Source organism: Pelecanus crispus, chromosome 8 (assembly GCF_030463565.1).
Source record: "Pelecanus crispus isolate bPelCri1 chromosome 8, bPelCri1.pri, whole genome shotgun sequence".
NCBI lineage: Eukaryota > Metazoa > Chordata > Aves > Pelecaniformes > Pelecanidae > Pelecanus > Pelecanus crispus.
The window spans coordinates 4,452,727-4,523,250 of NC_134650.1; the positions used below are offsets into that span (position 1 = coordinate 4,452,727).

The 70,524-nt window shown below is 43.3% G+C and overlaps 3 protein-coding genes across 4 annotated transcripts; 1 reads left to right on the forward strand and 2 right to left on the reverse strand.

Annotated features, from left to right (window-relative positions):
* The first annotated feature begins 24,457 nt into the window (after positions 1–24,457).
* Positions 24,458–28,854, forward strand: LOC104029105 (F-box/LRR-repeat protein 21). The gene is made up of 4 exons (XM_009480318.2): positions 24,458–24,829; positions 25,793–25,915; positions 26,606–26,777; positions 28,175–28,854. The coding sequence occupies exons 1-4, from the start codon at positions 24,458–24,460 to the stop codon at positions 28,816–28,818; spliced, it is 1,311 nt and encodes a 436-aa protein (XP_009478593.2). The 3' UTR covers positions 28,819–28,854.
* Positions 28,855–32,680: 3,826 nt separating this feature from the next.
* Positions 32,681–37,371, reverse strand: LOC104029106 (myeloid protein 1-like). Its single transcript, XM_009480321.1, has 7 exons — positions 37,326–37,371; positions 36,693–36,825; positions 35,642–35,793; positions 34,934–35,104; positions 34,030–34,144; positions 33,303–33,466; positions 32,681–32,871 (listed from the first exon to the last, which is right to left on the reverse strand). The coding sequence occupies exons 1-7, from the start codon at positions 37,369–37,371 to the stop codon at positions 32,681–32,683; spliced, it is 972 nt and encodes a 323-aa protein (XP_009478596.1).
* A 6,512-nt stretch (positions 37,372–43,883) lies between these two features.
* On the reverse strand, positions 43,884–46,550 carry LOC104029107 (leukocyte cell-derived chemotaxin-2-like). Of its 2 annotated transcripts, none has more exons than XM_075715574.1 (4): positions 46,457–46,550; positions 44,954–45,050; positions 44,667–44,812; positions 43,884–44,154 (listed from the first exon to the last, which is right to left on the reverse strand). In XM_075715574.1, the coding sequence occupies exons 1-4, from the start codon at positions 46,503–46,505 to the stop codon at positions 43,988–43,990; spliced, it is 459 nt and encodes a 152-aa protein (XP_075571689.1). In that variant the 5' UTR covers positions 46,506–46,550; the 3' UTR covers positions 43,884–43,987. The 2 variants fall into 2 exon arrangements, with proteins under 2 accessions (XP_075571689.1, XP_075571688.1); XM_075715573.1 differs by having other exon boundaries at positions 46,454–46,550.
* Positions 46,551–70,524: the final 23,974 nt, after the last annotated feature.

A 70,524-nucleotide genomic window follows, 5' to 3' on the forward strand; every position in this document is an offset into this window, starting at 1 on the left:
GCCTCAGAGAGGAACAAAAAGATGAGGCATTGTAACAGGGCTGGCCTTTGAGATGGAGAATCTTAAAAGACCTCCAACGACGTCATTTCTTCACCACCTCCACTGGAGTACGGTGGATTTTTCAGACTTCAAGGAACAGACAGAGGCATGTAATTCCCTTTCATTTTTCAGCATTAAGTATGATACTGATGGGATGAACACTTTTCTAGGATCAAAAGCATGATGGAAATGCTCATCAACTACATTATTACTCTTAAGGTTTCCAATAATATGGGTTTGGGGGAAAAGAGAGAACTAGATTATAGAAAATGCATCTGATACAACTATACAAAAGGAGTTAAACTTACATAATATATATCAGATCAAAAGCATTTCTTGATGTGTTTCTGCCACCTGGTTCAAATATGATGAGAAGATAATACAGATAAAAAATACAAAAGACTATTTCTGTGGTAACGCCTATGCAGATGAAACCAAGAAATAAACCAATTATTTCATCTTTCTCACATTTTCGTATCTTCCTATGTTTTCTACTCCAAATTCAGCTCAGACAGCTTTCTCCTAAATAGCCTTTTTTTTGGATTCTAGTGCAAAGAAAATTCATCCACATTTCTGACAAATCAGCAGAATGCTTACACATGCTCCTGGCCTTGACCAGAAGAAAAAGGACATTAACATCATAGATCTTAGTGCATCTAGTGCTTCGTATGATGTCAGATCTCAAATTTCCAAATATTGCCTCAGCAAATATTGATATTCAGTCTCGTTAATATTTTCCAAGTGCAAGTCGAAGTTACTTCAGTGTTTCCATGATGCTTTGATTTTCATATCTTTGTGTGTGCAGTTCACCAGCATTGTGCCTAGTCATAATCTGTAGCAAGTGTAAAAGCTGAAAAATGTTGATTCATTTTTATAGATGAGCAAAAGACTTCCCAGATCCTAGGACTGCAGACAGCTGCCCTAAACTTTGTGTTTTCAGCAACTGCAAGGAAAAAGAAAATTCTTTGTCTAATACTTTTACTCCCAAAACAACTTCATTAGATTTATGAAACAGATACAGTAATTCTGAAATCGTGGCACAAGGAAAAGACACATCATAAATCCAGTTCTACCCAACATAAGCTCAAAAGAGTCAAGCGTAGTCAGTCAGCTTCCAGTCAAATCATTTCTGCAAGACAGTAATAGGAAACTCTTGCACAGAATTTGAAAAACCAACCAAACTTACTAAACTGCAGAAGATGCATCTGCAAAATATCTACTCATCTGATGCTTTGGTTTGCAATCTGTGTGAGAGAAATGATTGTCGCGTGCTTAAAGCATTCAGCGCAGAATTGTGCAACCTGAAATAAGCGCCTCCACTGCCATCTGTCATTGTATATGTACCCCTTGCATCTATGAGCTGATGCAAAGTGTTTGCTTGCACTGGTGACCTCCCCCAAACCCCTGCGATCTAGAGTCCAGGAAACATGGTTTCCTCAAGTCCTCCATCCTCGAGTAGTTTAGCCCTCTGCCCCCCCGCAGGCTTATTCAGATCTTCTCCATGGGACTCTAATGCCCTGTAAGGTTTTTGGCAAGCCCCAGGGCAGCCTGTGGGAAGGGCTGGATGTCTCTCAGCAGGACGGCACATCCCTTTGCCCTGTAAGGCTTTGGCAAGCCCCAGGGCAGCCTGTGGGAAGGGCTGGATGTCTCTCAGCAGGACGGCACATCCCTTTGCCCTGTAAGGCTTTGGCAAGCCCCAGGGCAGCCTGTGGGAAGGGCTGGATGTCTCTCAGCAGGACGGCACATCCCTTCAGCCAGCCCTGAGCCAGCCCCTGAGTAGATGTGGGACCCTGCAGATGCTTGTGGGCCTCTTTGCTCTCTCTCAAGTTTGTTTCACAATAAAATTGTGAAACTGCCAGATGAAAACAAAAGGGAACTAATCCATTGAGTTACTTAATGACTGTAACAAATACGCTTTTCTGTTATCTCAGTTATCTTTCTTTAGCAGCTATCTAGCAGGACGTGTCATACTATGCTCTGATGGAGAGGATGTGGAATAGGGCAGGGGGGACAGAAGAGGTGAACAAGGTCAGACATTTGATATACAAAATTACTTGTCTGCACGAGTAGATTATGTTGAGGAAGAGATTTACAATGGGGAATTGATAATCAACTGTGATTTTAGGAAAAAGCCTTTCTTCCAACCATTCAAACCTGTCCAGGTGTCCACGGCAAGGTGGATGCTTGTCTTCAAGTATAAAATCATAGAATCATAGAATCGTTCAGGTTGGAAAAGACCTTTAAGATCATCCAGTCCAACCATTAAATGTACAGTTCCACATGTGCCTTGCTTCTATGACTCTCATCAGGAAAAGGAGGCTCTGAACACTGTCTGCTTTATGATTTCTGAGACAGAAACCCTCGATATCTGAGGATGCAGAGCAGGAGTGGCCGCTTTCTGCAAAGTGGAAAGAAACACCATTATCTCTGTACATAGCACCTCTTTCTTCCGGCATGTCTGTCTCATGAAGGTTAAGTGTTGGGAATGTGCAGACCAATTCCATACCAGATATCACCACAACTATATGATTTTTTTCCCCATTAGCATGAAGTAATGCTAAACTGTATGCTAGGAGTGACCCAAAGGCACTTGAGAAGCTACTTTACTCTTCAGCCAGGAAGAATTCTCCACATCCTGCTACGCCAGCCAGCACACAACCCTTTCTCTGAAAGGTGTTTGCTGACAGTAGTCAGCCAGAACCCATTCACAAGATCTGCAGTTCCACAGCAGTATTTTCTGTCTTAGTTTGGGCATCCACTTAGTAGCATGGCTATTACAAAACTTACAGTGTTGCCTTCAGAAACCTGGCTAGGACAGCTTTATATGCTTGAGTCTCTGCTATGATACTTATCAAGGCAGAAGTACAGCAGCAGAGCCAAAGCTCTTGCGCTCCAGTCTGCTATCCCTGATTTTACATAACTCCATGACCTGCTACAGGACAAGCCCAAGCCCTAAGCAGTGTCAAGCACCTAAGAAGAATCTGTCTCCAATGACAAATCACTGGTTTAGAAAATATTTTTGGAGGGACTAGAATTGACCCAGTGCATCTGGTATGTTCTTGTTTTTTTCTGAGTCTCTTGCACTCCTTTAGGAACAAGTCTGGTATATGCCATGCTATGGGAAGAAAGGCACTGGGCTACCATTCAAATGCTTCCCAGCCATAAATCACACTCGGTATTTAAAAGCAGTTTTACATATTTGTGTAAGAAAGCTGATCTTATCTGGCTAATCCTCACAACACCCTCCTGAGACACGTGGACAAGCCTCACTCTTCTAGTTTTATGGAAAAGTAAGGAAACAAGTTTGGTGAGACAGAGAACTCATTTCTCCCCAACACTCTGCATTTTACAATTGGCTGAAGACTGATTGTGTTTGCTTGCAGAGCTCAACACACACCAGGGTTAAACATTGCCAAGACACAAATGACAGCACACATAATATCAAGTGGTGCTACTGGGAAGACTAAAGCTGAAGTAACTACCATTTCCAGTCTGTTTTCCCCCCAGATAAGCCTATGCCTGCCCACAGCTGGTTATAGCTCCCTTCCCATCTTTGCTATTGGTCTCCCACTTTTGATTTAATCAACTAACAAATCTTCAAAAGTTAGAACTAAAAATTCCCAGGACTTTTATGTGCATCTCAAGCATTGGAACAGGCTGCCCAGAGAGGTGGTGTTCAAAAAACGTGCAGACGTGGCACTTTGGGAAATGGTTTAGTAGGCATGGTGGTGTTGGGTTGACGGTTGGACTGATGATCTTAGAGATCCTTTCCAACCTTAATGATTCCTAGTTTTTACTTTCATTAAAAAATAATCCAGCCACCAAGCCAGGAAACACGAAATTGCTACTCTCCCCTTAATTGGTTTAGCGGTGGACTTGGTAGTGTTAGGTTAATGGTTGGACTGGATGATCTTAAAGGTCTTTTCCAACCCAAACAATTCTATGATTCTATGATCTCTCATGGAAGCAACCATGGTGTTCTACAAATTATAGCATATTCATGGACAAGCACTCTGTAGTGCAAGTTGCACACCAACCACCAGTTCAAACAGTAATCTTTTGTCATCTTATATGACATTCTGTAAATCATGCTGGATGTTCACACTACTGTTATGAGATACAAGATAAATGTTGTCTTCTTCCTGTTGAGACACAGAATGGATTATAGCTCATCAGCAGCATGGCTCAGGCAACCACAGGAGTGAAAGGGCTGGAAAGAGAAGGCAAAATGCTTCACTAACACAACACCTAGCTTGCCAAAATGGCCTTTTATCCTGATTCACATACGAGCTTTAAAAATCAAAGATGCTTACAAATGAGCAACGTGTCTGAATTGTTTCTGCTATCATAAATCTGGTAGTGTAGTAATACCTGAAAAAATCCTAAGCTTATATCAGGTTATAATCTAGAAAAAGTGACAGTAAGAAACTACATTAAAGATCTTTTTTCCATGTAAAGTATCAGCTTTCTTTTTACTCATGTCAGAAAAAGCATCATCAAGAGGCTTCATAAGAAAACAGATGCCCTTGATTTGTTTATTGCGTTCATATTGCTATTTTTTAATTCTTTCAGACTAAATAAATATTTTCCAGGGGTAATAGGTCAACAAAAAGCCCAGGAGTGAGGGGAGTTTCCCCAGACTCCCCACAAAATTGGAATTGTAGAAGAGCAAAATAAGAGGGAAATCATGACTTAAGAGATGCAGATAATGATCAGCCTACTTCTGACTTTGCAAGCAGCCTGTGGGAGAGAAGAGAGATGTTCTGTCTGACACCGACTTCAGGCAGGATATAAATCAGCCATTGAGATATAAGATTGTTCCACAGTGGCAGAAAAAGTTTCTCACTCTCATTTTGCTGTGCTCCCATACACCTGACATCATATTATTAAGTAAAATGCAGTAGAAAGGAAAGCATGAAAACTTAAAGATCCCCGCTGACCGCAAGGTATTTTCAGCAACATAGCGCAGTAAGAAATAAAAGCTATGGTGTTTGCATAGAAGGAAAAGTGCAAGAATGCATTTAATTGCTATCACTTATTTAGAGGCAAGTACACCTAAGGACTAGTTGCTTTAGTACATCTCACAACGATTTAAGAAAACAGGCATTTGGGACCCAATGGTCCCCTTCATTGGTGGCTGACTGAAGCAGCAAAAGTTGTGGAACAGTTTTCAGGAACAGGGAAGGGAAATTTAGGTGTTTTAAAGTATGGTCTTCCTGCTTCTTGGAGACTCTGGCCACAGAGGACAAGGTGGGAAGGCAAAGGATAATTTAATGCAGCTTTCACCATGCCAATAATCCTCTTACTGATCTATGTGCAATTAAAAAAAACTATGTATATATAGCAGATATTCTGCATATTTCAATATAATGCCCCCATTTACACAGGGCATGAAGATGAGAAAAAAAAAAAAAAAAAGCAGTAAGAATCTAGCAGACTTCTTGGGTTACGTGGGACCTGCTGCTTAGTGTTGCTGTTGGAGCTGTTCTTGCCACCCTGCACCAGCTTAGCTTTGTGTCAAACCTTAGGACACACTAGAAGACCAGAAGATCCTGATGACTGCTGAAATTTTTGTTCCCTGCTAGCTGCCTCCTGGAGGGGTCCAGCAGGTAGAAAATGCTTGGGCATTGGAACAACCTGGTTATAGGCAACCAGAGTTTCCCAAGCAGTAAACTGAGAAATCCTTTTGCCTGAGGGAAAACCAGCAGGGAAGTGGAGCAGTGTGGGTGAAGCAGGGGCAAGAGATGTGTCTTGCAGAAATGCTCTGCTGCCAGCCCCAAGACTGCAGAGAGCAAGCCAATACCAATTACAGAAATGAACGGAGAAGCTTATCTTACTCTTACTTTATATTTATTTGATATAAGGAAGAGGAACTACGAAAAAATGAATGAGGAAAACCTGTCTGAATGTATACATGAGAGATGCATCAGGAAGTAGTCGGCAGAGGCATACGGAAGCCGAGTCTGATACTTGTTTGATACTAGAGATATTTTATCAAAATAACATGTCCTAGTAGAGGTCATTCCCTTGAATACAAATACCTTATGAAGACATTCTAAATGTACTGAGTCAAAATACAGACAGAATTTCTGCCATAAACAGACTAACCAAACTGGTAAGCAGACTGACTATATCAACAGAATGTCCAAAAATTCTCTGGGGAAGTGGTGGTTAGAAGACCCTGACCAGTGCTGACAGCTTCGCTGCGGGCTGTCCCCAGGAGGTGATCCAGTGCCCTGAAAATGCCTGGGGCTTTGGAACAACCTGGCCGTGTTAAACAGATTCCTGTGCCGGAATCATGGGGCTGTGTGGGATGGAAAACTGTCCAGCCTAAAAATAATCCTTAATTTTCCATCCGACTCTTCATACAGCTGGGAGAGGGCAAAGAAGAAAGGGACTATACCTGCACTGGGTGCCTTCAGTTAAGTAAGTTTAGGCATATCTTGAAAATGTCCTTGGACAAGTTGTCAGTTTTTCTGTTCAAAAAGGCCATTTCTAAGTGCATTCATTAAAGGTATCTTTTCAACCAACACCCAGGTCACTACTTGTGGCAACATGCTTCATCCTCTTCGGATTTATCAATAATGAAGGAAACCTGGCATAACTATACCTCCTTACAAGTCTCGTCTGACATGAAAAATACAATGGATGGATCTATAATGAATTCTTACAAGATTTAAGTGAATCTTTTCCATACTAAATGTATGTTCTAAATGGCTGTGTCCTCAAAATAGAAATATCTTCAAGCAGTATCTATCTATTCATATTCCCACTGGAAAAATTATGGAAGTTATTTTCATTTTCAGCAACTGAAAACTAAGGAAAACCTATTTTTGAATGAGGTGTTCTAAGAAAACCTTGGGAGAATTAATAACAAAGAGTAAATATTTTTTGTTCCTATTCAATTATTCCCCAAAGTTTCTTGGAAACAACCAAACACTTCCACTTGGTTCTACAGCTGGCACTCTTCTGGCTCCATTATGAAACGAAGTTCAGTTATCGCCGTGCTTTGGTTTTACTTCACACTTTGGTAACTATGTATTTGCAGGCACCCCTACCAAAATTCCTGATCAAGCTGGAAGACTGGTTATTGCAGATTAATCCAAAGGGATGAGAGTGGCTAAAGCCCCGACTCACAGAATAACAACAGTATCCTATCACATACTCTTTTCCAAGAAGGGCCATCCAGTCCTGTAATTTGGCTATATTTATTGCAAAAAGATGCATATACAGCAAAGGGCATCTAAAAGTATATCGAGACGCAAACCAAGTCCAGAATCAGCAACAGCACACGAAAATATTACAGCAGTTGGAAGATACAGCCTTGAGAGGGTCTTCACCTTTCTGACAGTGCATTTGTGCTTACAGCCAGGTTGCGGTACCACGTGGTAAGTCCTAACAGCATGAGACATGTTCATGACTGTACACCTGGCTTGAGGTCTAATGTTATTATTTGTAATTTTCTTGGACTAGTCCCAGACTTTTAAGATCTTAAAAATTAGATTGTGCAAACTTTCTTATCTCACCAAGTTAAACAAACAGAACAATGGTATGCAGGTGTGGTGCAATTAAATTAATAATTAGATTGTTTAATAAGTCAGATGTGCAGATTGCAATAATGATTAGGTACACGTAACCTTCTCTTAAAAGTGTCAAGACCAGCAGCCCTACCATTTGTCAAAACTCACAGATATCCACATGATTTTTGGTTCAGTAAGCAAGCTCAGGTTAGGAAAGCTGCCTTTTCCTATCTACAGTGTCTTCCATTATATGAACAAGAATCAGCTTAGAAGAATCTGTACTTCTTGAAACTTGCACATCTCTCCAAACGTCTACTCCCAGATCCCAAACAAAATACATACAACAGTTCTTGTTGTGACAGTTCCTGTTGTGACAGGACAAGGAGCAATGGTTTTAAACTAAAGAAGAATAGATCTAGACTAGACATAAGGAAGAAATGTTTTACAATGAGGGTGGTCAAGCACTGGAACAGGTTTCCCAGAGAGGTAGTGAGGCCCCATCCCTAGAAATGTTCCAGGTCAGGTTGGACGGGGCTCTGAGCACCCTGATCTGGTTAAAGATGTCCCTGCTTGCTGCAGGGGGTTGGGCTGGATGAGCTCTAAGGGTCCCTTCCAACCCAAAGCATTCTATGATTCTATGATTCTTCTAGGCATCAGCCCTATGGCGCAGGACACCTTCTCTTTTCTCAAGGGCCCCAAATTCATTGCAACACGTCACCAGTGTGTGGCCCAGCATGCACTGCATCTGTAGCAGTGTCACCAGCCATGGTGGGGATGTTCTTCATGATGTTGTATTTGAAGGGTAGCACTTGTACAGAAAGAAAACTTGAAGGGAACTAAGGAACTCACAAGGTGAGAGGACAAAATGGAAAATGTGCAAAACGGACATGATACATCTGAAAGACAAACCAACCAGGACTGCATGCTGCAACTATTACCCTATTATGTAGCTCATGCTGGTGTAGTGCAGTGGGTTTGCACTGCTTCACAGCCATGGGATAAGCTAAAAGGCCACTACAATCCGCGCTTGAGGCAGCAGTGCTTAATGAATCTGTGTGAGGGACCATACACACCCCAGGGGTGAGACAAGGTAGTTTACTTTCACACAGGAAGGTTGCTACTAATTCTGAGGACACCAACTACCCTGAGCATCTACAGCTCAAATATCAACAAATCCAGATCCAAATCCAACCACTGAACTGTCAGGGGTTATCTTGTAAGCTGTGCGCAGGCTGTCTTCTTTAGCAGTTGGACAGAAACAGCAGCAGTTTCCAAGATAAGTTCCCATACCCTGCTCAGTTTATTAGGGGCATTTATTATGTGTTTTCTTGAATGAACTTGCAACTACATTAGCAGGATTGCTGGCCAATTGCTTGACCAGTGGGAACATCAGTGTAGGAAGACGTGTGATACCAAGTTTTGAGGACAAGGTTAATTCTCAGGTTAGAAAGCTCTGGATTTACAGGTTTACTTTAGAAAAATGAGCCTTGAGCAGATTGCTCCGTGCTGCTGCCACTGGCATCTAGCAGTAATTGAAAATGAATTAGTATTTGAGTCTTCTCCTTCAATGAACACAGTTAACAATCAAACAATATGCATGTACATTGAATACTATGAATTCTGGGACAGATCCCAAGCACAGTCAAGTTTTGGCTGGCAAAGGACTCTCTGCAAAGGTGAAAGGTGCTCCTGGGCTCAACACAGAAAGTTAAAACTAAATGCTGCTCAAAACTATTGTGGAGAGTAATCCCTGCTGGTCAGGCTCTGCTGGGGGGGGGGAGCGTGTTCTGCTCCGTCTGTGTCCTGATACTGTAAGCTAGTATGAGTTTTGAGATTTACAGAACTGCAGTGTGGGAACAAGCCACAGTCCATGCTCATATCCCCATGAGTGTAAGATATATAACCATGAGTATAAGAAAGTTATTTCTGGGCCATTCTAAGGCTCTTTTCTGCTCTCATGCCTACTAGGGTTATTGTTTCTTATTTCCATGAATGGTCTCCCTTCTGTGGTAACTAAAAGGCGTGGGTATATAAATATAGAGGGATTTATATATGCACACTTACGTGTGTCACACACATGCATATCCTAACATATTCTTTTTATTAGTCTGCAGAGGTCTCAGAGTTTTAATATAAATCATAGAGACTGATATGCGAGTTCCCTCTTGTGACCAAGTGATGCTATAGCAACACCTCAGGGTAAACGTGTTTAAAAACCCCAGACCTTTAGAGAGCAAGGAAACAATTCAAATTGCAGAGAACATGCCAGTTCTGCATTTTTTGTTCACTGGCCATCAATCTAACTAATAGTTTTTAAAAATGCTGACACCATCTGTGCATAGTACAGAAAAAGAATTAACAGAAACGTGTCTCTGGAAAAGACTGTCACAAATAGGAATCAGAAAATAAGATGAGGTTGCTAAAGCTGAAAGATTATTTTATCTATGCGTGAATCCTAGGTCCCACAGCCAAAATCCAAAGAGGGTGGAAGAAACTGGTCCAAACCCCTTTTAATAACCTTTATTGTTATTATAGTTTTCCTTCCTGGCAGAGTGTCGTGGAAAATTAACTCTATCCCAGCCGAAACCAGGACACAGAGGAACTGCAACAAAACCATTTCCTCCTCCTGCCAACTGGGCGAATGGGTTTTCTCAAATCTGTGAAAAAAAAGGGCCCTTGCCAGTAGCAGAAAAAGAAGATATACACCTAAAGAGAGCATGAATGATCGAAACATAGGCTTGAAGGAGAACTTAAGTGGTCACTGAATCCCCTCCTCCGCTCCGAAGTGGAGTTTTATAAATCTAGACCATCCTCGACCAAAATTTTGCTTGCCTGCTCTGAAATATTCCACAGAGGATTCTGCAGCCTCTGTGCGTAGCCTGTCTGAGCATTTACTAGCTATAAAACTACAAACCTTTTCTTAGTATTAAAACTCAAAATGTTTGCTGCTACTTCAGCTGATAACCTATTATCAATTATTTCCATTATCAGCGTTTTTCCCGATCAAATCAAATCTTCAGCTGCCTACTTTGGACAGCCTTAGTTCTCTAAGGTTGGTGTTTTCTTCAGTCTGGAGGGCATCTATTTATTGACACGGCTAATCAGAACCGCCGTTATTACAGATGACATCTTAAAGACCATGTATTGTGTGCTCAACTCAAAGACATTTATCAGAACGCAAGAGGATACAGACATTTCTGAGGATTTCATTACTCAAGTCAGCCACGCTGTGGTATTTACCGAATAGCTAATGACATAAAAAATCTTAATCAGAGAATCTTTTTTTCTTTTCCCCAAAATGACAATCTATATGCCAACACCAGTAAACAGAAGGTGAATTAGCTGGCAACTGATTTTTGACGCTGCTCAGATAATACTCAATCAGAGGATCAAATAACCTGTGTTTTATGGATTAGTGGGCAGAGTTACCTATGGGAAGTGTCAGGGCCCTATACATGAATTATGAGCAGCCTCACCTGGCACCCACACCCGTGTCCCAGGGCCCCAGGCGCCCGTTTAAGCTCAGCCCTGGCCCTTCAGTCCCTCCACGAGCAACGCTGGAGGAGTGCTGACCTGCAGCCGCCGCTGCCCCTCTGCCACGGCCCCTCACCCGGCTCGGCCTTGGACCTGCCTCATCACCAGGGACCTGCCCGATGATGTGGACTCCTGGCTGAACCCGGCAGCCATCTCCAGCCCTGCCTCGCTGAGCCGGTCGGCGGGGCCCCTGCCGCGCTGGCTGCGGCACCCCGCTGGCTTCCAGCCAGCCCTCCTGATGCCCTGACTGAAAAATTATTCAAAAAGTTAATGCTAGAAAACCTGGTCTCTGCTAGTTAGAGATGATGCAACTTTTTTTTTTTTTAAAGTTTAGAGATTAAAATGCATTGGTCTAATGGGATTTTAATAACAAGCCTACAGTATACCAAAGGAACAGAGCATCTCTGCTCTACATAATTTGTTTTCAGACAAGTTAAAAACTATTAATGCGCCTTTGTGGTGGCTCTTTCCACAGTAAGTACAAACAGCATCTATATCAATAATTTTCTTGTTTTACAGTTTAATGGGTGCTGTTAACTGTAGCTATTACCAATTTTGTCTGAAAGACATATGTCTAGCACATATATAACAATTGTAATATACCATCTTATATATTCGCACCATCAAACAAAAGGATAGGATTGCAACATACTTGGAGTCACTCCCTTTAGTGATTCATGCTTATTTCTGGAGAGATAATATTAGACTGTTATTGTATTTTTAACAGCTCGATATCATCTCACACAGACTTGTCCATATAAACCCATGTTTTAACTCTTCTTATGAAGGCAGACATTTGTAAACAGGCCTGTAAATAAGCTATTGTTTGCACTCATTTTATTTCAGAGGCAGTGTGGATTATCGAAACTTTTACAAAAGAACTGGGGTGATTTCTATTCCTAAGGCATGTTGTTTCTTGTTGCCCGCCTGTGCAGCAGCTGGTGTCTAGCAGAGCAGCTCACCAGCCTCCAGCAAACATGACATACTAACCCACCTTCTGGGCATGACCGGCATTTGCTGCTCTAGCCTGCTCAGTTCAGTTTTAAATTGTTAGAGCAGCAATGTTTGATCACAAAGTTTAAGTATTTGGGTTTTAAATTAAGAACGACAGTATGTCATTGTGTTTTCACTACTGTTTGTGAAATACGTGGTTCTTTCTAAAGTTAAGCTTTTAAAAGCAGGAGCTACAACGTGGTACTTATTTGGCTTAGCACACTGATAAAAATGCAACTGCTTTCAGAGAAAAGCTAGACTGACTCCGAGTATCATTCAGCACGGCAGTGATGGTGCCTGTGTGAAACTCAGGTAAAGCCGTGCACCAAGTTATCTTCCAAGAGTTGAAGATAGCAAGCACACAACCATGAGTGCTTTGGTTATGTGGATTTGTCAGAATCATGGTCATGATGAAAATGAAGCAGAGTTTGCATTAAAATGTAGAAGTCATGAAAGCTATGAAATTCAGACATGCTGAAGCTAGCGTATCGAAAAAGCTGGTAGTGATTTCTTTTTGTGAGAACTCTTGTGGTACAGCACAATACACTGCATGGTTTCCTACTTGATCTGACAATAAACATCCTTGACTTTATTTTCTTAATTTTTTTCACAACACTCTCCTCTCCTGGAGTCCTTCTGTTAAAAACTAGTTAAGAAATGGCCAATAATCTCAAGAGACTTAACTTTTCACACAGTTCTTGTAAATCTTTCAAGTGCATGGCGTACTGATTCTGAATTGACACATGTTCATTCTTTGGTCTCAGGAAAGTTTTTATTTCCTGAAAGCTTTCTTATACTAATTAACTCATAGGTTTACTCAAATTGTTTTTCTTGATTAGTACTTCAAAGCCCAATGATAAAAAAACAAGTGAATATCATTGTTGACCAATGTACAGAAAGAGTATATTATGAAACATCTGTGAAATATTATGCAAAATATTCCTGTAACCATCATAAAAATGAGATGTGAGTAGAATATCTCTCTCTGTAAATCTGTCTCCAGGACAGACAACCACCAACCGCTAAGCTTGACGTAAAGTAGCTGGATGATGTGGGCAGCCCATAGTAATGGGTTAGGTAAGGTGGGCATATATCCAGCGGTGCAGTTGGCCTTCAGCTCTTTGCGTCTTGTGTATGAAATGAAGGATCTGGAGACACAAGCAGCAGCTCTGTGCCAGGCACCTATTTGATACCTGGAAGATGAGTAGAAGATAGAAATTCCTGGTGTGTGCCCAAGTTTGTGCTTATTTCCTTCCAGTACTGACAAATCCATAGCTGATTTTTTTTGTTTGTTTGTTTGTTATATACCTGCAAGCATTTTGGAGCAATAATGAGTATAGCTATAAAATGCATAGCATTCTTCTGTGCTATTCTACACTCTTCATTTTAAGTTAGGTATACAATATATCTCTGCCAGACTAGGTCAAAAGAAGAAACTCTTCTATACAGTAAGCCTCCGAGATCAGTCTATATGAATCTTTCTAAAGTACATTTGAACCGGTTCCCGTACAGCAGCCCAAAGGTTATTGGCAATGCACCAAAGAAACCCATGGCTGGTGCGTTTAGATACTAGCTGCAAATCTCCATTAATCTTTGTTTACAATCTATCCTCTTTTACTGTCTACAGACAGTAACTCCTAAGTTAAAGGTGCTTTTTGTAGCCTCATTTACTGAAAAAAACCCCCGTTTAAAAACATATACCAGGAACAACACTTGAAAAAATTACCTGGAATGTAACCTCCTACTTCCTTTAGGGTCTGAATGAAACAGTCAAGAACCATATAGGTAAGAGTGGTTTTGGCAGATTTTTCTAAACTACATTGATTTTTAAATGTGCAGTGTGTTTCATCATTCTGTGTGAAGAAATTGTGTACTTTGGAGATGTCACAGTCACTGTATGATAAATATTCCTTTCAGTTTGTTTCATTAGCCCTTCAACATGCTCATTTTCTAGTTTTTCAGATCTGCAGGAAGAAATCATATTTTGATGTCACACAAATACCCGGTTGAATTTTCCCAGTTTTGCTTTTATATAAGGCAGATATAATCTACCACTGAAATGATTTACATGTTTAGTATTATCTCTTCAAAAAAAGATGCTATAAGACTTGTTATTGGTTAATTATTGCTATATGCAAGAGCCAGGAAATCTGTGGTTGTGAGTGTTTTGTAGCAGTTGGTAACAAAAACTGAATTGTTGAGATATAACTACAACCATAAAGAAACACTGACTAGTCATGAGCTGTTAGGCAGTTATATCTGCATAGATAACATCTGCCCCCTTCTTTTCTTTTTATTATGCTTTAGGTAGTAAATTGGAGGTGTACTTTTGGCATCTCCACCTTGAACATACTATGCAGTGCTCAGCCCTCTGTCCTTGGCAGGGTTTTTTGAAGAGGCAGGTGGCGAGGATATGCACAGCAAGCAGGGAAAGCCTTGCTGATCAGAATGGGGCCCTTTGGCCAACAGGTAACTAAAAATCGGTAAAAGCTGCTTGTACACCATCTTCTTGTGATGTCTGTTGAAGATGTCCCTGCTCATTGTGGGGCAGTTGGACGAGATGACCTTTAAAGGCCCCTTCCAACCCAAGCTATTCCATGATTCTTTTGAGGTGTAAGCATTCAGCTGGGGACTGACCAGCCTAGGTTGGCTGAGGCTTCCCTTGAGGGGGGCAGAAATGCAAGGCTGCAGAGAGAGTGTTGCTCCTGCATCTGTTCTGAGCCTCCAGGCCAAAGGCGTGGAGCTCTGCCACTGCAGCGCCTCAAAGTTGCTTCCCAGAGGCTTAGCTCTCAACAAGAGGCATGGGGCAAAGCCGTGCCTGGAGGAAACAGCCTCCTGAAGAGGCTCACGGGGCAGTTTCCAAAGCCCAGGCCTGCCCCAGCTCAAGGAAGACAGGGGCTTACAGGTACTTCACGGCAGGAAACGATGCAAAATATGTGGGGTCTTATGAGGAGCGGCTGAGGGAACTGGGGTTGTTTAGGTCTGGAGAAGAGGAGGCTGAGGGGAGACCTTATCGCTCTCTACAACTACCTGAAAGGAGGTTGCAGTGAGGTGGGTCTTGGGCTCTTCTCCCAAGTAACAAGCAATAGGACGAGAGGAAATGGGCTCAAGCTGTGCCAGGGGAGGTTTAGATTAGATATTAGGAAAAATTTCTTCACGGAAAGGGTAGTCAAGCATTGGAACAGGCTGCCCAGAGAGGTGGTGGAGTCACCATCCCTGGAAGAGTTCAAAAAACGTGCAGATGTGGCACTTTGGGACATGGTTTAGTGGGCATGGGGGTGTTGGGTTGATGGTTGGACTGATGATCTCAGAGATCCTTTCCAATCTTTGTGATTCCTAGTTTTTACTTTCATTAAAAATAATCCAGCCACCAAGCCAGTAAACACAAAATTGCTCCTCTCCCCTGAATTGGTTTAGTGGTGGCCTTGGCAGTGTTAGGCTAATGGCTGGACTGGATGATCTTAAAGCTCTTTTCCAACCTAAATGATTCGATGATTGAGGAGCGGCTGAGGGAACTGGGGTTGTTTAGTCTGGAGAAGAGGAGGCTGAGGGGAGACCTTATCGCTCTCTACAACTACCTGAAAGGAGGCTGTAGTGAGGTGGGTCTTGGGCTCTTCTCCCAAGTAGATAACAATAGGACAAGAGGAAATGGGCTCAAGCTGTGCCAGGGGAGGTTTAGGTTGGATATTAGGAAAAATTTCTTTACAGAAAGGGTGGTCAAGAATTGGAACAGGCTGCCCAGAGAGGTGGTGGAGTCACCACCCCTGGAAGTGTTCAAAAAACGGGCAGACGTGGCACTTTGGGACATGGTTTAGTCTAGCCTACCCTTGATTGGCTTAGAGTACACTTGGCAGTGTAGGTTAATGGTTGGACTGGATGATCTTAAAGGTCTTTTCCAACCTAAACGATTCTATGATTCTGTGATTCCATGAGCGGGAGACAGCGCCTGCAGCAAGGGCCTCAGGAGCAGCGACCGCCCCTGCTGCTCTGGGGGAGTTAAAGGAGAGGGCAGGCGACCAGGGCCAGGATCCCTCCCTGCCTGGCCGCAGGAGCCCCCTCACCGCCCGCCCTCCCCATTTTGGCCGCGGGGCGCGGCTCGCCTGGGCGCGAAATGGCGCCCACCGTCACGTGCCGCCAGCGCCTCCCGCCGTTCCCGGCTTCGCCACGGCGCCTGCGCGCTGGGACGGCGGGGCCGGGGCTGGGGCTGGGGCCGGGGCCGGCTCCTCCCCTCGGCGGGCGGCGGCGGCGTGGCCAGGGCGCTCTGCGCGGCGCCTCCCCCCTGCTCTGCGGCTGGCCTCGGCCCTGCCACTGCGAGGGAGCCGCGCCGAGGCGGCGGTGAGCGACGGGACGGCCTCGGCGGGGGGGACCAGCGCTTGCGCGGCGGCCGGGCGGGGAGAGGCCGCGGCTTCCCCGGTGGCGGCCCGGGAGGGCGGCGCGGGATGGGCGGGCAGGCGCACAGCGCGCCTGGAGCCCTTAGTTCCCGCTGAGGCGTGTGGAGGCCTGGCCTCGGCAGGGCTGCCGCGTACGTGCGGCCTTCCTAAGCCCCCGCCCTCGGCCGGAGGGGAGGTCACCGCCCCGGGCCGCGCTCCGGGACCCGGCCGCGCTCCCTCCCCTCAAGGAGAGCCGCGGAGGACATCTCCGGGAAAGGGAGCGCCCTGCCCCGGGCTGCCTTCGCTCGGAGCCGCCTTGTGCTGAGGGTTCAGGTGACACAGAGGCTCCAAACCTCGCTTGATGTGCTCTTACCGTCGGGTTTGTGCCCTCTCGAAAGGCGCCCGGCCGCCTCCACGCAGGGAAAATAACCGGGGAGGGGCCTGGCGGGGTGGGCATCCGAGCGGGCTGGGGATGCCCGGGAGCCGCCGCTTGGAAGAGATGGGGTTTTTTTAGCTGTAAAGTGCTTAAATGGCTTGTTAAAGTCGGGTAGAAACATTTCTAGAAAACCTGTAGAAAGATGGGCTTTGTTTTCTTCCCCCCCTCCCCCCCCCCCCCCCGCCGTGTAATGTTTGGGTAAGCCCTCGAGCACTCTTAAAAGAGCTGTGGAGATGTCTCATTTAGTAAAACAAGGGAAGTCTTGGGTGTTTTCATGGTTTAAAAGCGATTCAAGGGGGGGTGGCTTTCTTCTAAAAACAGTGCATCAAGTAGAACGCGAATAGGTAGTTTTTGTCACCTACGTAACACTAAAAGTGGCAATGCGTTTGTATTTCTTCAGTTGAAACTAATGCAAGCATTAAGATGTTCAGCTGAAAGCTGTTATTTTTAGGTCCCTGAGGTTTTGTCACAAACGTATTAAAAATGTGATAAATCCCTTGAGAGAGAGGCTCAGTTTTGAGAAGAATGAGGATTGATGTAAAAAAAAAAAAAAAACAACCTGTTCAGAAGCAAAAAATGCTAACCATTAAAAGATCACCGTGCCCTAATTGAAGAAAAAGCTTCATCTTGGAGCTCATCACGCTGAATGGCTGGATCTTCTGAGGCTTAAGCTTAAAATGCATTTTTGATCTACGTTTTGAAACATACTCAGCAATTGAATTGAGGCTGCATCAGCGGTTGCAGCAGCTTTCCAACACTGCCTTTCTTGTATCTGCCGCTCTTGTTCCCCAGACAAACTCCAAATTCCTTAACCCTGTGAGTGGGTGACCTTGATACTGTCACTGAACTGTGATTTCTTAAAGACACTATGATTAATGTGACAGGTATTTCAGCTCTTAAAGGCAGATCCATAAACATTAATTTCCAAGCGTGAGAAAGTTAAAGCTTAATTATCATGATGCCTGCTTTATCCCAGTGGATTTCCAAGCTTAGTTATTTGAAAGGTTTTTTATTTCTTAAGAACTTAATTTCAGCTGGATTTGTTTTGTGTGGGGTTTTTTCCTTTTTTTTTTTTTTTTTTTTACTCTCTATTAGAAACCTGATTTTATGGTGTTTTTTTAATTCCTGCTGAGTCCTGGTGTTGAGAACTGAAAGGGCAATCTACAAATTGGAGGAAGCAGTTATTTCATTGTGTCTCGAATCTGTGATGTGTTGGGTTATAGTAATAAAACCTCCTTTTTGCAGCTGACATTGCAGCCTGAGAAGTAGCGAACAGCTGTTAGCATAACAGAGCTGCTGCTGACCACTTCTCAGAATCCCCCACCGAGACCCCAAGTCATGGGAGAGATTTTAACGTCTTAATTTTAGCAGAAGTTTATGGTTCTGTTACCAGGATAAGCTGTAGAAACAGTTATTTAACTTGAATTTTTCTGGATCCCTGTTGGGTTTTGTGGATTTGAGTTTGTTTGAGTAGGTTAACATGCAGCTGTGAGAGTTTATGGAGAGAAACCGGCTGTATAGGGTAGCACAGCAATATTTGATTTGCTTTGCACAAATAAGGATATGAATAGATTTGGTAAACCTCATCAGTTACCAAAGTGTTTCATTTCAACAACTGTGTTGCTGCTGTTTATCTTTGCTAATAATTTGGGTAACTCTACCTTAGACTAACAATTCACTGTTGTTTACATAACAAGCTTGTATTTGATTGCATCTCTGATAACTAGTTACTTTTTATTATAAACATTTCTGCTTAGACGAGCTGATGTGGTTTAAGCTGCTTTGGATGGTTCTTGTGGCCTTGGACACTTAAAGGGAGCATCATTAGACTGTACACCTCATTAATTTCTTTTTTGTTGCTGTTAAGAAGAACTTTCAGTAACTTTTTTAAAAATGTAGTGTCTAAAATTTTGCTGCTTTTATCTGCAACGTAAAAAGTATAAACTTCTTTCTGCACTGAGGGATTCTAGGACACGTCTGTGGAAGAGAAGCTCATTTTCATCAGGAGGTAGTCTGTGGTTAGGAGGAAGTATTCAGCTGTTGTAGGTAACCAGTTCCAATATTTGTGAAATTCAGAAGCCTGCTGAACATTGTAACTAGTCTTTATTGACTACATTAGTAGACACATATATGACACATTTCTTACTGTAGAAGAGTATTACTATCCTTTCCTTAATTTTCAGATGTTATTTTACTATTAACCATTACTTTGCTTGCAGCCGCACTGGGAAGGTGTTGGGAATAATACTGAGATCCTGAGTTTAGAACAGGTGGAAGCGTAGACCCCCCCTCCCCACCCCCATATAAGATATAAGTTTATTGTGAGGAAGATTTCAGTTATTTGCTGTGTTTTTATAAAACCAAACTTAGTGATATTCTTGGGGGTAAAGCTTTGAGTGATTATTTATGATGGATGACACTGAAATGCAAACTTGTCTGTAATGTAGTATTAAAAGACAGCAGCGTTGAGGCAGGTAGGGGACTTTTAATCGAAGCCCCCTTGATGTGGTAGTTTGCCATACAGCCGGCAGGCTGTACAGACTGTCACCTGCTTTCTGGAAGCTCATAAACAGGGAGGAGGCTGCGGGCTGGGCGGTTTGTTGATGGACTGCAGCTCCTGGCTTGCTCCTTGCTACGTGACTGCGTACCCAGGGCTGGACCGTACCCAGGGCTGGACCGGCTTGGTGACTGAGGGCTGCTGCGCCTTTGGTGGTAGGAGGCTGTGCCATGTGGCGTCTGTGTTTTGATCATCTGTCACATAGTTCCCTAGGCCAATAGGAAGCCTTGCCAATGAAGAGAAAAAGGCAGGAAAAAACATTCTGGGTTTTTTTTTCTATGTTTTCCATGGCTCTCAGATTACATGAGTAGTTATAGACAGTGTTGTTTACCAGACTTCACTGCTAATGGTAATGATAATGCAAATATTGAATAACTCACTGTTTACATTGTACTGCTTACCAGTACAATGTAAATGCAGTTGCAACATTTGTTTCCCCTCAGTTTTATACTTAATCTGACCTCACATTTCTGTCAATGACACAGTATTTGCAATGTGGGTTAAGCTACCTTGTGTTAAGATGATGCCCTCAAGCTCCTTCGCTAAAGCAAGAAAATGTATAAATTGGTGTCAGTGTATTTTTCTGTAATTTTTGCATGGGATGAAATACAAGTTGCTTTTTGTTGGTTTTTTTAAACTAATAAAGGTTTTTGTGGCATTTTATCTGGACAGGAGGGGAAAGCAGACAGATGCTTGTGAGTGCCTCATGGCTGCAGCTGCCTCAGTTCATTCATTTATTGCCTATTGTAACTTGGAAGCATTCTTTAGGTAAGAAAGCCACTTCAAAATATGTTGTCTGGTTTATAAACTTAATATACTTCCGTGTTGAATCTTTAAATTGTTTTGTGCTCTCAATTATAATGTTATTTATGTGTTCTGTTTACCTGTGTCATTATAAACCTATCTTTTATGTGTTAGAAACTGACAGCACTTTTGCAAATGAATTTTTTGTGCCATGCACAGTTAGCAAAGGGACAGCCTGCTCATGTGACAGAAGAACATGTAATACTTGTTGACTGTGCAATACAAGGCCACCATAAATTACAAACTTCTTCAGGTGCCATCTACAAACGGAGTTACTAACTTTCTAATTACAGGCAAGCAGACCTATGCAGCTTGTAAATTTTCTGATGTGTGAGCTGAGCAGCTACATTACTTGCACAGATTTCAGTGCTTGAGTTTGGTTTGGCTCAGGACGTAGGGGCAGCTTCTCTTCTGTTTGTAATTAACACATTACTACACCTGTGTTCAACTTTACAACTATAAAGATGATATTAACTGGGTAGTTTTTCAAAAGATGATGATATCACCTAGGAGAATCTAAAGCCTTGTGTCTCCCATCTTTTAAAGAAAAATAAAAAAGTTTGGTGTTAGAAGGTTTCTAAAGATGTTACTCCTGGTTGAACACAGTACTTTGTAAACACCTTCAGTTTTTAAATCTACTTTTTCATTTCAGACCTGTCATGATTTAGTAAGATGTGTGTTGCTGTTCCTCTAGCTTTCCATTAAACGAACCATTGTCAAATAATGTAAAATGGGTAACTGAGTTTGGAGGTTTTGGATATACATTCTTATAGCAGACCAAGATACCCTTTCATACTAAGATATAGGGTAGCTTTTTTGTATTCATATATGGGAGCATATTCCTACGTTGTCAGTACCAGTACAGTATTTGCAGATAGAGTTTATTGAGTCAAAGTAGTTTGTTTACTGTCAAGATTATCACGAAGGAGTAACCATACTTTTGCAGTAAAAGTGAGTAATGTTTAAAGCCAAGAGTCCTTAAATTTTAAAATACTAGAGGTCATATCTTTAGTGTATAACTATTTTGATTCATGTGTTTTTGGTATACATTAAGCTGAAAAAATTTAATGGTTTTTATCCAGGTTTGTAATTTGTTTCAGTAACATTCAAGAATCCAGAGGTGTATCTGTGTTGCATAAGAGTACTGATGTGACTAAAATTGTAGATAACGGAAAAACTAGATTTGTGCCAACAATTACACTTTTCCATTAGTTAAACGATAGTTTTCAGATAACTTTTGGTAAAACGAATTTACTTGACACATTCTGTCGTTCTCCTTCCACATCTGCCCTGCAGTTCGGAGTGTGCTATTCATCTCAGTCTTTGTTCCAAAACTGAGTTTAGTTCCTCTAGTGGGTCTCCTAGACATTGCAGTCTTGCAAGAAAAAAAAAAACTTGCAAAGTTTTTCTTTGGTTGGTGGCTTCACAGATCAGTTCATCTTCTGGGACCAGTCCCTGCCTTCTGGTTAAGGAATCCATGCACACATACAGGATGACTCAACAGTGGGATGGATGTTCAGATACCAAAAAGGTGCTGGTAACTTGACAGGAACTTCCACATTCTTTGGAGGTATGTGTTCATGTAAACCTCGCATTGAATACTACCTGGATTATATCACATGGAACTATAATTTAGTTAACTTAAGCTGTGTTTTAAAATATGTGCTCTTCATAGTTTAAGTATTCAGAACAAAATAAGCATTGACATTTTCACAGTAAATATTAGGACTTCATGTTTGGTAAAAACTTCGTGATATATAACCAATGGAACCTTTTTCTGGCTTTGCATTCCACAGTGAGTAATATAATGTAATTTTGCTAGGTTTCAAGTACTGTAATATAGAATACTAAAAATAGAAATTCTACAGTTACCGGTTTTAAAGGGATGTAACAACAAGTTATGGCCACATTCCATCAGTGAGAGCGTAGACGCTATGTACGCCATGCATACGTTGTTGCATCTCTTCGTACGTCTGGACTGGATATGCTGCATCTGGTCTATAGCCTGGCCTGTGGTTTAGGGGAATGGTGTCCTTTCTGGTAGTTCTCAGATGCCAAAACTTCTTTGTGGGAGCCAAAACAGCACCTATGAAGCTCAAATAAGTTTCAAATAAGAAAGTGAAAATTTCCATTTTTTCCAGAAACTTACATTTTACTGTGATGTTGCAGATTTGCATGAGAATAGCAAAAGCATGGAGAAGCTTCTCAGACAACAGCATTTGCTTAATTTCGTTTTTTGTTCTGGACTTTAGTTTTAGGAAACAGTGAAATTTGTAATTCCTCTCAAGTAGGGAGGAGGAAAAAAAAAAAAGCAAGTATTTGACTCAAGCTAAACTTAGCAAGACTATGAGCAACTGGAAGAGAGAGTTATGTAATGGTTAATTGCTACGTCCACACATAATGCTTTGGAATGCCCATTCATTGTGTGACTTAAAGCACTCAAAAGTCATAAAACATGGTCATGGAGATGATAATTTGATAAAATGGTCTAGTAGCAAAATATTTATTCATGCTGAGCTTGCATCCTCATTGCATTAGTAACACTGATGTATTGTTTAGAAATACTGCTTTGTTCTGGAGCGTATTCTTCATTCTCTTTGACTTGCTGCCTTTGCTTGTTACTGCAAGGCAAGTGTCTATTCAGGGAAGAAAAACTTCTGTTATTAAATATAATGTGAAGAGTGTTACTAGCTTATCCTTCTGCATGTATCACCTATCACTATCATAAATGGAACTTTAAAGAGATTAAGTGAAGATTTCTGAAGACTGCTAGAATAAATTCCTTGGTAGTTGAGATGATTTGTCAGGAGGACGAACAGTGGTGAAGCTGGTCATAGGAACAGCTCTTGATTAATTGGCTAGGTTGTTCTTTCCCACTTCTCAAAGAATGCACATACTTTCTTCTCATAAAAATGGAGTTACATTTGTGTGTCAGACACCTCGTCAGCTATCCACATCAGGTTTTGTAAGTTGGAAAATGCCAGGTAAGTTTTTGATAGGATAGTCTGTGTTTTGGCAACTGTTTTGGGATTTTGTTCCTCCTCTCTGCCCCCCCTGACGATGAGGGTGGAAAGCAGAAAAAGCATGCAGTGAGGGTTGCTGTGGAAGGTTGTTCAGTAAAAGCAGGTAAAGTGTTCTGTTCTTGAAGAATGCATGGTTGCTTTGAAAATTGCAGCTTCAGACTGGTTGTGAAGAGCTAAGGTCTGGCTGAACGTCTGATTAATAGGATATTTGAGAAGGGGCCTCATCCCACTGTAAAATGAAGTGGCACTTGAAACAGTTAAGACAGTTGTTGAGAACTGACTGAATAACAGAATTCAGTCTAGAACAGACTTGAGTAGGTTGTACTGCTTCAGTGTGTGAAAGCGGAGCTCTTTCTTATGCTGCTCTTTCCTGAACTCTTGCTCATGTGGCAAACGTTCCTCGGTGAAGTGGATTCATGCAGTTTGCTGTGTTCTGAGGTCACTGTCCTTTTCTCCTGCTGAAAAAAACAGCATGTGAACCTCACTTACTTTGCCCTGTTTTGATAAGTGGCCTCTGAGTTTTTTTGTTGTTAGTTGTACAAACATTTTCTCTTTTGCCTGGTGTGATTTAAACAAAACCAAACTAAAAAACCAACCAAGCAAAGCAGTGGGGAAGGCGGGCAAAACTTTTGAATCTGACTCTTCTGACACATCTGTTCCAAGTTCATCAGTGTTTAAAAAAGGAGTTTATGAATTGGGTTCTGTAGTTGATAAAATTCTTCTAGAAATTGTGAGTAGATTCCCTAGTTTGTCTGCTGAGTTTAAGTTTAAACCTATACAATTTGCTACTGCTAACTAAATTGCTGTTCAATACTTCTTTTTTTTTTTCATACAAAGTGCTTTATATACTATGAAGTACTAATACATGAAACTACACTTGGTAAATTAACAAATGCAAGTTCTCCAGGTTCTAATTCAGTTGTACAAAATAAAAGGTATTGAGAAAGAAGGTCCTTGCTAATGTCTGTGCACTGAATATTGACCTATGGACATACCTTTTTTCATAGTAACATGCTATATTTAAATTCGATGAACTTGTTATCTCTTGCTGTGTTTTCACTGTCTTCTCTCCCTTCCTCCCCTAATCTTCTGTATTTTTCTAGAGACCTACTGTACGTGAGACCTTTCAGGAAACTGTAGTTTGAATACATTGGATCGTTCCAGTACCTGAAACTTTCACGATGAAGAGAGCTAGGCAGAAAGTTGTGGCTGAAAATGAAGCTCCTCAAACATCACAGAAAAGCAAAAAACAGAAAACTTCTTCATATGGCTCGGTGTTTGGTGAATCTGACTTGCACACCTCAATGGACTGGGGAAGCCTTCCACACCATGTTATTCTGCGTATTTTTCAATTTCTACCTTTAGTAGATCGAGCCAGGGCATCTTCTGTTTGTCGACGGTGGAATGAAATTTTTCACATCCCAGATCTCTGGAGGAGATTTGAATTTGAACTTAGCCAGCCAGCTACTTCTTACTTAAAGTCTACACATCCTGATCTCATTCAGCAGATTATCAAGAGGCATGCTGATCATCTGCAGTACGTCAGCTTCAAGGTAGGTCTTGGATGAATGGAGGCATGTTTGTAGCCTCAGGATTGCATAAATGCGGACTTCTTTCATTTGAATGCTTGATACAGTTTACTCTGTTTATCTGAGAAGATCATAGTTGGAATTGCGGGTGCTTTGTTTGCTTTTGGCAGACACCTCTCCTTAGAGGATGTCATAGTTCTAAGCTGTGAAGGAAAAGCAGAAGAAAGGATTGATCTTAAACCTAGGATGAAAATCAGAAGCTTCTTTTTCTCAGCACTGGTAGCAGTTTTACATCTGAAGATACCATGATTTGGCTGCACAGCAGTTTGTGGATAATCAGTTATTAAATACCTGTAACTTCTGCACTTCATGTAACTGCTTGTAATGAATTGGCATTATATGTCTTAATGCAACTTTTAGCTTTTTCGGCTACTCTTTTATCATCTCAGCTACTACAGAGCAGGAGGGTGAGATGAAAGAGTGATTTGTCCAAAGTTAGTGATCAGGCTTATAGATGATTTGAGAATCAGTTTGTTATTCAACGTGCAAAGGTGTTACCCCTGCAGGTAAAACGGATTAGTTTGCTGGAGTACATCTAGGCTTTATCAAGTCTTTTTTGTGCTCTAGGAGTTTAGAATTGGCATGCATTTAAAAAAAGGTGCATACATACCACTGTCTATCATAACACAAATACTAATTACAGTTGTTTCAGAAGGCATGAGGTTATTTGAAGACAAGTCTCTAGGTTTAAGCTCTCTGTTCATATTGGAAATACCCAGCGGTCGTACTCAGGAAGATTTTCTAATGATAACTTTCCTGAGCTCTTCTCTTGAAACTTCTAATTAATGTTGCGTTTTGTCCTTGTAGTAAATGCAGTCTGGTGCAGTACAGTAAAGTAGATGTGGACCTTGCAGTCTTGGGTATCCATGATGCTGTTTTCTAAATAATAATAAAGAATGGCTTGTGATTTTTAAATTGCTTTTATAGGTTGATAGTAGTACTGAGTCAGCAGAAGCAGCCTGTGACATCCTTTCTCAGTTGGTGAACTGTTCTATCAAGACACTGGGTTTGATTTCTACAGCAAAGCCAAGCTTCATGAATGTCTCTAAGGTAGTGTTCTACAAACTGTAACTAGAATGACTTAATTCACTCTTAAACCACTTTAGCTTTCTTATTGTGTTGTTATTCAGTTGATAGTAATTTTTCTGAAACGCTCTGTATTTATTGGCATGTCTTCTTTAGTTTGTGGCATCCATTAGTATTAGGAAAACAGTTAAACATTGATTGCATTCATCAAATTTAGTAGTGTTGATACTTTGTGGTGTAGACATGGGGAATCATTTGGAAGGCTTGAGTCTCCTCATTTCTAGATTAAAAGATAGAATGATCACGTGCTGCAACATATTGTTAAAATATTTGGGAGATTTTTTTTTTCTTTGATGTAGGTCACAGCAGAGTTACTTTCTGGAAAATGAAACACGCCGTTTCCTTTTTTCTGCAGATAAATTCTGGATACTTCAGGCTCATCACTATGTCCACTTATCCCTGTTTTATTACAGTGAAAAGATAAATCAGAGCGGATGAGTTAATTTTTGTCACATGCAGCACCATATTTTTGAACAAAGATTTCCTATGTTCATGTTCAAATAACCTTTTCTTTGTTACACAAGAAAGGGGATGCCTATAGAAGTCATTATGTTTGTACTTTTCTGTGCATGCAAAACCTGAAGGTTAGATGCTGAAGTTCTGCCTATCTTTTCATAAGATTTTTTTTTCCCCTCCTTCAATTTCTCCAAACAGGCTCATTTTGCTTCAGCACTGACAGTAGTTTTTGTAAACTCCAAGTCATTATCATCAGTCAAGATAGATGACACACCACTTGATGATCCTTCCTTGAAGGTTCTTGTTGCTAACAACAGTGATACTCTAAAACTGCTAAAAATGAGCAGCTGTCCTCATGTATCTCCTGCTGGTGAGTAGTGAATATATATGAAAAATGTAATAGTAAAGTATCATAAAACAATAGTCAAGACTTAGTTTGAAACAAGTTATTCATAAAACTTCTAGTGCTTTTCTGAGTCTCTTGGCAGAAGCCTTTTATTGACCTAGTCTTGGCTTTGGATAGTTGGAAGGGGAAGAATAATAACGTCTTTGTATTACTGAATGAGTTGGAATAATGAAGATGGAGGTGATCCTCGCTTGACTGCATCTTCTAGAATCCTGGGGATTTTTTTCTTTTACATTCTTCTCAGCTGCTTCATCTCGGCTGATGATAGGCCTTGAGGAGGAAAAGCCTCCAAACTTAGTGCAAGCCTTTAAAACATGTTCCAAAGACTTCATGTCCATTGCCAGTTCCGTGCAAGAGTAACCAAATGTGTGCTGCTTAATGTGTGCAACTCTGTAAACTTAACTAGCTGGCATTCTGTGGGAACACGCACGCAAAATCCCCGACCCATGAACCAACTACTGGTTGGTGGGATAAAGGAGATGAAAGCAGTTGTCAGTAAGGGTTTTGCCAGGTGCTGTGAGTTTAAGTTACTGACAAAGGTGTTAATACTTCAAAGTTACATTAAAAAAAAACATGGAGTGTGTACAGATTTCAAAAACTAGTAGTGTAAGACTGAGAGTCTTTCAGTTTCTGTAGTGCCCTCGTGTGTCCAGATCTGGTAGTATGAACTTGCTCGTTTCAGCCTTGGCTGGTGAAGGGCTCACTCCCTTCAAAATACAGGCTTGCTAGAAAGTTCCGGTTTGGGTCCCTTCTCACTTAACCTTTCTCCTGAAACCTGGTGCTAGGGAAAGGGAGTTCTGGTCTGGTCTCTTTCCTATATTCTTATCCAGAGTCTACAAAAGGTGATTGAATCTGTGTACTTTGTGTCCAACAGACTAAGAGCAGTTACGTTGTTTATGTCGTAATTTGGGGAAGGGTCAGTTTTAGCATAGCTCTTAAACTAGGCTGCTGGTGGTCATTTATATAGAATGCTTAGATGAATGCTGAAGGAAGGAGTATTAGGGAAGGGAACAATGGCAACTTCAGCTGGATCTTACCTGATTTCGGTTGCCTCTTCAAAGCTGAGGAAATTCTGCACAGCGAAGGACAAAGAGGCGGAAAGATACTCAGATCTGAGATGAATGTGACGGGTTGGACTTGCTTCTTTTACTGATAAGTGTATATGGCCAAAACCCCATAAAAGGATGTGGATATCTAGAACTTCATCATATTTCATGGTTTTTGGATATAGGCATGAATACTCAAGCCAACAGAATTAGTATTTGCTTGAGCTTTGCAGCAAACAACTGTGTTTATACTCATTTTCTGTTTTGTAGAGTAATTTAATTTTTTTTTTTTTTTTTTTTTTTTTTGTTCCTCAGGAATTCTTTGTGTTGCTGACCAGTGTCATGGACTTAAGGAGCTGGCTTTGAACTACTACATATTAAGCGATGAACTGCTGCTGGCTCTTTCAAATGAAAAACATGTTGATCTTGAACACCTTCGCATAGACATTGTGAGTGAAAATCCTGGACAAGTTGAATTTCACACTATTAAAAAGCAAAGCTGGGATGCTCTTGTTAAACACTCCCCCAAAGTCAACATTGTGATGTATTTCTTCTTATATGAAGAAGAATTTGATGCTTTCCTCAGAGAGGAAACCCCTGTTACACACCTTTACTTTGGTCGTGCAGTAAGCAAAGCAATGTTAGGTCGTATTGGCATGAATTGCCCAAGGTTAATCGAGTTGGTTGTGTGTGCTAATGGACTTCAACCTTTGGATGACGAACTTATTCGGATCGCAGAGCGCTGTAAGAACTTAACAGCAATGGGACTTGGTGAATGTGAAGTAACTTGCAGAGGTTTTATTGAATTTGTAAAGATGTGTGGAGGCAGGCTTACCCAGCTTTCTATAATGGAGGAGGTACTGATTCCCGATAATGATTATAGCTTAGATCGACTTCATTTGGAAGTCTCCAAACACCTTGGAAGAATATGGTTTCCTGACATGATGCCAACATGGTAAATTCTCTACATTTGTGGATAAAATGGTAGAACCAGGGTGTTGCTCTCTATGCAAATAAAGAATTTAAAAATGAAATATGAAAACTTATTTCCAGATTTGAGCTTTTCTACATTGAGAACCTCTAGTAGTGTAACAGCAAAACATTTGAGAATGTTAACGGCATATTGAGATAGAAAATAGGTTAAGTGTGGTTAAGTGTACTTAACACTTCTGAAAGTATGTCTGTGGTTTACAGGTGCTTCAAACTTCAATGAACTTGGGTTTCTCTGAGCTTCAGTTTAAATGTTCCATCCACATTAAAGACTTCTTTTTTCATCTCTTTGTTTAGTCTTTCCGATGTAGTCGGAAGAGGACTAGAGAAACTTTTTTCCTTTAGCAAGTCTAACCTTATGGGAAGCTGGATACAACTTGGAGTTCAGGAAAACCATATTATTTGCCATGATATTTTATGCAGCTATTTTGAAAAATATTCATATTATAAATGTAAAAGCTTGTACATTATTATACATACACTAGCCCAGGTTACTCAAATATAATCTAGCTTAAACTCATGCTAATATATTAAAATGTTCTGATAAATAAGCTTATGCTTATTATAAAAAGTCCTGGTTTAAATTGCACTTTAAATAATTTTGTCAGATTAGCTAAACTGTATAGACTGCATTGTACAGTATGTTGTTTTTCTGTTTTGTGCATTAAATGGATGGGGAAAGAGACCTTGTTAAAATTAATGAATTTAAAAGTTTGGATCTAGATTGATTGCTTGGGTGAATGACAAAGCACTTTGGAAACTGCCAGAGTATAAGGAATAGTTTCTGGGTTTGAGAGAGTTCAAGTCTTTGATTAGAGACTGATGTCTGAATGCTGTTCCATACTTTCATTATTAAGAGATAAGAAGGATCTTACAGATGTGGCGAGTGAGAAGGAAGGATCAAATGGAATAGAGTTGTCTTTGATCACTTTCTGTCTGGCATCAAGGGTTTAGAGCACTTTAAATAAATAAATACTTGGCAGGCCAAAATGGGCTGTAGTAATCTTGCCTGTATCTCTCAGAGCTGTGCTGTCAGATGTGCTTTCTAGAGTAAGGATTGCTGGAGGTGATCCCGAAATTTTTAATTCAGAACTGTTTATTACTTGTTGCTGTTGTTTTTTGAGGAAGGTGATTTTGGTTTATTTCTTTGTTTTCTTTGAAGGGGAAAGGAATGGTGAGTTGGTGTGAATTAGAATATTTTTGTGTCGACATTTTGCACACTGTAAACTGAAATGCATTGTATACAAATTTTGCTGTAATTATTTTCATGCTGTAGTTGTTCTATTTTCCTATTTATGATGAGAAGTCTACATTTGATTTGCTGGTAGTATTTGTCACATCAGATAAACTATGTCAGTTTATTTCACGCTTATACTTCTTTACTGCCAAAATAACAGCTGAAGGGTTAAATGACCATTGTCTTGGGCAGACCTGTTCCCAGTTGCAAGCTAAAGGATTTAAGATCACATATAATGCCTGTCTGAATCAGTAATGTGTTATTGCCTGTTGCACACTTAAGAAGCCTCTGACTCTGGTTGCTAGCATCTGTTACCCAAGCACTTGCTTCCATAATCAAGGGGATTATAATTGTCTTTTAAACAAAAGACTGAAATATTTCTAAACAGTATTTGGTTTAAGATCTGTGGTTTGCTTTAAATGTAAAAGTAATAAAGTGATCTAATACGTGCACTGATACTAGACTCTTATCCATCTGTTGCACCACATCATCCTGTTAAGCAGGGTTCTGTCCTGTCAGAAACCATGTACTTGACAAACCTGGGGAGAAGCAGTAGAAATGTTTAACTCCTGGATTATATTGAATTAGTCATTGTTATTTCATGTTCATGCCTCAAACTCGAGGATTTTTGATGTGCTGAAACCATAAAATGGAATGTAGACAAATCTTAAAGATGGTTGGTAAGTCCTAGAGTCCTTCATGTCTCTCTAGCCAACGTAAAGGCACTAATGAAGTATCAAACACTAGTGGCTATATATAGAAAATATAGTTTGGGAGGAAACTGTTAAAATGCTGCTTTGAATATTGTTCCTTTTTCTGTCCCTCTTACTAAAGCAGCTTTTCTGTGAAGCCATGAGTGTTAGCTTGCTCCAGCTCCAAGCTTCTAGAAAAATGGGCCTGCATTTATTAACGTTGTGCATTTTGATGCGATGATTTTTGTGCATTCGCTCTGCTAACTGATCTTAACAAGTAAGACCAGTTGATACTTGAGTTTATAACTAAATGCCAACAAAATTGATACACTAGTCTCAGTGTGAAATACTGATTCTTCACTGGTAGTGTGGGAAGCCAATTCCAAGTGGAAGGTAAGATCTGACATGTTAGTGTTGAATTTTATAGTTTTAGCGTTAGATTTGTTTAGTGTCATGAGTTGGTGCATTGTGCTTTGGGGAGGAGTGTCAAAACACTGCCCTGTGTAAAGCAGCATTAGTTCTTCTTTTCCTTTAGATCATCCTGAATGACAGCAGTGGAGGTATTGCACTTCCAAGGACCTGTGGACAGTTGCCTGCTGCCTTTACTTCCTACTGTCCCTTGAGAAGCCTGTACTTCCGAGCTCTGCATTGTCCTAGCTAAGGCAAGTTTTGTCTATTTTACTGGCTTTTCCTAGTTTCAGTACCCTGCAAAGGCTTTCTAAAATGCCATCTCTAAAGTGTATAATGCAGTGATACAGTTTGTTAGAGTAACTAAACCCCTCAAAATTAAGTACAGCATTTACACCTGATACGCTAAGGAGATTTGTAAGGTCGCTAAAAAGTCCCCAGTTCCAGTGAGAAGCTAACAACAGTAGTGCACCTTTTCTGCCATATGAGGGGGTGAGCTAGTTTTTGTGCTTGCTGACTTTTCAGACTCCTTGAGAAAGCTTATAATTGTTGCTAATTTCCCAATTCTCTTGTAAATGCAAATTCCAATAAAAAAATCTTTTTTCCTTGTGTGGAGTCCCTTTTGCCATCCAGTAGAGTCAGTCGTTGTTCTGGTATGACAACTCCAAACAGAATCTTTTATGCCTTGTGGAGTGTTGCAATAAATTTCCTTCTACTTTTCAGGTGCCTTCAAAATCCAAAGTATAGAATCATAGAATTGTTTAGGTTGGAAAAGACCTTTAAGATCATCCAGTCCAACCATTGACCTAACATTACCAAGTCCACACTAAACCAATCAAGGGTAGACTAGACTAAACCATGTCCCCAAGTGCCACGTCTGCCCATTTTTTGAACGCTTCCAGGGATGGTGATCCACCATCTCTCTGGGCAGCCTGTTCCAATGCTTGACTACCCTTTCCGTGAAGAAATTCTTCCTAATATCCAACTTAAACCTCCCCTGGTGCAGCTTGAGCCCATTTCCTCTTGTCCTATTGTTATCTACTTGGGAGAAGAGCCCAAGACCCACCTCACTACAGCCTCCTTTCAGGTAGTTGTAGAGAGCGATAAGGTCTCCCCTCAGCCTCCTTTTCTCCAGACTAAACAACCCCAGTTCCCTCAGCCGCTCCAAGTAATCTTGTTTGTCAAGGTGTATCGAAGTTCATCAGTTAGCCTAAGATACAATGTTTGCAACAATTACAGGTACTTAAAAACCAGTACCTAACCAGTATCTGGAGTGTATATTAATGTTAGCACCTTGCAATATTATGTAAGGCTCAAAGTATTGAATCGGTAGTAATATAAACTGTTGTTGTGCATATTGTATAACTTTTTAAATTCTCTAAGATACATTTTTTATTTTTTCCTTCCTTCACTGAGATAAGCTGTCCACATGATAAGAAAAAACAACTTTTGGATGCTGAGAAGAATTTATTTGGAATTTACTATGCTTCCATTTCACACTTTTTGCCCTTTCCCCCTTTGGAGATAGGTAGTAGGATCTGAGTGATCGCAGTTCTCAACGTGAATATGAGATGTGATACCAGGAAATACTCTTTGCATTGGCAACATTTTCCCAAGGATTTGTCCCTTAGAGATTCTACCTCTGTATCTGATGGGATGGATGCAGACTAGTTTTACACAGAAGCCTGGTGAAAACAAGAGGAGGGAGAACATCAGGTGACTGATGAAGCATTTATTCTGTACTATTTCAGAGATATTAACATTTTCTGTCTTGTCTTTTCCACTGAGATAGCAATAGTGGAAATACCAAAATAGCAAAGACACTGTGGTTGTAAAAAATAGAGATAGTGGTTGGAGTTGTTGGCTTAGTGGAAGAGAAGATGGGAGGCAGGGAGGAGGTGGGAATTCCTGCTTTAGTAAAGAGAAGAGCTTGAAGACACTCTACAGAACTCAATTATTTGCGTTCTAACATAGGAGTAAAAAGTTCTGCATGTAAACGATAGAAGATGCAGTGTTTCAAAATACGTACCTTGCTTAACTACTTGGCTAGCTGCAAGGTAATACATCCTATAGGACCTCAAGACAAAGAAATATTAAATGAAAAATAGCTATTTACCTGCTCCCCTGATTTGGACTCCATCATCAATGATATTTCCGTTGTGGAAGAATTTAATGGGTCCGGAGAGCTCACCAGAAAAGGGAGCATACACAGTTGCTCCATCAGCACAGATGACATCCACGCCTCTGTGCACACCTTTGTGCTTTCCTTTACCATTGCGTCTGAAAACAAATACATAATTAGAAAAGTCTCTTGTCAGACCTAACATTATATAGAGATAGATGAGTTAGCACTCTACAAGATGTGGAAATGGGTTGTTTGTACTGAGACAGTGGTGACATAGTTGGCTGGCTGAAGAATCTATTAAGTTTTTTGGTGTAGATGATGTAATGCTATGTAGGGTTGATGTTAGAGTCATGGCTTTGCAAATTGGAGGAAAAAAAAAACTTTCTTCCAAGCCTTTAAATAGAACTGTAGAGTCACAGAAATGTTGGTTGGCAGGTACCTGTGGAGGTATCATCAAATCCAACCTTCCACTTGAGTCAAGACTGTTCCCGACACCAGGTCAGGTCTGCAACAGCTTAGTCAGAGTCATAAAAACCTCCGAGCACAGAGGTTTTATGAACAATGCAGGCAACCTGTTCTGGTGTTGCATTACCCCTGTAGTGAAAAAATTGCCTCATGTCCATTACCTTCAAAGCTGTAATTCTTAAATGGCTTAAACAGAATTCAACTCTCTTTCAGTGGAGCAGCGACAAAACCCAACGTGTTCCACTTATAGTACCTTGGAGCTCCGTAGTATCCGCAGCCGTAGTTATCACAGCCTCTTATCTCGTTTGTAGGATTGCCAGAGCACACTGTTGACCATTGTGTGTCTTGTTGTGGGAAAGGTGGGACATCTTTGAAATACAGAAACACAGCACATCAAAGTTAACTTTTAGGTTCTAAGTGTTTCATGTTTGTAACTACTATGTTTTAATTTTAGGAACATACTGGAATTACATCCCACACATGTAGTTGGATGGTTCACTCCACAAAATTTGTCATCCTTTGGGAAACGTAAATAGAATGTACACCTAAGACTGGATTGTAATGTTTCTGGATTAAGGTTATCTCATATAAGAAGCATGCGTTAAAGGACAAATTCAAAGAGAGTACCACGATTCCTAGAGTGTGATCTGAGGGATAGGAAAAGACTCGGTTTTGTTTCTTATTCTATGCCCCGGCTGATGGGACTGGACTCCCCAGGTCCTCTTCTCCATTACTACCAATGTAGTCTTTGTGCTTACAAAGAACCATCCTAAAGTCTGCTAAGATGCAATACTGAAAACATTGCTAGTAGTTAAAGGGGTACAAACAGAAGAGATGTCTGACTCAGTTTATTGCTGAGACTTGCTGCTGCTGTGCCTTGGGGGGGCAAAAATGCAACTTGATAAGCTGATAGTCTCCTTCCTGTAACATTGTCTACAGTCCTGTTATGCTGTATTTATAATGCATATTTTCTTTCTTTCAGATGTTCCTGTCAGAGAGAACCTAAGACAGAGGGGCTATTGCTATTTTATATTGTTGTCCTTATTTGAAATTAATTAGTAACTTAATTTTCATTCATTATACTACTTATTCTGTTTTTTTTTTTTTTTCCTTGGGTTTGGGAGGGGGCGGGGGGTGTTGGTTTGTTTGGTTTTTACCAGGCGTCAGTAGAGGAGTAGGATCAGAGTGGTCACAGTTCTCAACATGGATGTGAGAGGTAATGCCAGGAAATACTTTTTGCATTGGCAGCATTCTCCCGAGTTGTTGTCCTCTATAGATTTGGCCGTGGTATCTGATGGGGTGAATACAGATGAGCTTTACACAGAAACCTGGGAGAGACAGGAGAGGAAGCGAGGTCAGAAAACATCAGCTGCATCTGTTCTTGGGGTGAGCAAGAAACTTTCCATGCTAGCCTCTTGCTGGAGACTGTAATGATGAAGCAGAAAGATAGTCAAGGTACCAACAATCCTGAAATCAAAATTACTTGGATTGCTGTGGGAAAGAGGGAGTTGGAAAATAGAGGCAGGAAAACATCCTCTCAGCAAAATTGAAAGCATATTTTTGATACTTTATTTTTACTGTTTCCTTTTTTTTTTATTTGGGGTTGTTGTTTTTTTCTGCTACCTGTTTTTCAACTCCCTTCTCCCCTTCTCTCCAAGAAAAGCATAGGAAAAGGACTACATCCTGCTGCAACTGATTTCTGATTATTTCTTAGCAGCAGTCTAGTTGTGCTTCGGTGTAGGAACTAGAGAGGGTGTAAGATTAATCAACACTTTGCTTGAATTAAGGAGCCACAGAAAACTTACTCAAGTAAATAAAATGATTATTTGTGCATGCCCCACAACATATCTGCTGTTGTTACTTGCCTTGTCCCCTGATTTGGACTCCATCATCGATGGCATTTCCATTATGAAAGAATCGAATGGGTCCATAAAGCTGGCCGGAGAAAGGAGCGTACACTGTCGCTCCGTCAGCGCAGATGACATCCACACCCACGTGCTTTCCTTTACCACTGTGCCTGAAAACATAAATATGTAGTTAGAGAAGTCTGTCAGGCTTAACATTATGTATAGATGGAGCAGTTAACACAGTATGATATCTGAAGCTTGTCTAACAAAATGTTTGTGTCTGCAATGAAATTGGAAAGAAATCTTTTATTCTGGCAAAATATTCGTATTACTCTGACCTCCTTTAAAGGGGGATGGGATTTCAAATTGTAAGCACATTTTTAATTTTTCCAAGTTCATGGGATATTTCAGGGCGTTACAGAAAAGCACGCTGGTTCTACCCCAAAATATATCTGTGCTGGTGTAAAATAAAATCTTACATTTGGCATTTTCTCATTTAGAAATCCAGAAGTTGCATGATGAGGATGGACACTTATACTGCCTGAAGAGAGGAGACAACAGGAGAACGCAGGGAAGGCAGGAGCCATTCTATGCATAAAAGCATTTTTCAGGGAAATATAACCTGTTCTGTTAGGAGGTGCCTACTTAAAGACAGTGATGCTGGCAGACCTTTAGCTTGTGTAAATTAGTCTGCTTAGCTTCCTGTAAGCTGTTGCTGCATGTTAGTTAAATACCTGGTCTATAAGCAGCAAGAATAAATGACACAAATCCTTGAAATACTTTCCATTTCCTTTACTCTGGCTGCTAATTCATGTAATGGTCTCGCTTCTTCACCCACGCATCAGTTAGTAGTGGTGGTATTACTGCGCTTCCACGAGATTGCCAAGTAATGTCCCAAAAATGAGTAAGAGGTCCCGCAACAAAATGAGTAAGAGGTCCCGCAACAACAGTATTCTCTCATTCTAAGTGTCAGCTCTGGTTAAACTCTGCATTCTCCTGTGTGAACATTTATTTTAGGAAAGCAACAGCGAACCCCACTGCTCGAGACTCGTGATGCCCACTGTGTTACCTGTCAGCACCGAATTGGCCACAGCCATATCTATCGCAGCCCCGGATTTTGTTGGTGGGATTCCCGCTGCAGATCTGTGCCCAGTGTCCATGTTGTTGTTGGGGTGGGTGCGCGTCCAACTGCTTGGCAAAAACTTCACGTGCAAAAGAGCAAAATGGGGGAAAATTCAACCATGTTCTTAGTACAGTACAACAGAAAGTGTTAAGGTGCAAAATAGGGTGTTTAAAGTGGAAGACATGAGCTCATGGGAGTGTATAATTTCAGAAACTGTAAGTTAAAGAACGTTGTACAACCTGCTATATAGGTTTGCTCCCTTGTTCTTGAGGTCTTATTTTGAGGTAGGTACATTAAAAACAAAGTAAAGCTATAGATAAATATTTTTAATATTTGTTTGTGAAATAAGTCAAACTATGTTCACTTTCTTCATGAAACCTCTAAACACTTTAATATGACTCTAAATGCACACCTAATTCCCTATTTTATAATAGTCATAACTGTGCACATTACCATAAATCTTCATAAAACTAGATTGAAAAAACTTAATGTTACTTATATTTGAGTGAATTTCAATAATTTGTTAGTGTCTGCCTAAAACCAGTCAAGACCAACTGCAATATAGCAATCTCAACTCACCAGTGGACACCAAGCTGACCAGAGCGACCAGACTGAGAGCTGTCATTTTGTGGCTGTTTCACCGGTGTTCTTTGATCGAATCAAAGACGTTGAGCAGTAGCTGCCTGGGGTATTTATGTGTTTTTGAAAGGCCAAGTCTATTGTCTTGGCCAATCAGTCTTGAGCAAAGTAGTATATCTCTGGGCAGGTGGTGTTGCCATATTAGGCACTGAGGATGTCTACAGACTCTTAACGGTTGTTAGAGCTGGTTGGGAAAGACTGAGAAAATAATTGGTCTCAGCACACAGTAACAGATGGAAATGAACAATCCCACATTTCAGGAAGCTCTGGGTGAACCGTTTCTTAACACCTTTTCTTCCCCACCCGAAGGAAAGGCACGCTTAGGCCAAAAATGGCAGGAACCAAGAACACGGTCCAGAGGATTGAGTTGGAGGGAAAGGATGGGCAAAACTTCATGGTGGATGTAACCAGTTTGTCCTTTGCTGCTCATTCCAGTACCTCCTCCCCAGGTGTATGCGCCCATTACAGCTTTCTAGCAGAGTGGCAGAGAATGTGTGAAGTTGTAACGTGTGCTGTAGCATGAGTATTCACTTAGGCTAAGAAATACAGATGCTTTTGCATGCAAACATGTCATCTTCCCTGCTCAGCTGAAATTATCACCTAGCCTGGACTTAAATCCATGAAGTCTTTTCACTGACTAAAACCCTAGTTTTTGACAACTAAATTCTTATTAAAACATCTTCCAGTTTTGAAACAAACAGTTGCAAACCCAAGTTGCATGGCATAACTGACATGGAGTTAAAAATTCTAGGTTTTAAAATGATTCATTTAGTATCTGCTTGATTTCAGCTATTGTACTATTAAACTGGCTCCTTAGTGTCTCTCTTAATCCTTCAGGTGGATTTTTCTGCACTACTTACAGAAAAGCATTAGATCTTTTTTACGGACACGTCTTAGTTAATATGAAATTTTAATGAGTCGTGGTGCCTTCACATGAACTATCCCATATTCCAAGTTACAGAAACCTCTGGAAGTCTGCAGGTTTTATTCAGAGGAGAAACAGTTGTCTCTCTGCCCCACTTCTGGTTTGCAAAGAGCATCTGGGCATTGTGTTTTCTGAAAATCTCCACGGAACAAGCAGCCAGACACAAATTTTTCGCTTGTGGTTCCAAGCTTTTTTTACAGCCAATATTTAAGCCCCAAGCCATCTTTTAGCCCTCCTGAGGTTATTACAAATGGCTTTGCTGATTTTACCCCTGCTGCTTTCTCCCCCATCCTGCCAGGAAGAACTGCTGTTTTTCACACTTGTCGCCACCAAAGAAATATTTATATAAATGTTATGTCCCCTCAGTCTAGTTTTGATGGGGCTTTTGGTTGTAATTTGCTCAATATAATGGTGTCTAGACTTACAAAAGATACAAGGTGCTGGTAAGAGCTCTCAGTGGGTATTTGGGATTTGGGGATGCTGCTCACCCCTGAACTGAAAGATGGGGTATGTGGGTTTGTGTGACCCTTGCCAGAAACAGCCTCCGTCGCTACAAGCTGGGAGAGCTTGCGTAATATTCTTTCCAGCTTTCCAGGCTTATTCACCTTTGTTTGGCACAAGCTCTCCACGAAACCCCTCAACTCTCCTTAGCAGAAAGAATCAGCATGGTATGGGTGGCATCTTTCAATTAAGATTTCATAGCATAGAGGTAGTAAAGTATTTCTGAGCTTGGCTAGCTTGATGCTAGCTGCTGTAAGCTTTTTTTCCTATAGGAAACAAAACCATTTAAAAATAAAGACTTTATTTGGGTGGTGCCTGGCCATTCCCAGTTGAGAGGTCACCAGTGGGGTTTCTGCAATAATGATCTCTCTCAACCAGATTTTATTTCTGTTTTATTCCTGACTGCCAGTTTGCACTAGTAGAGCTTTAATATCTCATTATATAAATTTTACCTGGGGCGGACCTGCCTTGAAAAGCTAATGATTTTTATAGACTTTTCCTAATTTTACCAAGGAAGGAATTGCAGCATCTCAATCCACTCCACTTTCCTACGAAGGAAAGGCCAGGTGTAAAGCCAGCTGAGCTGGTAGGCATGAAGAGAGAAGTACAACTGTGTTATAGGTGCACAGACACTGAAGAAGCTTTTCTGCGAGTCCTGTCTTGCAGTCTGGTATTTTGTAAAATGGCTCTAAGCTACCCGTTCTTTGTGATTTTTTTCTCTCTCATTTGTGTTAACAGAGCTCACTGCAAATTGCTCGTAGCTGTGTACATTTTTATATTTTCTCCATAAGAGATCTTAAGCGTTGTATCTTGCTCTGTTCTTTCTAAAACATGTCAAAATGTCATTTGCTACAATAATATCTCTAATGCACTTCTGGTAAACTATTCTTAACAAAACAGTTTTCAAGTGTATGATATTGAAGTTGAGTTTTTTCAGTGCGTTCCCCATCTTTCCTGGGCGAGCTGGAAGGTGCAGACCTCTCACCTTGGGCATGAGGAAGCTCTGAACTGAAGTTGGTGGCGTTCCTGTGTTGGGCAACAAAGATGTTAATACAACAGTTGGTAAGTGCTGTTGTGAAAGACACAAACTGATTGCTCAGCACACACTAACAGAAGGATATGGAACAACCAGCCGGTGTTGCACGGCCCCTGGGAGCTGCAGTTGCACCATTTCCTTCCCTGCAGCTGGGAGCAGGCAAGGAGATGGAGAGGAACCAGTGTGCAGCGCTGTGAGGAGCACGCTGAGAGCAGGTGGGCTGGCTTGGGAAATGCTGACTTCTTTCTCTTGCATGAACGGTGTGAGTTCCCCATTTTGTCCCTTTTATGTCAGTAGTAACTTCCCTGGCTGTGCAAGTCCCTTTGAGGTCGTCTTATGGACTGAGCAAGAGTGCAGCGGGCAAATGCCAGTGTTTGGGTGGGTATCAACAGGCAGCGGATGAGTTAGGCCTGATGCTGTCCAGGAGAAATCCCTATTTTGCTCTTCAGCCTTTCCAAAGATGCTGTGACTCTGCTGCGTGAATTACGTCGTGTTGCAGGGGGGTCCACTGCCAGTTACCAGGGCTTTTGGACAGATGGTACCCGCCGTGCGTGTCCATATAAACCTTGCAAACGTTAGGCTAGTCCCTCTTAACACTGCAATTATCTTAACGTTATCTCTGAATGGGAAAATGATAAATGATGGAATAAGGTTTTTGGAGGAAAAAAGCCAGAAACCTGTGAGACACACCTGGGCAATGGACTCTGAGCAGAAACAGCAGCAAAAGCCAGGCCAAACCCTGAGCCAGGGCAAATCCCACCCCCCCAGCCAAGGCTTGCGGTTTCCTTCCAGCTGTGCTGCCGTCCTCCGTTTGCTGCCCACAGGCGAGGGCTGGTTTCTCCATCGTTTCCTTTATAGATGTTTCAGCTCAGTGGGATTCAACCAACGTCCAAACCCCGATGGTTTGGTCCATGGAGTCCTTCCTCTTTTGCAGCCTCTGTGGGGCTGCAGCCCCAGTGAACTGGATAAAAGAGAGCTGCACATCTTATTTCTTGGAGATGTTACAGTATCATAACTGTAGGTTTGCCAGGCTTGTTAGCAGGGAATTGAAAAGGTAAATCCTCTTCCCAGCTCTATTTTACAGACCAATTGGCTTTGGCCGCCTTGGCTAGCCCGGTGTGTTCAGTGCGGGAATGAGTCAATGCTGAGCACTTGCCTCCAGGCTGATCTGCATTAAAATATGTTATTAAAGAACCTTAAAAGCTGTTTATCTGGAAAATAAGTAATATTTTTTGGCTAGTCATTAACAATCAAGTTATGATTTAAAAATTAACCATAGAAGAATTTACTTGCGCAATTAGCAGCACAAGATTTCGTGGTGAAAATCAGGCTGGCACAACGTAAAGCAGGTTGCACTCGCTATTTCTTCAGGCTTCTGATCACTTGAGGAGGCTGAGATAAGAGGAATTTTGCCCCAGCGATTAATTGAGCTTTGTGTACCCGGCTTATATTGTAGTATCGGTGAAAAATCAGCAGGTCGCGCTAGCTGATCAGCCAAAAGGCATGGCTGGGCATGCTATTTTAAGTAGCTAGCAGGCTGTAGGAGATCTGAGTGTGTTGCCTTTCTTCTTTGCTAAGTAGGAGCTGAAGATGAAGCTGAAGTTGTGCCGGTGCACAGTTCTGATTGAAGACTCCATCTCGAATTTATTTGGCCTTTTTTATATACTTGCTAAGCCTGAGTTAGGCAGGTTTTAATGGGGAGGATGGAGGAACACAAAAGAAAATCTTTTTGCTACCAATGTCCTCTCCTGTGGGGAGGCCAATGCTCTGGCTGAATCCTCCAAAAGTCCTTTAATGCTCGGGGAAATAGAAGGGAATAGTGTGGATTTGGGTTGCAGCCTTAGGCAGTTAGGACTTCATAGTTTGGGATCCCAGCTTATTTCTCTGCCTGGCACCTTGTGGTACAAACTTATAAAATGAAAGGGATAGCAAGGAAAAGGATCCCTGCAGAACGGGTGCAGAAAAAAAGCCATTCTGCATGGCCTGAGTTTGCCAACTCTTTCCCGAAAAGCCCAGTTGCCCCTGTTACTTCCCCCAGCATCCTTTCCCCTCACCTTGAATATTTCTAGGACTGTATTGTATCAGCCCTTTATTTCCTTCCCAGAGTCAACTATGAATTATATTTTCATTTCTTCTGCAGCCAGTTATTTTTGTTACTAGACTGAAAAGATAAAGCTGGTTTTACTTACACTGTTTGCCCTAACTGCTCTGTAACCTACGATAGAAAGCGGTATTTACTTTTTCTTCTCTGCTGCTGGGTGACAGCCCCAGCTAAACCAGGAGTGTTTAGCGTTTGCCCTCTACCTCTCTCAGGCACCTGCTGGAGCATCCCGCATCCCTGTACCAAAGCACTGCGCCTCCCTGCGCTGCTGGAAAAACTCAGATTAAATAATAGCTCCCTGAAAAGGTTTGTGAAACCAATCTGTGGGGACAGACCAGAAAAGCGCTGAGCTCTTCTCATTAACGTACAGGTGAAAATGTTACTTATAGAGGAGCAAAGCTGGTGAATTGGGAGCAGCTCCGTCACAAGCCGGGGGGACCACGAGTCGCTGGGAGCAGGCACAGGTCTCTGGAGTGCAGGGTGCTGTGCCGAGGGCAGGGAGAAGGCAGGCTGGGGTCTCTCAGAGCTGTTTTGGCATTCATGTTCCTCCTGGGGCCCTGGCGATACCTGTGTGCTGGAATTTAGGAGGTGATGGGATCTTCTGTCCCTATTAACAGGTTCCTGATGCACATGACGGCTGAGGGAGGGGAAGGGAGACAAGTGTGACCCAGGGAAGAGCTTACCTGTCTTTGCTGGGGAAAAAAGTGTAGGATCATGTTTTCTTTCCCGTACAAGGACTAAAATCAAGTAAAAATGTTAATTTTGCAGTAGAGGGTATTAAGGCTGGAGGCTCGGTGCCCTGCTCAGTCAGCAAGGTCAGCTCAGTCTTTCGTTAGGCTTTGCATGGAGACACAGGGGCTTGATTGGGACCTTCCCTTTTCAAGTGTGAAAAGTTGATAACTGGGTCAAAAACTGGGATTTTAGTCAAGTGAAACTTAAGTGGAAGTGTTTCTTTTCTGCAGGCAGCCAACTTCATGACAAAAAAAAAAAAAAAATTGGGCAAAACTGGAAAACCCTGGGGACTTTTGCTGAAGTGTTTCTGCTTTTGGTATATGGAAAAGTTTTTTTTTTTTAGCAGAAAGCTCAGTTGTATTGACAACAAAAATTGTAGTTTCTTAGAAAAAACAAATCTGCTGTCAGGACATACGCAGCTCCCACTGAAGCAGCTTCCCTGCTTATCCGAGGCTGCAGTGGCATCAGTAAATACGCGAGTCTGCAGCACTTGTAGAGCACTTTAGCCCTTGAGGCTCCCAGTAGCACGTCGATAGCCTTGGCCTGAAAAGCCCTGTCCTGTTAACAAGAGCTTGTCATTCCGAGAAAGTCTTCAGCTGATTTACTAATGGAAAGAAATGCCTCACTTGGACAAAAGGAAACCTGGGTGTGCCAAGGCAATCCCGAAGCAGGAGTCTGGGGAAAAGGAGTTAATTCATTAATGTTGTTTTATGTTTTTGGTGATGGGCCCCAGGAAAGATTTGGGTTTCATCTTTATACAGGTTTTTTTCTCCCCAGATGCATTAAAAAAGCAGAACCCAGCCCAAACTCTGTGACAGCACCAAAGAAATTCAAAGCAATTTGCAGTGAAGCAGCCCTTTAATAATGTGATTTTCCATATGCAAGCACAAGTGAAGTTTCCGGCTTATTGAAGAAATCTTCGCGTTTGGCTGCAAAGAGAGCAGAGAAGTCCAAGACAAGTGAGCTGCAGCCCGGCTCACTGCTCACTGCTGAGCATCAAGGACCCACCACCTCCCACTGTCCCTTCCCCACCGCTTCAGCCTTCATCTATGAGTGCAGCGATGTACAAGACACAACAGCAGCGTTGCAGCATGCGTTATACCTCGCTCTGAGTCTGGTTATGTTCAGATAACCGCCAGCATTTTGTTCATGGCTACTTTTTAGGTGGAACAACTCTTTGAGGCTCAGTGGCTTCCACTTTCCTACAGTGACTACCTATGCCCAAGCAATTTACCGAATGCCCAAGCAATTTACTGATTACCCAAGCTGGGGGCTGAAGGCTTTGTCCCTGCTGCGCAGCTGCCCGTTTACAGGTTGTGAGTAGGATCTGTTAAGTCACAGTTCTGGATATGGACATGGGACGTAATTCCTCGGTAGACCCTTTGCATGGGCAGCATGACGCCAATTTTCTCTCCTTTCTGGATGGGGCCGCTGTACTTGACAGGTTTGATGTAAAACATCTTAATGCAGAATCCTGTTAACAGGGGAGAGAAAAGAGGGGGAAACTGTTGCTCCCGTGAAAAGGTTTAAAAGCCTGGCAAAGTCATAATGTTCAGTAGCAAAACGCAAATGACAATAAAATGGTAAGAGATTCAGCAGCAGAAAAAGTTACAGAAAATGCTGTGATGCTCCTATAGCATGAAGAAGAGAGAATAAGAAAAGAAATAAATTAATGTGGAGGAGGGTGGGGAAGGGGATTATGGTGGGTCAAACTGCATGAGCAAGCCGGAGGCTCTTCCTACCCCAAATGTGCAAAGGGACCAGCTTCATCCTTTGACTTTTTTAATAAAGGTGAAATGCTGTAATCCTTTCAATCAATTTTCCTGCATTAGCAGAAGCTGGATTTCAAACTTACGGTTTTTGCTTGGATTCACATGCAAGCACACTGCAGTTCAGGTTGCATTCACCATTTTTTGGCTCAGTTTAAAGATCTATAAGTGAATCGGAGTGTTCTGCGATCAGACACATGTCTTTCAGCTCTGGTACCTGATCCTGAAAGCTGGACTCCATCATCGATGGCATTGCCGTTTCCGTAGGGCCTGGCTCGTTTGTCGATCTTCCCCGTGAAGGGTGCGTACACCACCGAGCCGTCCTTGCACACCACGTCCACTCCCTTGTGCTTCCTCCCTCCTCTGAAGAAGAAGAGCAAGCAAGTTAGCCTGCGGTGGAGTGCCTTGCCGGCTAGAACCCCTCCTCTTACCCATTTTTTCATGCTTATTTTTATTTTAAGAAAGTTTCAAGCACAGCCATCTCCCATCATCCCAGCCCAGGACCTGGGGTCATTGTATCTGCCGCAGCCATAGGAGTCACAGCCTCTGATTTGGTTTGAAGGTTGACTTGAGCAGATTTTTGCCCATTGTGCTGCAGCAGCTAGAAGAGAAGAAAAGAGAAGAACAGAAGATGAAACCCACAAACTAGAAAGGGGATTTCCCAGCCCTTGTAGTTTAATCAATAGCAAGGCCCCTTTGGACTTTGGTGTTACTATGCATCAGGCTTCAGGGAACTAGAAAGTTGTTCATCTTTTAATGCAAGTTAATTTTAGGGATGCAATGAAACAGCATTTTTTTGTTTTATGCTTTGTCAAATGACGTTTGAGGGTACTTAAAGCAGTGACTTCAAAGCAAAAAGGCAGAACAAATAGATCTGGAGGGGACATCATGGAGTGACCTGCTCCTCTCCCATTGCCCCAGGGCAGACGTGCTGCACCCACGGCAGGCGTGGGGCTGGAGCTACGGGTTGTCTCTGCCTGGAAAGTAACCTGAGCCACCGGGGATCTTGGGATACTGAACTGTAACTGTAGAAAATGGGGCTGAGAGAGACCCACCAGGTCCATTCCTATTCCCTAATGTGGGATCCAGTCAAAAATCAAAGCTGTCATCTAGCTTTTACAAATTGCATTTTCTATCTCCTGGTGTTTCCATGTTACCGTTTCAAAGTAGCAGCCAGTAGGGTAACATCCTCATATTTTTTATTCCAGACTCCAGCTGTCATCACCCACAATCAAACCCGTGCTGATCCTATGGCCCCGGCAATGTCTGAGAGAGGGAAGATATTTATGGGGGAGAAAAGGGGAAAAGCAACCCCTGACTTGGTACCTTCTACGAGCTTCTAACAGCCCTGCTCCCCGCACCAAAACTACTAGGGCTTCCCATGGGATGCTCTAGCAAGAATGGGGTTGGTTGAGCAAGAAGCGATGAGGTGAGGTTTATTCGCGTGTGACCAGCTCGGCAGGCACCATCCCCGTTGGGCTCTGGGAGTATACGCGAACAGGGGAAATGATGTGCTGCTCTGGTGCTAAAAGGGTGCAGGAAATCTCTAATGCCTTCCTCGAGCAAAACAGCCCTTTGCTCTAGGTAGTCTTCATTTATTGTGTATTCTTCGTGAAATCAAAGGTGATGACATTAAACACAGAAACATCTCTGGGAACACTCTACGCTCAGCAGGCTGATCTTTAAGTAAAAGGCTTTTAAGAAAACATGCATGCTGTCAGTAATTGATATGCCTCGGCTGATTCTTTCTTACTCAATCAACATTATTACTCCAAGAAAATTTTGCCACAACTCTTTACCCTATCTAAAAAGGATTTTCCCGTGGAGGTTTCTATGCAGTGTGATAGGGGTTATTTTCAAAAGCAAAAAATGGCAGAGAACAAAACAGTTCCTAAATCCTTACAGATACACTTCCTTAAAAAAGGAAAAAAAAAGAAAAGAAAAGGGAAAGAAAAAGAAGGCAGGTTACAATGAGCAAAGTTTGACAAAATTCAGCTAACTCACCACTGGAGATCGCAATTGCGAGAATGACTGCTGTGACTCTGTGCATTTTCATGCGCCTTGAGAGCTCTGCTTTCAAAGTGAAAGGTCTAAAATACTTTGCTTTCTATTTATATATCCCAACAGAGGCTGTATCCAAATTTTTCCAGCCAATCAGAAAATTTATGTGGCCTCAGTTCTTTTGCTTGCAGATCTAGGCCAACAGCGAGAACTGACAGCAGCTCTCGAGTTGTACCACCAGCCTGGCTAATGGGTGTTGTAGGGGCTCCACCCTATTTAGCAACAGCAACTTTGTGGTTTTGTTTGCTTTTGTTTACAATGAAACCATGAATATTAAACCCACATTTTAAGGACAATTTGAACTATTTCTCTTCATTCCTGCCTGTTGCACAAACCTGAAGTTTAGCAAGATAACTTGGGTGGAGAAAGGGAAAAGATTCAAATGAACTTAAAAAAATATCTGGGCAGATGGATACCTTGCACTCCCACCATGGCTGTTGCTTCATGGAAGGAAGTTCAGCCAGGTGAACACAGCTCTGTGCCAAGCATCACACCCAACTTGCAGGAAAAAATCTGATTAGGCGACCTGCCAAATGAGATCCTTGCATCCCGTTTTTATTAGCCGGCTTCATTAATGCATCCCAGATATTACCATGTTGCTGATGATGAACCTTCAGCATTGACACTGGGAGAGACACATGTTTACAATCTTCACTGGGCCTGAACAGAAAATGTTAGAAACCCTGTAATATTGTGGCTGAACTAAATTACAGGAAATTGAAGAAGAAGAGAACACTGGAGCATGAATAAGGCCACCTCAAATGTTGTTTCTGGGAAGGGAGGGAATGCAATGCCCTGGTTTACAGCCAGGATCTGGAAGTTGTTTGTCTTCTCAGCTCTTTGGCCAGCCGGTCTGTGCCACTGGGAGCCACTGACTGTTTTGTTTCCCTGTGCAATGAAAACCAGGAGCCCAGGTTAAATACAGCTTTGGGTCAGGGCTCTCAGCCAGGATGCTGTGCCCTTGCTGTCTCTTTTGTGGCACCAGATAGGTGAAGACTGGCCTTGCATCTCAAAAACGAACCAAGAGCAGTTCTGCTGCACAGGATTTAAACCCAACTTTGCCAGTGATGGAAACATCAGCTGCTGTTGGATGCCACTGAACAGAAGTTGTATTTCAAGGGAAAAGAAGGTGAAGGTTAACGGTTGGACTGGATGATCTTAAAGGTCTTTTCCAACCTAAACGATTCTGTGATTCTATGAACCCATCAGGATGTCTTCAATACACACGTGCTGCCTTCTCCTTTCCCCTTCTCCCAGTGAAGTGTCATCCAACCATGTCACTTATGTCTGTCATACAGTAATAGTGACAAGGTAACAGCTTGGCTTGGACAGAGCCAACACCTGAACCCAGCTGAAGCCTGGCTGGGTGGAGCCCATGTGAGACGTTTCAGCTCCAGACAACGCACTGCAGATGAGCAAGACGAGGAGGAGGGTTGTGCCAGTCCTGCTACACGAGGGGTTTTAAACCTGCCACCGCCTTCCCACACCCCGTGTTCCCATTTGAATCCCTGCGTGATTTTTTTTCTCCAGAAGAAACATTTCTGGTTTACTGTTTTCCTGCTCATCAGATGTTATGTGTAGAGAGGGGAGAAATCTATCTGAAAGTAACATTTTGAAACAATATGTTTAGACAGAGTATGTAGCAAAAAAAAATGACGGTTACCTAGCTCTCTGTGCAATGCTTCTCATGCTCAGGGCTCAGCTAAACCAATCCAGATAAAATTGCATTATCTTAAATTCATTTTGTTAATTGCTAATTTTGTTAGAGACCTGCCAACTGAGATCAAAGAGGAAAAAAGAATGAGTGAAGTAATTCTGTGCGTTTCCTAAGCAGCTCAGAAAATGATCTTTTTTCCCTAATTCTGTTACTAATAAATATCCTGAAGGCCAGATACTTTCTCAGTTTCAAGTTGCGGCCTCAGTTTAGTGCAGTGGAGGTGAATGTACCATGGTGAGATGCAACAGGAAAATCCACCAGCCTCAAGGGCATTCTTCAAAAACAACGCTAAGGTCTCTTGGCCGTCAGCCCACGCCATCTCTGATATTCCCCTGACTCACGAGAGAAGCCACAACAGCTAACTTCTGTTCATGTCCTAAATCAGCAGGGTCACCAATACACTTGGCCATGTAGACTGTAGAAACTGTGCATCTGCTCTTGTGTCACACTGGGAAATTTGGGTTAAGAGCTTTCTGGAAATCTGGATTCTCAGGTTAGATATTGGTTTCTTCAGGGTTTTTTAATAAGCTACTGCCTGGCTGCCTCTGGTGTGTGGAGGATGGGAAAGCTGCTAAGGTCTGCAAGGCTTGACTCCCTGCACCCCTCCGTGACATTTTGTGGCTTTGTTTTCATTTTGCTAACTGAGTTGCAAAGTTTTTACAGATTTAATTGAGTGAATTAAACTTGGTAAAGACTAAATTATTTGCTGACATTTTGCATTACACCCCGAGATAAAGATCAGGGAGGCAAAGAGTGATTAATGTAGATTTTGTGTGAACTGCGCAAGAGCAGCAGATGCTTCGCTCGTCTCCTCTGCGCCCACCACACTGCGTTTCACAGGGGTTACAGCCTTATTCTGTGTCTGAACAACATTCCAAGGACTGAAGCAATGCACATACCCTATCAATTTCTTCACATTTTACTTGTTGCCAGCTGCAGCCGAAGTGCTTTAGGGTTTTTTTGGGTTTTTTTCTCCTTTGCAGAAAAACTGGTTGCAGAAAGGTGGCAGCGATTGGCAGTTACTTAATTTTGCATTGATAGCAGGTGTGTGAAAGGGTTAAAGCAGGACAGGGGAAGCAAAACCAAGGGCAGGGCCTGTGCGATGCAGGAAATGAAGGGATCCTTGGGGAAGAGATGGGGAAACCATGGGGGAGGTAAGCGAGGCAGGATGGGGTTTTTCCTCATCTCACGTGGTGCTGGGAGCCACTGAGAAATAGATGTTAAAATGCGCGTGTGGGAAAGGCAATCCTCTTTGGCAGTAGCTGCGGAGCCTAGGTAGCATGTATGTCTGGAGGGGAAGAAAAAATAAACCAAACCCAAACACTGCAGCTTTGTGGGCTTTGCAGGACACCCTGTGGTTTCTGAATACCCCCTGTGCTGTGTTTGGGGGTGGCACTGGGGGAGGTGGGTGTCTGGCTTGCAAAGGGGTGAATAAATAGCAAAATGTTGACATGCTCATATGCAAGTAAGCACCACAGCACAATCAAATTAAATGTAGTTTGAAGAAGATCAAATTTAAAAGACAATAACATTAAGTCCTAGCTCCAAAACCCATCAAACTTGTTAAAAGCAATTTCCAAAATTGTAACCATGCTGGGATGTAATAAAGTTTTCATTAAAGAGGAAGTGTTTGACTCAGTCTGTCACTTAGCAATATGAGGGTTTTCTTTTTTCCCCTGTTACAGAAGGGATGCAAATAGCTGTAATAGTTTCCTTTCTGTTTTACCGAGTACCAAGGCATGACTGAGTTTATTGGCAATGCTCTAAAGGTTGTGAATTTTCAGCCCAACTAATTTATGCTAAAAATTCTCTTTGTTCCTCCCTCCCACCTCTTCCATTTTGAGCTTTTGGTAACACAGGTATGCTGAAGCTCACAGCCTGCTCTGCTTTACTGGAATTACCCAACAGACAGGACCCTTCTCATTTTCTTCTGCTCATCACTTAGTACAACCTGAAACATCTAAATATGCTTCAAAGACCTTCGGGTTAAAACAGAATGAAATCCCTGGGTATGGGCAGATTGCAGTAAAGAAGAGAGGGCAGTTTGGTTACCTAAAGGTCAGGTTTTTGAAATATCCAGATTTTGCAAGACTCTAGTTTAATTTCTAGGGAAATGAGCCCCAAGGCCTGGTACTACAGATGTCTATTATCAATGTCTTATTTTTCTTTTCTTTTTTTTTGATGGTGGCAAATGCCACATATGAGCCGCTCGAGGAGGTGACAAGCTGTGATCCCATGTGCCAGCACACTTTACTCTTGCAGTGCTGGGCTGTGTTGCCCAAGTTTCTTAAAGACTGCTAAAGAGGGCCTGAATTAGTCAGAAATTTGTCTATGTAGATAACAACTGACTGTTTCTGTTAATTAAACTTATACAAAAAAATTAATTGGAAGAACAGGGCATTGTAGAGAGCACTCTGGTGTCCAAAAGCAGCTGTTTCATCTTTCTCCTCTTCTCTGATAACATCTTGGACCTTTAAAGGAATAGGAACTACTTTATCACCAAAAAGTCTTTCTTTTATTATTTTTATTTTTTTAAGAGGCAACATTTTTGTTGTTAGCATGTAATGGATTTCTGAAATGCAGCATCCAGCTGGTGTCATGGGCACTGAGGGAAAGGATGGTAATAAAACCCAATTTAACTAATGAGTGTAATTTAGAGAGAGACTTTATTGCAGAGTTTCGCGGGAAATAGTTTAGAAACATTCAGCCTGTGGAAAAGAAGGGTTTTGTGGTTCCTCAAAAAGCCTTGCTTCAATCTGTAGAAACACATAGTGGTTTTTTTATTAGCTAATGTGAGCAACTGAAGATACTGTGTGCAACCATGCAAAGGCACTTGTCTCTCCAGCGCTTCCCTAGCTGAGGAGAGCTGCCTCGGGGCTGTCCCGCGAGATGCCCCTCAGCCCGGGCGAGGTGCAGTTTGAACCCAGTATTTCATTTAGTCCATTGTTAGCTTTAAACCCCACAGTTTACCGTACGTAGTTGCCTGTTGGCTCTTGCAGAAAGAAATTTCTGTGGGGTCCCAGGTCCCCATCAGCGTGCCAGGGTGCAATGGGACAAGCCGGGCAGCCCTGTGTCCCTTCCTCCCGCCGCGGCGCATCAGCCCCGAGATGCCCCTTGTGTCCCAGGGTAATCATAGAATCATCGAATCATTTAGGTTGGGAAAGACCTTTAAGATCATCCAGTCCAACCATTAACCTAACATCACCAAGTCCACACTAAACCAATCAAGGGTAGACTAAACCATGTCCCCAAGTGCCATGTCTGCCCGTTTTTTGAACACTTCCAGGGATGGTGACTCCACCACCTCTCTGGGCAGCCTGTTCCAATGCTTGACTTCCCTTTCAGTAAAGAAATTTTTAATGGTCACCATCTGTGTGTTCTCCATCAGTGGCCTTGTCTCTGCTCTTGTCCTGTTGCTGGGTTTGGGAGTACTTTTGGGTTTTTTTTTCCTTCCAAAAAAACCTGTTGAGCAAGAGCTCATCTTGGCACAGCTGGGCTCATTCAGGAGAAGCCTGTGGAAACGTGGTCCCAGCCAGGTTTTGGCTTTGGACACCTGAGAAACAGGGAAGGCCAGCACTCATTCTCCAGAGCATAAAGGTGTTTATGAGATGAACTGGACTGTGCAGGGGATGGTGAAAATGGCTGGGCTGCCACTGCCCTCTGATGAAAAGCAGGCAAAGAGAGTCCTGCTGAGCAGCCCTTCCTTATCTCCCTGGATCTTTTTATCTGCATATAGAGATAAAATGTGTATCTCTGTGTGTATATATATATATTTGCCACCTGTACTGCTCCTTCTCTGATTAAGGGAAGCCCAGCCCCACTGCTGGAGTTTATGGAGATGCTCACCAGCATCTACGCACTGGGACTGGCATGAACTGGTGTGTGCAGCCACTGGCTGCTCAGATGCCCCATGGTCCTTTTTTCTTTCTTTTTCTGCTTTGCATGTGCAATCCTGCCCGTGCCCATGTGCTGAGGAAGGGGTGTGTAGTGCAGAATGAGTCCCCTGCCCCCTCCGGGGATGTGCTCTTTATCTGACATTAAATGCTGACCTGGTAGCTGCTATTAACAGAGGTTTGTGGGCAGAAATGGAAATGTTGCTTTGCTTTTCCTTCATTGCACACCTACGTGCTCCCACACCTCCTGCCATCCAGGGCTGTGCTCCAGCACCTTTGCTTTCATTTGAGGGAAGGAAGAGAGACATTTATCTCACCACAAATAGTTTAATCCAAAATCCCCAACCAGGTCTTGTGGTGCCCAGGATCCCAAATCTCCCCTGTCCAGGTAACCCAGCCTCCAGGATCAGCCCACAAACAACTTCTCAGTACTTTGGCGTTAGCAGCATGGAGAACTGCAATATACTGGGTATTTAAATTTGAAAGAACATAAAGATTACTATAAAAATAGGTGATACAGCTGTTGTGGTGATTGTTACTCTTCCATATCCAGCAGACTTTCTTTTACACTTTAAGAGGAGCTGTTGTTGGATTTTAAAAAGCTGCAGACAGAAAATGTGGTGCAGGAGTTGAGGTTTTGCTGATAGGCAAAGGAAGATACTGCCACCCCCTTGCCTTTGGGCTGGCAGAGCCCTGCCCTCACAAATAAAAACTGTGTGAGAATGGCCCCTTGGCAGGTCTCTGAACGGAAACCGTATAATTATAAACCACTGTCTAGCCTAAAGTACTGCTAAGTGTTTAAGCTATCGTATTTCCACAGCTCATTCAAGGGTATTTTTAGTGTTTTGGTGGAAAAAGTTGCTGACTCTAGGTCAAGTAATCCCTCCTAAAGTCTATGGTCCTGATTCAGAAAAGTGAACCATTTGCTTAAATGTTTGTTATGACGAAGCCTCTCTGCCTTCTGCTGCCCAAACCTTTCCGTGGAAGAGGATTGGGCCTGGAGTACAGATATGGAGAAAGAAGACAGGCTTGCACTAACATTCAAAGTAGAAAAGTCTGCTGCTGCTAAAATGTAGATATCTGTCTAAATATCATTTCTCTTACATACTTCCATTGCACATACCTGCTTTTGCCAGAGTGGAGGCAAGCAGCGAAGGAGGTGCTTCCATAGACAGCGCCTTGGCCAAGGCTGTTCATGGCTCATGAATCCAGCTGTGCAGCAGAGCTGGCTCAAGAGCTTTGATTTGTTTGTTTTTAACACAAGTCTCTCAGTAATGATGTGAAGGCATCGTTAAACTGTCACTCACCCAGCAAAGAAAAAAGCCAGAAGCTGGGAGTCTGCATGGTGTTTGTTACGCTGTTTGTGTGTTTGGTGGTTTACTGCTCCATGGTCGTGGCTGATGGTCCCCATCACACCACCCTGGTCCCTCGTGCTCAGGGCTGCGTGGAAGCCCCCTGAAGGAGGCCTGTGCACAGGGTGAGCAGGCTGGTGGGCTGGACCTGCAGGGGGGTGAAAGCGGCAGGGAGACCACATTGGCCAGCACCATGGGCGAAGGGCTTAGCCTGCTTTTTCACAGGTATCATGGAGGAGCAAACTTCCACGGGACATCTGAGGAGGATCATTGGGTGATGGAGAAGAGGCCTTCTGCACGCAGCCAAGCAGGGCACAGGGCAGGGGACCAGCTGGAGAGTTTGCTGTTTGCAATGGAGGTGAGCGGTGCTGGCAGATTGGAGGTTGGGGCTGACGGCTTGACAGCATGTGTGGGACGGCCAGTGTGGGGACGTGCTGTGAAGAACCTTGATGGAGATGAATCGGCATGTTTGATGTGACAGAGGGGGAGCCATGGAGAGAGGAGTGATGTGGTTACATTGACAAGCCAGAAAACAAGCCCAGGCTCCTCTGAGTGAGGAGACATCCTACCTTGGAGCCAAAAACACCGAAGCCAGAGTGAACTATTCGAGTCACAAAAATTAATTCTAGTTTAAACTAGAAAAATCATCCCATTTAATTTAAACGCTGCCAATGAGTATCCAGCAGTAACTCTTTCTTCTGGGCAACTAACCTCAGGCTTGAGGACATGAGCACACCCAGGGTCCCCCTTGCTGCCTTTGAGGTGACGTAGCTGCTTTGCGATACCTTAAATGCCGCTTCCAGCGGTATCAGCCCGCTGCTGCTGAACGCGTATGTCGGGTTAGATAACTATGCTGCACCATTAAAAGAGGGTGTGCAAATAACTCCCCCTTGTGCCATTAAATCCACAGTTCATTCCCTGCCCTTGTATTTTATCACTTGGGTTGCTGATAACTTTCCTGTATGGCTTCTCTCGGAAAAGAGTTTTTCCTGCTACGCATTTCTTTCCATTGGCGTGTGAGGGTTAATTAAAACCTCCCCAGGCTTTGTTGCTTTGATGCAAAAATGGCTAGGGAAGCTTTTTTTTTCCTTTTAAGAAGCAATCAAGTGTATTCAAGTAGTCTGCGTTCTCTTGCAGCTCTGATAAGAAATTCCTATGTGTTTGCAAGGTTCTTCTTGGACACGCACCTTTGGTCATATTGTGAAATGGGGGAGACCTGTGGCTCTGGAAAACCTCATGGACTAATGGTTTGTTATGGAAAACCCAGAGCGCTTTATCTCAGGCCATGGATATCCAGCTCAGGAGCTGGATGATGTCTCTCAGTTTTGCCCTGTTGCCCCTCAGAAGCAGACCATGTCCCACCAAGAGCTGTGGGGTGAGTCCAGCTCACGCAGGGCTGGGAATCCCCAAAACCTGGTGCAGAGGGGAGGATGCCCTGGGCCGTTTTGGCTGGCTGGTGGGTGCTCCTTGGACAGCGAGGGGTGCTTGGCCCCTCTCTGGTGTTTCTGACCCAGATGTGCCCAGACCAGGAGTGCTGGACACATCTCCCCTGTTTGCTCCTGGATGCCACCCCCAGTGACACTTAGGCTAAAAGATGCTTGATTTTTATTATTGCTGGAAGCAAACTTGTCAGCTGCCCATCCACTCCTAGTCGTGGCTGATGCCGGATTTATCATTCCTGGTACCCAGAGCACAGTTTGCACCGCTGGTCATCCCTAATGGGGATGAGAGCTGCTTTGAGCCATGTTGTGGTTTCATCTGTGCTGTGCAATTGGAAAGACATCTTCAGGAAAAATTAATTTCTCTTGCACAGGACAACATAAAACGTATACAGCTTGTCTGAAGTTTGGCTAAAGGACTCCTCTCGGCAGTGTCCGGCAGAGGGTGCAGTGGCTTTTCGTGTCTACACCGCTGGTTTTTACAGAAAGGATGCCTTCATCCCTCACTTTTGTGTTTTGTTGTTTTTTGTGGTGTTTTGGTTTTTCTTTTTTTTTTTTGAAAGGGGAAAAGAGATTGCAGGACCTTTTTGCTGTCTGAAAACTGAAATTATTTCATGCCCATGTCAAAAACAATCTCAATTTTAGGGAAAAGTATAGCAGTATTATAGTTCATTCAGAAAACACTCTCCGATATTCAGCTATGTGAAACTTTTGTCAATAGGCAATGGACGAGAGATTTATAAGTGTCCTTTTATATTTAATTTTGTATGCTTTTATGAAGCCTTTATGTATCAAATTGTCTTGGGGCCATTAAAATTTTGTAATGCTTTTTGGGGTATGCCGTTCCCAGTGTTTGTAGCAAGGGCGGGATATTGCTTTCCCTGTGTTACGAGTTCTCAGTGTCACAGATGCCACAGGAGAGCATTACCCGGTGGATCATCTGAACCTTTCTACTCTCGCTTTGAAAACGCAAATACTGTGCAAAAATTAGCTCTCCTTTAAATCAAGTACGAAATGTCTCCCAGTGCTGTTCCTTCCAGTGTCTGTATGGAACGACATGAGCTTTTTCCCCTGGAATAACAGGCTTTCAAAACTGCCCACACAACGCACACAGTTGGGAAGGAGGAACTTGATACCACAATTATGAAGCTCTCCTTTGTAGGACCGGGTTCAGAAGTCGCTTGGTTATGATCCTTATGTCAACCAGTTGTCAATAATTTCTCTGCCACCAAGGGTCAGCCAAACAGCACCGGAGGATTGCCAGGGAGCAAGCAGTTGCTTTGGCCAGCAAAGTCTGTTTTGATACTCTTTTTTCCTAAAAAACCAAAACAAACAAAAAAAACCAACCCCCCAAAAACCCAAACCCTGGTCCTGCAAAAAGCCAGTGGTCGTTTTGCCCCTGCTTGGGCAGGAGCAGCACCGGTGTGAGTTGTGCAGCCTCGCTATGTGCTTGCCCAGGCACACTGCTGCCTTTGTAAACCGGCGCCCGGTGAGAAGTGGCGGAGGATAATTTCGCTAGATTACAGGCCAGGGCTTGATGCTGAAGGCTGAGTTGATCAAGGCCTTGTTATTCTCATAGCAGTGGGCTTTTGTGCTGAGTTCACCCACTGGCAAGCAGCACAACACAAATGCCAGGTCTCCAGAAGGTTCCCAACCCCTTTGTAGCGGTATGGGGATTTATTTATTTTATAGTGCCGGTTATGATTGACAGAAATTGGCATGGGGATAATGAGGACTGCTGCAAAAATGATCGGAGTGTTTGCAAATTCTGCTTTTTACAAACATGCAGCATGTAAACCGTACATCTCAAATGGGATCAGGCTTTCGTGGTCTTTTTAAGACCCGGAACGTTGCAACTCAGTGCAGCCTAATTGGATTCAGCCTCCTAGTTCAAGTCTATATTCTCTTCATAACGAGCTACAGCTCTTACAAAGATTATTGACGGGGTATTGGTGAGTGTGTTGTGAGCAATGCGCCAAATTTATTCCTCTTACAAGGGAAGAAAGAGCCAAGACCTCAGCAATGCACCCAGGCAGAGCACCCCTCATCACCTCAGCTGCTCTAACAGCCATGTGTATTAATCTAATGAGGGCCAAAAAGTGACCCAATTCCTGCAGGAACCGCACCGAGCAATTCAGCTCCCATATTCAGACCTGTTGCTCCCACTGACATCTTAAGGCCATGCCAAGGACCTCAGGTCTGGGTAAAGCCTGGGACCACGTGCTCTCCTGCTCATGGCTGTGTGACTTATCTATTTATTTTGAGCTGTCTCTAGACATCACTACAAGGCTTGCTAATGTGTTTGAAAAGCCTATTATTTCTCTAAAAGGAGAAAACTCGCTCATTTAAATGTGACACTTCTTTGTGTTTGTATGTGCCAACATGATCCTTGTTGTTACACCAGGACTTGGACAACTTCCACTGAACTTGCTCAGAGGTGTTGGGCTCAGACGATCCGGTTGCAAGTAAAAGGCACAAATTCAGCAGTTCCTTGACACTGTTCTCCTGGTAGAAAGAGAAAATGAGTCATTTCTGCTTCCTCCTTTCCTTCCCAATGAATAGACTGAGACATTGGGTGAACTTCCCACATCTCTGAAAGAGGAAACCAGCCAGATGCTGGTCAGTATTCCTGCTTCCCCATTACTTGTGCTGCGAGTCAAAGCTGACCCAATAGGAAGTGGCAGTATTTGCACTTTTGATGGTCTTTGCTCTGTAGAATGGGCTGTGAGCCCTCCCTTTGCTGTTGAGGATGCCCTAGAAAGCTGTGGCAGAGCAGTACGGAGGAACCTGATCTCTGTAGGAAGACGGCATCAAAGCAGATTGGGATGAATTGATGGGGAGGGCAAGATGAGATAATTTCACCCGTTTCTCAAATTAAACACTTGTTTTCCCTCTTCCTTGCCTCCCATGGCCCCTTGGTTCAGAGTGGAGCCATGGTGGGTGACTGCCTCAGCAACTCTGTTTCGGCAAATGCCCCAAAGGATGTTCTGCATGATTTGAGCTCTGATGATGTTTACGGGAGAAGGAACCAAAAAGAGCATGAAGGCCGCTGAGAAACCTTCCTGTGAGATTTCTTACAGTCTTGAGGAAACTCAAAATCTTATTCAGACATGGGGGGAAGAGGAAGGGCTCTTCTGCAATGAACTGGAGCTGTAAGCTTGCCTCTGGCAAAAGGCTGCCCACTGCTCAGCTCTGATGATAAACAGCCCTGAACGATCTTCAGGCAACTCTTGCTGGTAATTAATAGGTGACTAATTAGTACTTGTCGGTTGGAGCCTATAGTGGGTATTTCCCTAATGACCAAAGCAAGCCGAAGCCACGGCGTGCAAGCGCGCCAACTGAGCTGCATCCTGCACTCTCCATCCCTTCAGGGAAGGAATTCTCACTCCACCGGCTTGCCATGCTTTCTAGCAAAAAGTTCAAATCCTAACTTAACTGTATATATTTTCTTCAAAAATAATGAAGCAGTGTTTTCCTACTGAAATGTTATTCCACCCCTCCCTGCAAGCGAGCCTTCGTTTTCATTCCCTTTGAAAAACGTACATCTCGTTTCAGCTCTGTCTTTGTCCTGGTCTCAATCTTTTGCATTTGCAGTTAATTTCCTACTTCAAAGAAAAACAGAAAAGTCTTTGATTTACACGATTGGCTAAATTAAATATCTTTCCCAGAAACAGTGGCTCAGTGTTTCCTAACAATAAGTTCAAATGTTTGAATGATATAATTTCCTCACTTCTGACACTCATCAAAATCAGCATATTGTATCCAATTTGGTCTCCTTCATATCCCTGTGGCAAGCTTAGCATAAATTTTATCCACTTTAAACAATCGTTGTGTTTGCCACACAGTGTCCTAAAGCTGCAAGGTCTGATTCGTGATACGAATAACATGCACAGTTGGACACCTACATTAAGTACGTATGATGAGATCACTTCCAGTAAAATCTTGAAATGCAGTAATGTGAAAAACATCTGGTTGTTGTGCATTTGATTTAAAGTTGGAAATCTTGGACAAAGGGACTATACATTTATTAATGAGTTCTGTGCTTTATGGAGGTTTCCATGCAATTTACTCATTAGACTTCAAAAGCAGGAAATTATACAACCTCTTGATTGAAATTAGCTTATTAGACATCAAAAGTAGGAAAATATATGATCTCTTCGTGGAAATTAATTATTGCATTGGGTTTTTTTAAGTCTGAATTCAACATAGCAATTCCCCCTATGAACCCACCACCGATGCAACATGTGTGTGCTTGTTTATGCGCACGTGTGCCAGAAACAAACCAGGGAAAAAGATTTGGATGTTGGGAGTTGGCCACACCAAGCCATGCCGGTTCCTTAGCCGGAGATGCTGGTGCACATAGAGGGGGTAAGGCCAGAAGAGGGGATCCAGGGGGTCCCGCGGCACAGTCCTGTGGCCCGTGCCAAATGTTTAAGGCTGCGTGGGGTGGTTATGTGATGTCTCTTCCCCAGAGCAAGGATGAAGCACCATCTCTGCCATCACCCCTCACCTGGGTTAGTCCCTGCCATCACCTTTGTGCCCTCGGCAGAGCCCAGCAGTGGCTGGCGCGGGGCTCGGCTGCAGCCTGCTGCTCCGGGCTGTCGTGCAGGAACGACTCGGTGTCTGCATCAACCCAGCAAAAATGTACAGTATGTTTGGGGCGTATTGGTAGTGAGCCATGGTAACCATGGAAATCCGGCTGTTTAGCAAATTGTAGAGAGGAAAATTCAACAGAGACGGCCAAGGGGATGAATTAGAGCTGCCCCTTGGCAAGCGCAGCATAGAAACTGGTGGGGTTTTTTCTTCTCTTTTTTTTTTTTTTTTTTTAAAAAAAAAAAAGCATGTGGGCATGTGAAATTTCTAATTTTTCATTCATTGCTGGCTGCCTGCTCTAAGACGTGGAAAATGTTTGCAGGCTGTTGCAATGCCTCCCACATTTTGTTTGCGGTCCTGCCTCACCTTGCCAAGATGGCCTCTCCTTGCACCGTGGGCACCGCTGCGGAGAGGTGTCCCTCACCACCTCTGTCTCACAGAAATGTGCTCTTGCCAGCCTCAAATTCACACGCTCTGCGGGAGGATCCCCAAATATAGGGAAAAAGTTACTGGAAATGCTGCCAAGGGCCAAACTGGCATGCAGAGGGGCTGAGGGTGTGTGGCCCCTTTGCCCATCACAAACCCGGACCTCTCTTTCTATACATAAATGTTTGTATTTGATCTCTCTGGTCTCCCGTTGCACCCAGTTCCTCACAAATGTCCAGTTATGGTGTTTTGATCATTTTTCAAAAGTGGGAGCTGTGATGGTGGGTTAACTCTAGGTTGGAAAAATCTAAGAAATGTGGATTGGAAGTGATATTGGTGTTTCTGAAATCGTTTTGTGCTATATTCTCTCTGATGCTGCTTGAAGGTGCATTTGTTTCTGTATTTTGTTTGGTGCTGCTGAGGATTTTGCTGTATTAATCCTTCGTTTCTTATAAATTGCTCGCTCTCTCTCTCTCTAGAGAGTATTATGATTTTAGTCTCTATAAGCTCTGCTGCAGAGAAACATGGATGGCAAAGTGATACATCTCTGCAGCAGTCACTGTATTGCCCTTAGAAATATGGGCAGCTAACCAAGCATAATCTAAGCAGTTTATTCAGAAGAACAATTATTTTGACCTTTCCTCAGGCTGCATTTTCGGGATGCAGGTACACAAATCCCTTGGCTTGGGCGCAGTGGGGATAAATAGGACCGGTTTCCACCCGGTGTGCAGTTCCCCACCAGAAACAAAGATGTAAACCTCAGGAGTTTTTGTAAACCCCTTTCTGACCAGTCATTTTTAACTCAGTCTCTTCTGGCTTTTTATCTTTTGGGTCCAGCAGCGTTTCAAATGCGGCCGAGGTTGGATTTGCTTGCATCCCCGTGCATGGGCTGGGGAAACGGCTGAGAAAACCTGTCCTCTGGATGTGCAGACAATTACAAATGACCAATTACTGGAAAATATTCTTCTAATGAAACCATCTGTATACAGTCTGACTCATCTTAAGGCAGACTAAGAAGACAAGTCACCTCTCATGTTTAAAGAAACTAGGTTAGACCCGTGTATAAATATTCTTTTCAAGTAGCCCCATTACTATATGCATAAGGCATGTTCTGCTGAGCCCGCTGTGGGTTGGTTCCCATGAAAGCACAACCAAGGCACGATAATCCCGGCTACTACAGAACATCTGCTCTACATTTTCACATGATTTATGGTAATATGATGCAAACATATATGCGCATACCTGTGTGTATATATACGTATGAAAGAATAACACATTAGCACTGATCAAAAATCCTGCTTATTACTCTAATGCCGACAAATGTATTTCTTAGATTTCACAAATCATTTGTTGCCCAAATTCCTGCATGGCATACTTGCATAGTAAAATAAGAAATAAATAGCAACTCCATTGATCTTCTTCAAAACCAACTGCACTTTATTTTTCTATATGAAAAGATCACGGAGAGATTTATATACAATATTCCTTTATTCCAACAGTTGCCCAAGACTAAGGTACTTAGCAGGAGTACAGATCGGCTCAGGAATATATGGGATCATTTATCTTTGTGTAATACCAATGAAGGTCTCTATTTAAGAGCTTACAGGGTGTACAACATTAGCTCAAATTCCTCATATTAGGCTCTTCATTTGCTTTTTATTCTGAAAAATGTGCTAGCCCTTGGAAGAAAGGGAAATGTTTCATCTAGATGAAGAGAAATCTGGCTATGACTTAACAGGAAATTTTCTTGATGAGTGTCTTACAGACTAGATTTCACAATTTCTATGCCTTTGGGTTTGCTTCTCCTCACTCTACCTTTTTTTTTTTTTTTTTTCTTTAAATGGGAAGGGCTTTTTCTTCCTCCTTTTCTGCTTTTTACAGTCTAAGCAGAACATGAGGCAATAGCACCCGGGACTAATGTTAGCGCCAGACTTTTCCCAGTGGGCAGACAAAATGGGAAAGTCAAATTCTAACCGTAAAAAATGAAAAATCCTCAGTGAAGATGCCCAAGGGACTAAGCGCTTGGGCCAGGTACGTGGCTACCATCGGTGCATACGGATTGGTGAGCACCAGTGAGGCGTCTCCATTTCATGGTGCTGCTGGCTCATTAGTGTCGGTATTACACCGGGATTTATAGTCTGGTGAACCCGCTCATAGTGGGGAGCGCAGGCTTGGCCAATGCTTGCAGGTAACAATTTGATATAAAAGGTTAATTCCAGATATTGCGTGGCAATAAGCAATTGTGATATTTTCCCCCCTCCCTCTCTCCTCTCGCCATTCGTGCTAACCGTGATGATTTCATCCTCCCACACGTAATACCCGGAGCCACGGCCTTGGGTCCCCTCCACGCCTCTGCCGGCAGCTGGGAATGAGGAGCAGCCCTCGATAGCAGCAAGGAGTCTACTGTAGGTACTGGGATGCGGATGAATCATGGCCTGCAATTATGTCAGACTCCACAATGTGTTTCTCATTTGCTGAACTAAAGCTTTTGTGAGACAGTAGTGCAGCGTGTGCTATGTAAAAGGCAAGAGAGCTGAAAGATAGTGGGGAAGCTAGAGCAACAAGAAATAAATAGCCTATGGTAGGTATGGACCCTGCTTCCTTTTCTAATTTTTAGTTTAATTTCTGTCACTTAAATGGCATTGGACTTATCCTCTTAGTAAAATCAGTATTGCCACACATCCCCCTTTCTTCCTTTAGGCTACTTAGACCCTTCCAATGTTTAGGGGAAAAAAAACCAAAATTATTCTGATTTAATTAATCATTTTTAAAAAATAATAATTGGCAATTATGTAATGGAGTTGTTCATTAATCCATTCATCAGAATATATGCGCACATCAGGCTCTTGCTGCTACAACTGAGGAATCCAAAACATTTCCTTGGTGGAGGTTAAGAGCCCTGGTTTCAGTCTCGAGCATGAGCTGAGGCGCGGTGCAGGTCTGGGGGCCGTGCTCGGGACCTCCCCCAGGGCTGCACTCCTGGTGACGAGCGGTCCCCGATCGCAGGCTGTCCCCAGGCCACAGAGGAATCGCAGCCATCACAGGACTCTCCCCACGTGCGGGTGCTCTGATATAAACACTTCAGGTAAATCCTTAAGTGCTCATAATGCCATTTTTTTTGCACTGACTATTTTGGTTAAAAGCAGTATAAAGTTACTGGAAAATGAATAACCACTGTTACAAGTGTCAAAGCAAAAGATTTGCGGAGAGCTCTGATCACTGGTTTCACCTATCTCATTTTTCACTCTGGTTTTCTGTCCTTCCATCCCACCTCACTCCCCAAACTGGAGCCAATGCCTGGAGGGTGCTGCGTTTTCTGGACCAGCTGTATCACTTACTGGAAAAAATTGCATGGTTTTGTCCTTCATGGGAAGAATAAGGTTACATTTGTGTTTTCCACTCTACTTGTCTGCACCTCAGGAGAAAATTGAGTTGTCCAGTTCGGAGATATTTGCTCTCCATCACTGAGACGAGCTGTGGGAGGAAGAGGAGGAGGCACCCTGAGGTGTACAGGAGGGAGCGACCGGGAGGCGTTCGGTGGCAGGTCTGGGTGGGTGCAGGCTTGGGGATGCACAGAGCTCAAGGGAAAGGAGAAGTGCTATTATATTAGCACAGAAGGATCCAAATATTGCAGGTTTGTGGGGTTTTGGTGAGATTTTCTTTATGTCCGTTTGCTTTAACAAACAGTTTCCACGAGAGCCGTCCCCCCACCACCACCCAGGGCACTGGGAAAGGGAATGGGGAGCAATGGGGCAGGGCTGGGGGCTGTGGGATGGAGAAACAAACTCACCTCCTGTGGGGGAAAGGAGAAAGAGGGCTTTGGGAGATGGGTTTCTCCAAATTTCCTTGGGGAAAACCAAAGCTACCCTACTTCTGAGTGCCCAGTGAATGTGTGCTAATGTGTGCTAGGAAGAAGAGAAAGGTCTTGGTTTGGAGAGAGCTAGCAGTCCTTTCCTGGGCTCAGGGATGTGATTGTAGAGGAGAAAAAAAGGAAAAAAATCATGACTAGGAGCTGTGTGAGAGGCAATGAGCTCTGTCAGCACTTGTGGGCTCGCCATCAGACAGAGCTGCATCTTCTAGTGGTTTTATCTGGGGAAATTTGGAGGACTGGTTCTCAAGCAATGCTCTCCTGGGCTGGCCATGGTGGGCTCACATGGATGACCCGAATCTGGGAAGGATTCAGCCTCCAGCTGCTTTTCAGATGGGTGTTGTGTGAGCGATCCTCTGCAAAACTGGTGGGCTTGACTTAAAATGAGGCACTGATGTCTTTGAGGAGATAGCTGTATGGCCTTTCACAGCATATATTTTTATTGTTTTGCAACCAAACCTCCTGGTTTGGGATTTTTTCTGAGTTGCTCTATTTTCTCCTTCACCCATTTATAGTACATTGCTGCAGGAGCAGTGCTGAAGCTGGTTTCACATCAGGCAGAACATTTCAACCCACAACAGCTCTACAGCATAAAGAGGTGAGCAAGGTCTGACTTTCTGGTTTATCTAGCAAATATCTGGTGTTTATTCTGAGGCTGCACTCAGGAGCACAGTTTCCAGAGGCATTTGTTAACCTTCCCTGATGCTCTGGGTGTCCAGATCAGGCACCTCGTACCCGATCACTGAGGGTCCTGCTAAATGGGGACGGGAGACTCCAACCCAGGCTGTGGGCTGGCTCCTGCACAGGTCAGCATTGAACCCATAAATGAGGAATAAAGCTCCAGGATTCAAACCTTTTGTCCTGTCAACCTGGGAGAGATTTGCCCAGATGACTTACATTAATTTTAATGGAAACTGTGTGTGGAAACCACAAGCTTAAATCAAGAAGATTATGTCAAAAGAGCAGACTTTACATTCATAAATCCAAATGACAGACTCCAAGTGGGTTTTTTTGCTCACTGCAAAGAACCCATCGCTATTTTCAGCTTCTTAAAGCTGACACAATGCCAACCTTCATGGGGATCAAGTTTTGAAATGGTTTTCGTAATTTAAAGGAAAAAGGAAGAAATCTCCCCAACCAGGGTCACGTTAATAAGCAGCTACATTAAAAGAGCAGTTCTCAGAGACTTCAGCACAAGTTTTGGCTTGGCATCTCACTGCAGCCTCTGTGCCAAGGTGGGACGAGCTGCTGAATATCATTTACTTGCGGTGGTGTGGTTGGGAGCACGGCAAAGGATGTTGCATCAGTCCATGCCGCCTGCCCATCCCAGCAAGGAGACTGGCACTTTCCATGGAAGAAACAGCCTTTCCTGGCAGGCTGCACTTTTTTAATTCTAGGCATCAACTGAGATGGAAGGAGGGGAAAATACAAACATCAGGAATCTCCACAATGGATAGTATTGATTTTTCTGAGGATCCTTTTAGCCTGGAAAAGTACCTCCTGAGCTTGTGAGGAGCTGGGGGTATAAGACAAATCCAACGTAGCAATCACAGACTGATCAAAATGCACTTGAAGAAGGGTGTGAAATTTAATGTGAGTATTGGAACAAGTTGAGAAAACCACGACTTGTCTTTGGGCGAGCAGAAAGGAAGACCTGGCTTCCAGGCTTGGAGCCAAAATCCTGTTGCATCGTGGGCTTGAGAGAGCCCCTCGACACACAACTCCAAGACAGGAACATCACCGCATGGCTCTCCTTGCTTAGGAAAAGAAAGGTGCCAGACAATTTCCGTCTCTTCTATCCTGAACTGCTCCCAGAAAGCCCTCCTACATGCCCGGCTTTTCCAAAGCCATCCTGACCTCGGTGTCTGCTTGAGTTCATACCTGGCTCCTTGGGGCTGGCAATGCCAACACAAAAAAAAAGCATTGCCTAATGCCACCAAGCTTTTGGAGAACCTTACAGTCTCGGGCTTGCCAAATCCCACCAGCAGCAGCATCCAGGTCTGGCACTTGTTTCTTCTCTGCAGATCCTAAAATGCCTCCACGATGCAGGGCCTTGTGCCTGGTTTTGCAGTGGTAGCACTGGGGGAGCTGAGAGCGGCTCTTGACGGCAGTCGGGCCAGGGAGCTCCTCATGAGCCATCAGATTGCAGCCCGGTTCCTGGGGCAGGAAGAAGAAACCCTCCCTGCAAAAACTGCTTTCCGAGCTTTCTGGGGCAGGGAGAAAAAGCTTTTCTGCCAGGAAACAGTAGCCATCGCTAACGAACAGGGAGCAACTTGTCATTAGGCTCTTGTCAATGACTGACATGTTTGTGGCTCTGGACATCTGGAAGGGATTTAGCAGAAAGGTCTGGTTCCTGTGACACCGCTAATCTCCCTGGCTGATGGATTCAAAGGGAATGAGGTAGAAGGAGAAAAGAAAACTGAAGATCCAAGGGCTGATTCTTGCCACATGCGAAACAAATAAAGGACCTGCTCAGGAAAGAGGGTAAACAACACAGCTCTGCAGCATCAACTGCTTTCTCTTGCTCTTCCCTTCTCCTGTTATTTATCAGAGGTGCCTACAACGTGCTGAAAGCAAAATGTGCTCAGCCCTGCAGGGTCTGGGTTTCCGCAGTGTGGCGGGGGGCTCAGCAGCCCTCCCCCATGCTGGCTGCCCAGCCACCTCCCCCGCTTGGACTGCGACTGTGGGGCTCAGTGATGCTCGTCCTAGGGAGGTGGTGAGCAGAGCTTTAACTAAACCCCAAACCACCACCTGGTACCAACTCTCATCCAGATTTTGTGAGTACGCTTGGGGTTCAACCTGTGACCCTGCCTTTGGCCCAGCAACCTTCTGCATCTGCTCAATGGCATGACCCAAGTAGACCCCATCGCTGACCAGAGATGAATGTGGGAGGCCTGCCGCAGATGTGGGGGAGAGACACGGAAACCCGGAGGTTTTAACTGTTGTTTTTCTTTTGGTGTGACATAAACCCCAAGATCTCTGGAAAAAAACAGTGCAGAGAAAGAGAGAGATTTCCCAAAGCCAAATCTGGTGCTTGGTGGTTGGAGCTCAGCTGGGCTGTGGGAGACCCGAGCTCCCCTTTCGGGAAGCGCTTGGCCGCAGGTAAATGGGCCGCTCCAGGTTAGTCATGCTCGGAAATCACTCAATCTTACATGAAATTGCAGAGCCAAAGGCTAGTTCAAAATAAGAGACATGACCTGACTTTCCAACCTCCTTGATTACTTGGCTGTCAGGTTCTTCTGGGAGTGACCCAAATTTCTTCTCCTCCAAGGTTTGGGAACCTTCCAGCTGAAAACGCAACACACAATACATTGGTTGTGCTCTTTCCCTTGGTTCAGTCCTGCTCACGATAACCTCGTCCCTAGACACAGTGCTGCTATACATTGTGTACTGATGAGCGACATATTTTGAGTTGTTTCACTTAATATCACAAAATATTTGGAATATTATCATATGCATGGCACGCCTCTCTATGTAAGGAGAAAAAGGAAAGAATATAGCTGGTCTGCGTGCTTAACTTGCAGTCCTAAAACATGCCGTTGGATGTCTCGTGTTTTTGAGATGGTCTTTTTTTAGTACCATCTGGGCTAAAATAATAAGGGTCTGTCCGGGAGTCATGAGCCAGTCTGTTAGCTCAGACCTCAGCAGGATTCAGATACAATTCCTAATTTGGATAATTCCTGATCCAAACAGTCCCTGGAGGAAAATGGCCAGGGAATTCCCTGTTTTTTCGGTTTAAAGTGTAAATCACCAAAGTCCAGTGAAAGGCTTAATGAGCAAAGCAAAGATGACTCAACCACCTCAAAAAGTATTCTCAGCAGTCGTCCTCTGGGAGACTCTTCTGATTACCTTTAAGAAAACATTTTATCTTAATTCTTTTTTTCACTTTTCAGAACGTCTTTTGTTTAAAGGAGCTTTCAGGGAGTTTGACAACTGGATTAGGACAAGTCCTGAAAACTCAGAGCAACAGGTACCCAGTGTTGGTGCTGGAAATTTAATGTTGTGCCCTGGCAGCCCCGTTGTGCTCTGGAGCAAGCCTCTGTGCGGGTTTGTGGGTGTGTATTTGCACACCACTCTGTCCCTCAAACCCTGTGGTTTGCTCTCGGTGAGCCCCAGGCAGGGATAAGAGCGCTCCATCTCCTACCTACCTGATCTGGCCTCTAGAAAAAAGTACAGTTTGGGATTAAACAACCATGACCTCATCCTGGGAGTTTCACATTGCTGCGAGGATTAGGACCATATGACTGGAAAGCCTGTCTGATAAATATTTGTTCCTGCTCATGGACGAAACGTCTCTCCTGTAGCAGCTGGAGCGAGGGAGTGTTGCCTTCCCACTTCTCCTGGGGCTCCGGAGGAGCTTCGCAGGCACACCGGACTCCTGGTGTAAATTAGCCCATCCCTCCATTATAATAAAAGAAGAAAGTAAATGTGTCCGCTTGCCAGCTGCGGAGTCGGAGCGTGATGAGGGCGGACGGTGCCAAACCATTGTGAAAAGCAGACTCAGAAGAATTAAAAACTAATACTGAAGAAATTAGTCTGTCTTGATTGTGCTACAACTGCCAGACTAATCCTACTGGAATCCTCCTGGGCCAGAGCATCACTTATGCACTTTCTCAGTAGCTGGCAACTCTGCTTTTTAAAAGTAGTGGTGGAAACAACTTTGGTTTTAAGAAGATCTTTATTTGTAGTGAGGTTTTGCTTCATTTGAATTCCAGATTTCCAGGCACTTGGGGCTAATGCTAATACAAAGTCCTATTGTATCATACTAAAGAAAACACTTCTCTGCTGCTTCCCATAAATGCCCAAAGCTGCCTTTCTGTTTACCTTGCCTGAGTGAGAAGCACCACTGAAATCAAGAAGTCAGTTTGCCTAAACAAGAGGAACGGGATTTGGCCCAAGATATCTTGCTTTACAATGTGCTATGTCTCCTATAAAAATCCACGTCTCCAGTGTCTCTCTGCTTTGGAAATGCCCAAGTCCTGGTGCGTGTTCAGACATCCTCTGCGAGACCTATTCCCACACCTGCATCTCTTGTAAAAAGCAATAAACCTACGTGCATGTGAACGTCAGAAATGTGCATATGCTTTGCTGGATAAAACAGCGCATGCCTGTTTCAAATACTTGACTGAAACCTGTAGAAAATGCTGCCCCTTATATCTTACGGAAAATAAGCTACGTGGACCTGGCTAGTTGCAGAAGTGGTTTATCCAGGAACATATGTCTGTACGTTGAACTTGCATAATGAAGGCAATTATTTTCCATTCAACCCTCCTAACACATATTGCAACATTCGTTCTCAGCAGCGGTGAGGAAATGGATCCAAACTGTTCCAGCTCTGCCTGGCCCTTTATCAAGGAGCCTTTACAAGCGCTGTAGATTATATTACTAAATCATTCCCTCTTAGAAACGATTACTAGCCTTGTCATGTTATCTACTCAGCTGTAACTACAAAACCACTGCAACTAAATTAAGCCATGTGTCCCCTATAATTCCTCGCAGCGATGGTGAACTTGCAATACCTAATCGAGAAGTATGTGTCCGTAGGGTTTTTGTGTTTGTATGTGTGCATGTATGCAGACAGAAATGTTCCAGAATCACAGGCTTGGGTGAAGCTCTGCTTGGCATGCAGCCCCCCAAAGCAGACAGTGGGGAATGGGGTGTCTCCGTCTGAGTTTCCTAGCCACGAGGAAGCAGAAGGAAAAGGTAACATCCAGACATGAAGGAGCCGATGAGGTATATAATCACCTTCAGTGTGCAGAGTCTCAAAGCTGAAGGAAAGCCTGAGAAGGTCTTTTGCTGCTGCTGACGTGATACCGGGCAGGAGAGCGTGTCAAGTGGGAATGTTTGGCTCTTGTACCTACCACGGTCCGGCCCCGTGGGGATGGCTGTGGAGGTGGCCAGAGCGGGAAAGCTGGGGCAGGCAGAGCCCGTGCACGAGTCCCTGCTACTGCTGGTGTCATTCACTTCCCGGTGCCTGCTCCTGCCCATCCTGCCTGCTGCCTCCAGAAACGCTCTTGCTGCTGGGGAGCCGGTTCTGCCCACGAATCCAGCAGGAAGCTGGACCTGCAAAGTGGGTCCCACCGTGCTGGGGGAAAAAGGAGCTGCCTGTGACCGCCATGCTGGGCTGATGGAGGCAGAAGAAGAGCTGGCGCGTGGGAGAGGGAGGAGCATCCTTTTTGGAGCAAGTCAGCCGTAATGTCGAACTTCACCCAGCAGAAACTGGTCCGGGAGCGTGTAAGTGGATCTAATCCACACTGACAGCTCAGGTCATCTAGACCATCTCCCTGTCCCAAGGCTGGCTTGGCGCTAGCTTTCCCCTCCCAGTAGATGTCTGTCCGAGCTGTTACTGAAAGCAAGAGAGGAGGTTGCTCAGCTGTGTCCCACCCAGCTGTAGGGGCCCGCTCGGATGTGGGAGCTGTGATCACGCGGAAGGAGGGTGGTCGCTGGCTCCGAGCGCTTGGTCCGATGCACGGTGGGAGAGGGCTGTGCCTCCTTGGTGGTGGCAAGACACGACTGGGTGTATTGTGAGAAGTCCCTCTAGTGTCATTGTTCTCCCTTCATTAAAATGGGAGACTTTTCTTTATTAGGACCTAGTTTTCCTAAAGTTTATTACTCCTTGCTTGGTTTCCTGCCCCGTGCTTTGTTACGTACCTGCCTCACCTTGGTGCTTGAGGAGGCTGTTGTCTGAAGAGTGGAGTAACCAGAAAAAACCACCCAGCACTTGTA

What these genes read in the sequence shown, in the direction of transcription:
- LOC104029105 (XM_009480318.2), top strand. Translation starts at nt 24,458, where the DNA reads ATGAAGAGAGCTAGGCAGAAAGTTGTGGCTGAAAATGAAGCTCCTCAA. An exon ending in TGCAGTACGTCAGCTTCAAG is followed by an intron (nt 24,830 to 25,792) that starts GTAGGTCTTGGA and finishes TTGCTTTTATAG; the next exon opens with GTTGATAGTAGTACTGAGTC. An exon ending in GCTTCATGAATGTCTCTAAG is followed by an intron (nt 25,916 to 26,605) that starts GTAGTGTTCTAC and finishes TTCTCCAAACAG; the next exon opens with GCTCATTTTGCTTCAGCACT.
- LOC104029106 (XM_009480321.1), bottom strand. Translation starts at nt 37,371, where the DNA reads ATGACAGCTCTCAGTCTGGTCGCTCTGGTCAGCTTGGTGTCCACTG. An exon ending in GGCCAATTCGGTGCTGACAG is followed by an intron (nt 35,794 to 36,692) that starts GTAACACAGTGG and finishes TTATGTTTTCAG; the next exon opens with GCACAGTGGTAAAGGAAAGC. An exon ending in TACTCCTCTACTGACGCCTG is followed by an intron (nt 34,145 to 34,933) that starts GTAAAAACCAAA and finishes TGTATTTCAAAG; the next exon opens with ATGTCCCACCTTTCCCACAA.
- LOC104029107 (XM_075715573.1), bottom strand. Translation starts at nt 46,505, where the DNA reads ATGAAAATGCACAGAGTCACAGCAGTCATTCTCGCAATTGCGATCTCC. An exon ending in CGCAATTGCGATCTCCAGTG is followed by an intron (nt 45,051 to 46,453) that starts GTGAGTTAGCTG and finishes CTTCTCTTCTAG; the next exon opens with CTGCTGCAGCACAATGGGCA. An exon ending in AGTCCAGCTTTCAGGATCAG is followed by an intron (nt 44,155 to 44,666) that starts GTACCAGAGCTG and finishes CCCTGTTAACAG; the next exon opens with GATTCTGCATTAAGATGTTT.